Raw genomic sequence first — 71,322 nt, 5'->3', positions numbered from 1 at the left:
TCAAGTCATTCCAATTAGAGATTTAATAATGCTATACTGGGCATTGTGCAGGACTATGTTGGGGGGCAGATGGAGGAGTAGAATGTACCCTCCTGGTTTGTAAGGAGAATGTGACCTACAGAAGACACATAAGCAAATTCCTCCAATGTTAGGTAGAATCTGGACTTTTCCATCTGGGAGTTGTAAATAGTGCTATCGTGGCTTCCTTACTCATCACTGACGCGAACTAGAGGCTCCTTCTTCTGATTAAAATGTCTTTTGCTCCATGCTGGGAATAGGACAACCATATACTCCATTATGGTTAATGAGTTAACCATTCTCAAGTGTGAGTTTCTCAAGCCAAAGCTGAAGCCACTCATTTTATGCCTTTAGCACCTATCAACTTTTGTGTTATAGAGCAGATCCTTATTAATTCACTTCAATTACTGTTGCCATGAATCAATGGTTGAATGAATGGATAATGAGCGGTCAGTCTGGATATCATTCCTAAAATTTTCCATGTTCAAACTTGTACATGCCTCAGTGTGACTAATGAAGGCACAATATACTTGACAGGTGGTAGGGTTGCTTCTTTTTTTTTTTTTAATTTTTTTTTTTGACAGGCAGAGTGGACAGTGAGAGAGAGAGAGAGAGAGACAGAGAGAAAGGTCTTCCTTTTGCCGTTGGTTCACCCTCTAATGGCCGCCACAGCTGGCGCTCTGTGGCCGGCATACCACGCTGATCCGATGGCAGGAGCCAGGTACTTATCCTGGTCTCCCATGGGGTGCAGGGCCCAAGGACTTGGGCCATCCTCCACTGCACTCCCTGGCCACAGCAGAGAGCTGACCTGGAAGAGGGGCAACCGGGACAGAATCCGGCTCCCCGACCGGGACTAGAACCCGGTGTGCTGGTGCCGCAAGGCGGAGGATTAGCCTAGTGAGCCGCGGCGCCGGCCAGGGTTGCTTCTATATACAAGCATAAAGCAGGAGAGGGTGACTTCAGCACTTCCAGCCTCTTGATTATATTCAATATAGCACTAGGCCATAGTTCTCTCCATCATCCCTCCACATACTTTGATTCGATGTCAGTCATGTTATCAGATCAATGACGTTGCTTAAAAAAAGATAGAAAGTGTATTAAAAGATAAGTTTACTTTGGTACAAAAAATTTGGAAATTCATACACAGGAGGGTCTTCAAAAAGTTCACAGAAAATGTGTAACATGAAGAAACCATGAATAGATTAAAAAACTTTTTGCACAAAAATGAGCCTTTTAAATTCCATTTACCATCAACTTTTTGAAAACATTTGTTTATTTATTTGAAAGTCAGAGTTACGGAGAGGGAAGGAGAGACAGAAAGAGAGAGATATCTTCCATCCGCTGGTTCACTACCCAGATGGCAGATGGCCAGGGCTGGGCTAGGCTGAAGCCAGGAGCTAGGAGCTTCATCAGGGTCTCCCATGTGGGTACAGGGGTCCAAGCACCCAGGCCATCTTCTGCTGCTCTTCCCAGGCCATTAACAGGGAGCTGGATTGGGAGCAGAGCAGCCAGGATACAAACTGGTGCCCATATGGCACACTGGCTTCATAGGTGGTGGCTTAACCTTCTATGTGACAATGCTGGTCCCTCCATCAACTTTTTGAAGTGCTCTCATATATGCTTCAGTGAACTTGAGTTTGTTATTATTTCTCAGAGAGATCTGAAGTTTTTAGCTTTCCTCCAACTGCTTACTTTTAAAATTGATTCTGTATGTATGTATGTATGTATTTGAAAGGGAGATGGGGCTGGCATCATGCCCCTTTTGGTTAAACTGTTGCCTGTGATGCTGGCATCCCATATGAAAATATTTTGAGTCCTGGATACTCCACTTGTGATCCAGCTCCCTGCTAATGTGCCTGAAAAAGCAGTGGAAGATGGCCCAAGTACCTGGTCCCCTGTACCCATGTGGGAGACCTGGATGGAGTTCTGGATCCCTGGCTTTGGCCTGTCCCAGCCCCAGCCGTTCAGCCATTTGGGGAGTGAACCAGCAGACAGAAAATATCTCTCTCCTTCCCCCTTGATCTCCTAATAACTCTGCCTTTCAAATAAATTAATAAAAATATTTAAAAAAAAGAAAAGGAGGAATAGAAGGAGAGAGAGATAAAGATAGAGACGGAGACAGATAGAAGAGAGATCTTCCATCTGCTGCTTCACTCCCCAAATGGCTGCAATAGTTGGAGCCAGGCCAAGCTGAAGCTTGGAGCCCAGAACTCATTTCATATCTCCCACATAGATGGTAGGGACGCAACTGTTTATGCCATCACCTGCTGCCTCCCAGGATGCACACAAGAAGGAAGCAGGAATTAGAAGTGGGGCTAAACTTGAAATCAGGCACTCTAATATGGGATCGGGATGTCACAAGTGGTATCTTAATTGCTGTACCTACCATCTGCCCTCCTCTAACTGTCAATAAATTGTTTTAGCCATGTTATGGGAATCCCGGGTGTAGATTATTGGATGGGCTTCCTTTTTTACATGAATTTCATGAAATTGTATCTTTCGTAAGATTGGCTGCATAGTCCCCTGTGTATAGGTTATTTTGCATGTGATTATTTATTTGCTGAAGATATAGTTGTTGAATACCTTCCATGTATCAAGCACTAGGCTAGCTGCAGAACAGCCCACATAGTTTGTAGCTCCTAGTTCAAAATGCCCCTTGTTAAAAAAAAATAAGAATTCTAAGACAATGAGAGCAGGAGGGAAAGGCCTGGAGTACTTCTGTACCTCTCTCTGCAGCTGTGTAGATCACACAGCCAAGAAGCTGTGAGCAGAAGCTGTTCTTGTCTTCATGGAACTCATAGTCTGCTAGGACATATAGACTCTAAACTAGTAGTCACGTTAAGTGGCTTAATTACTTGATAGAATACAGTCACAATAGGAATAATACTTACAGGCTCAGGTAAATATTCCAAAGGAAAAGAATGAGGTTCGCAGAGATGGTTTATCAACGGGAAGAGACGTAGGCCTGGGCTCAGGAAAAGCTTCCCAGAAGTAATGTTTAAAGGGTGGGGAGAAGTAGATCAGGGGCTGAAGGGAGGGAGGAAGCATCCAGGCCAACGGAGCATTTTATCAGGACAGTCAGGCACTGCGGGGAGGGAGGAGGTAGCACATCTCAGAAGTAAAGGAAGGACCGTGCATGGAGAATCTAAGTTGGGAGTGATGGGACAGAAGACCCAAGAGGCAGATGGCTCCCAGACACTGGCAACACATGGCCTTACAGGCTTGGCTAAGGACTTTGATCTTTGCCTTAGCAACGAATGGGAATCTACTGATGAAGTTTAGCCATGGGGCAGGGAGTGATGGGACTGAGTGATCAAAAGCCTGAAGACAGAGTGGATGCAGGCCGGGAGGCTGCCAAGGCAGTTGAAGCCAAGACAGCAGTGATTTAGCCCGGGGTAGTGGGGATGTGGATGGTGGTGGGCGGTGAGGAGAGAAAGGCAAGGAGAGGCCTGGAGGGCTTCTGGCTGAAGCTGTGTGTGAGCCTAACTATGGCAGGGGATGTTTACAGAGAGGGGCTCTGGGGCTGCTGCTGTGGCGTAGTGGGCTAAGTCTTTGCCTGAGACGCCAGCATCCCATATGGTGCCAGTTTGAGTCCCGGCTGCTCCACTTCTTATCCAGCTCCCTGCTAATGTGCCTGGGAAATGGGGAAGGATGGCCCAAGTGCTTGGGCCCATGCCCCGACGTGGGAGACCTGGAAGAAGCTCCTGGCTCCTGGCTTTGGATCTGCCCAGCTCTGACTGTTGCGGCCATTTGAGGAGTGAACAGGTAGATGGAAGGTCTCTGTCTCTCCCTCTCTGTCTGTAATTCTGCTTCTCAAATAAAGACATAAATCTTAAAAAAAGAGTGAAGGGTTCAAATGATATTTTGTTTGACCATGTCCTTCCTAGAAACTATCTCAAAAAAGTGAGATAAATAAATACTTGGGGACGGTGTTGTGGCACATCCGATTAAGCTACCACCTGATGCTGGTATCCCATATAAGTGCTTGTTCAAGTTCTAGCTGCTCTGCTTCTAATCCAACTCCCTACTAACGTGCCTGGGAAAGCAGCAGAAGATGGTCCAAGGGCTTGGGCTCCTGTACCCACATGGGAGACCCCGATGGAATTCCTGGCTCCTGGCTTTGGGTTGGCCCAGCCCAGGCCATTGTGGCCATTTGGGGAATGAACCAGAGATCTCTGCCTGTCTGCCTCTCTCTCTATGAAACCACATTTCAAATAAATAAATATTTGAGTTGTAATATAGACAAAATATTTTCCTTTTCTTCAAATGCATCTCCTTGTGGGGCAGGGAGAATCTATCATTTTTTTTAAAGAATTTACTTATATGAAACAGAGAGACAGAGAGAAACACAGACAGAGAGGATGCTCATCCATTAGTTCTCTTCCCAAATGCCTACAAGAGGCTGGGCTGAATGAGGCCGACTCCAGGAGCCCAGAACTGAGTCTGAGCCTCTAATGTTGGTGGCAGGGACCTAAGTACTTGAGTCATGACCTGCTGTTTCCCAAGGGTGCACATTCTCAGAACATTGGAACCAGGAGCAGAGACAGGACTCGAATCCAGGCACTGTGATATGGGATGTGGGCATCCTAAGTGCCGTCTTACTCACTGTGCCAAATATCCACTCCCTTGAGTGATGAGAACTCTGGGTGTTCACAGTGAAAGGCGTGAGCCTCCTATAACTGTACAGAATCTGGGGTTTCCTGAAAGGTCAGTTCAGGCATAAGGGGAATGAACACCTCCAACAGTTGAAGCCTGGAATTTTTTTTTTTTTTTTTTTTTTGGCCAGGCAGAGTTAGACAGTGAGAGAGAGACACACACACACACACACACACACAGAGTTATAGACAGTGAGAGAGAGACAGAGAGAAAGGTCTTCCTTCCATTGGTTCACTCCCTTAATGGTCTCTACGGCCGGCTCTGCACCGATCCGAAGCCAGGAGCTGGGTACTTCCTCCTGGTCGTCCATGTGGGTGTAGGGACCCAAGCACTTGGACCACCCTCCACTGCTCTCCCGGGCCACAGCAGAGAGCTGGACTGGAAGAGGATCAACTGGGACAGAATCCGGCACCCCAACCGGGACTGGAACCTGGGGTGCCGGTGCTGCAGGCGGAGGATTAGCCTAGTGAGCCACGGCGCCAGCCAGTCCTGTTTGCTTATCAAATGTTCAGACTGCTTATTCAGAGGTTTCCCGTCATGTTTTTAAACATTAAAATACGGAGCATGGGGAAGCAGCACACCATATACCTGAAAGATTATGCTATGCATGAAGAAGAGTTACATAACACAGATTGTTTTTTCAGTCTTACATTAGAGAAGCTTAACGTTCTTTGGCATCAGAGAAATTCAAGTTATTGCGGCTTACTGATTCAACAAAACCAATTTTACGTAGAGAAATCACTTCCTAGGAGGACAAGCTGTTCCTCACATGGGCTGGGAAAAGCAGCATCCTTGCCCAGAGATGGAATCTTTTTGGTCGGCTGCCCCTGCAAGGTGGAGGGGCTTGGGAGTCTGGGGCACAGCGCCATCTACCGTGCATCTGCGGGGACAGGCGCCCCTGACTTGCGCGTTCATCATCCCAGACCTTGTGGGCAAGCACAGAACCCATCAATGAGAGTCACGTGCCTTTGGTAAGCGGGAGGTTTCATGAATATCAGAAAAAGATGCGCAAGTATGCAGCTACCTAGTTCATCCAGAGTCGTGAGCTGATCAGTGTAGGGGTTCTAGGATAAAATCGTGGGAAATTTCCTGAGTGAGGGCAAATCAGTTCATACAATTTGCAATCGCTTTTCTTGGCATCCCAGAGAGCAGACAAAAAGACATTCTGGGCTTTTAAAATCAAATCGCAAAGCATGCAATTCCAGTTAAGATAGCTGGATTATGTATCTGAGTAAGTTAAAGAAAAGATTCATGTAGGTCTGTTTACTTATAAACAAGTATTTGATATTCTTCTGGAATATCATTCTCTCTCATTTTTTTAAAAAGATTTATTTTATTTATTTGAAAGACAGAGTTACAGAGGGAGGTAGACAGAGAGCGAAGTCTTCCATCTGATGGTTCACTCTCCAGATGGCCGCAACGGCTGGAACTCCGCTGATCTGAAGAAAGGAGCCAGGAACTTCTTCCGGGTCTCCCACGCGGGTGCAGGGCCCCAAGGACTTGGGCCATCTTCTACTGCTTTCCCAGGCCACAGCAGAGAGCTGGATGGGAAGTGGAGCAGCTGGGACTAGAACCTGCGCCCATTTGGGATGCCGGCGCTTCTGGCCAGGGTTTAAACCCGCTGCACCACCGCACCGGACCCTTTCTCACTTTTTTAACATTTACTAATTTATTTATTTGAGGGGCAGAGAAAAAAGTAGGTGGAGAGAGAGAAAGAGCTTGCATTTGCTGATTCACTCCCCAGATGCCCACATGGCCAGGGCCAAATTCAATCCAGGAACCCAGTTACTGCATCTTCACTGCTACGTCCCAGAGTGTGCATTCGCTGTAAGTTAGAAACTGGAGAGTAGAATTTCATCCAGGTACTCCAGTGAGCAAACTAGATGTCTTTTTTTTGACAGTCAGAGTGGACAGTGAGAGAGAGAGACAGAAAGAAAGGTCTTCCTTTTTCCATTGGTTCACCCCCCAAATGGCCGCTATGGACGGCGCACCATGCTGATCCGAAGCCAGGAGCCAGGTGCTTCTTCCAGGTCGCCCATGTGGTGCAGGACCCAAGGTCTTGGGCCAACCTCCACTGCACTCCCGGGCCACAGCAGAGAACTGGACTGGAAGAGGGGCGACCGGGACAGAATCCGGCGCCCCGACCGGGACTAGAACCCGGCCTTCTTGTCCTTTTAGACTGTAGAGCTTCTTCCAGTGCCACAATCTCCTGCAACGCCCAGGTTTGACTTCTGTTCTGGTTCGCAGTGCTAATATCCAGGTTGACCACTTAGCTGAGACCACCGGGCAGTTTCTGGTGGTCTTGAGGTCTTGAGATTCCACAGGTGGGTGGCTGTTTGCAGGGGTCTCTCTTCAGAGTCTGATACACTGTCTTTTGGGGGTTTGCTCCTTCCGGGAAGTGCTGGTGTTTTGGGGGTGCTAACCTAAGTCCTTCTTTCTCACTCTCTGTAGCATTCATAGTAATCTCAGCCATGTCCCTGGTTCCCGGTTGCTGTTTACTATTCTTCTGAGAAGAAGATTTATTTATTTGAAAGGCAGAAGGAGACAGAGAGAAGGAGTGATAAAAAGAAAATTATCTTCATCTGCTTCTTCTCTTCCCAAATGCCCACAAGAGCTAGGGCTGGACCAGGCCCAAACCAGGAGTCCATGTGGCTGGCAGGGGCCCAAGCACTTGGGCCACGATGACAATGCTGCCTTCTCAGCCCATCCAGGGAGCTGGATCTGAAACGGAGCAGCGGGGCCTCAAACTGGCCCTCATATGGGATGCAGGCGTTGTAGGGGTGGCTTAACCCACTGCGCCACAACGCCAGCTGAGCCGTTTACTCTCATATGCTAACCATTTTGAGGTTCCACAGGATCCCTATCAGGAGGAAGTGGAGTTAGGAGCTGGAGACAGGTGCTGAACCCACACATTCTGATATGGGGGTGTCCCAACCACCAGGCCAAGTGCCTTCCACTTAGTGAATATCTTAATTTTTTTTAATTAATTTTATCTATTAGATCAGCAGAGAGACAGACAGACAGGAAGAGTGACATCTCCAATCCACTTGTTCACTCTCTCAATGCCCACAGCTGCCAGGACTGGGTCAAACCCAAGCTAGTAGCTGGGAGCTCAGTCCAGGTCTCCCATGTGGCTGGCAGGAACTCTAAGACTTGAGCCATTAACTTCAGCTCCCCAAGGTGCCCATCAGCATAACGTCCAGGTCAGAAGCCCAGCTGGGACTCTGACACAGGCACTGGGATGAGGAATGTAGGCAACAGAGGAGTTGCTCTATTCTGCCAGGCCAGAGGCCTCCCGCTTTTCACATATTTGATGCCATTCGCCTTCATTATACTGTAACGTAAAAGTCTTCAACTGTGTCACTCATACACTAACTGTTTTGTTTTGTTTTTGAAGGGCTTCCCTAGTATTTAACAGAGTACTTCAATGATAATCGCACTTTTTGGGCAAAGCTTGGGGTATTGCTAGTTTTTCTGGCAACTTGTGGAGGGGAATGGGGATTGGATTGGGCTGTTTTGACTGGCCGCATGCCCATGGGCAGCAGGCTGCTAAGCTGCTCTGCTGTGTCTGGGTGATCGGTGATTGAAAGATTTAACTGCATAAGGCGTTCTCTGCTGCACTCACAGGACTGTGCTGCCTCTGCTGATCAGTCCTTGCTCTCCTTGTCTGCAACATCGCCATGCTAAGGAAGTCACTAATAGAATTTTTACAAAACCTGGGAGAGTGATGCCCAGGCAGGCAAGTACTGGCAAAGATGTTTAGAAGTCTAGCACATCCAGTGCGCCAACTCCAGGTCTTCAGTGAGGACATGAAAAACAGAGAAGCAGATGAAGCGGCAACCTGCATTTCCAGGTTCCTGAACGAGGGGTGTAGAGAGAAGATGATCGCCAAAGCAGCATGGATCCATATTTCCAAGAAGCTATGGGAATTAGATTGGCATGCATTTTAATGGGCTCTTCCTTGGCTTGAACACAAAAACCAGAACTATGGTAAAATGCACTTATTTGAGCAGGATGGATGTCTATTTCTGTGCCACGGGAAAGATGACCAAATGTAGGCAACAGAGAGGGCTTACTAAGCACACAGCTTGCGGTGGTGGGTGGGCTGGAATTCACGACTGGAGATGAAGATGGAAAAGGTGCTTCCTTCCCCTCAGCAAGTGAGTGCTCAGGAGGGTCTAGTTATTTACTTATTCAAGATTTTATTTATTTACTTGATGGGTACAGTTACAGACGAAAATATCTTCCATCTGCTGGTTCATTCCCCAGATAGCATATCAGCCGGAGCTGAGGCGATCCAAAGCTAGGAGCCAGGAGCTTCTTCTGGGTGTCCCATGTGGGTGCAGGGGCACAAGCACTTGGGCCATCATCTACTGTTTTCCCAGGCCAGAGCAGAGAGCGGGACTGGAAGTGGAGCAGCTGGGACTCGATCCGTCGCCCATAAGGGATGCTGGCACTGCAGTGTTGCCCCAGGTTTCATTTACTAACGTGAAGGAACTACCGACTGAATATGGAATCATGTTAATAACTGTGACTACTATTGTATCTATCATGGAAGAATGAGACGGCTCCTGTGAGAAGACGAGGAAATGTGTTTCCAGATCCTACACACATTGGAGCACACCTTGTACATAAAGCACACAGACATAGTCAATATTTTTCTTTAACAGTCTTTAAAAAGTCTTATTTATTTGAAAGTCAGAGTGACTGGGAAGGAGAGACAGGGAGAGATTGTCCATTCTCTGGTTCATTCCCCAAATTATGACAATGGATGGAGCAGGGCCTGGATGAAGCCAGGAGACTGGAGCTGCATCTGGGTCTCCCTCACAGGAGGCAGGGAGTCAGCTTCCATTGCTTCCCAGGCACATTCTCAGGGGGCTGGGTCAGAAGTGGAACAGCTGGGACTCAAACTGGTGCTCAGAGCGGGATGCCTGTGGCTTCTTCACCCACTGCACCCTAACAGCAGCGCTTCCTAAGGACAGCGAGGGAGGGCATCAGCAGGCATTTGGTGCTAGTAACTCAGAGGTGCCCTCTGTCTTCTGTCTTGATTGTGTGATGGGCAGCAGAGGGGAGGTGAGGACTCAGCCTGGAGGCACAGGAGGTCGCGTGCCCTTGGCTGCCCCACATTGGGGATGGAAGCTGCTTGTGACAAGCCGCCCCCAGGAGCGGCTGCCTTGTGTGAACTGGGTTTTGCAGGGATATCATTCCTTTCAGGATCCCAGACTCCTCCTGCCCACGCTTTTATTTCCTGGCCTCACCAACTTCAAACCTGGCTGTACCTTTCCTAATCCGCGTGCCTGCGAGCTGCTTTCTAGTTTAATGCAGAATCTCTGGAGACAAATTTCATTTGATTTTTAACCTTATCTCATGAAACCACTAATGATAATTAAAAATTATTCTAATTTAAAAAAATCATGGTTTTTTGATGTGTTGTTATGAGGATATTAGTGTGTCACTGACAAGACCAGTGGCTCCAAATATTTCTAAAGCAGGAACATAATAAAATGAGATTTCTCCCTAACTTCAGTGTTACTGCAGTAATGGGGATTTGGGAATTAAAGTGAATATTTCTCGAAGCATCTTTCTCTTGGCAAACATAGGCTCAGAAACAGCCCGAGTAGGTACCCTCAAGCCACACCAAGAGCGGGCTGAAAATGTAAAACTCAAGAAGACCCACGGCTTTGCTATTGTTGACACGTTGAGAGCCCATTAGTTATAGTGTGGTTGAGAACACTCTGATTTGAAATAATTTTGTCAACAAAAAAATTAAATGGAAACAGTGAAGATACTCTCACTTTATTTGGAAGAGGAAGAGAAATGTTTCATAGTAAGCCACACCATGTGCTTTAATGATGTTTTTGAGGGTATTGCTAAGAGCAGACGGCATGTGATTTATTTGTATCAACAAGCACCCTTTTGAGAGCACAAACGTGATGTGGCTGATGATTACAGCAACACAGCAGCCTCACACGGATGCATCTTTCCTATCCAGCCCAGTAGCTTCCCCGAAGAGTGGACTTGCAGAATCCAAGAACAACTTGGTAAATCCTGTTTCCTCAGGAATGCATCAGAGTTGCTAATGCCTATGTTGACCTTGGCCAGTTTCTGATATGTTTAGGCACTTGTGTGTGTGTGTGTGTGTGTTTACGTTCTTATACATTTTGTTTTTAAGGTTGAGCTGTGAAACAAGAGTGCCTAGTTTAAATGGCAGTAGGTTTGCTATTTTGAATTGTGTACTCAAAATTTGTTAAGGGTGCTTAATGACAGAACATGAAAATAGGGATGATGAAGGTTCTGCTTGATTGGCTTAGGTGTAGGCAGCACATGCCTTAGGGTGGGGCCCTGTGGGTGGAGCCTGTGTCCTGAGTACTATAAAAGGCCAGAGACTCAGAGCTCCAAGTCCCTTCAGGGAGGAGCCCAGAGCAGGAGAGGTGAGGGACCTGTCAGGGGCCTCTCAGACCTCCAAGCAAGTCTCCAGCTCAAGGTGAGTTGTCTGTCTTCTGGGCCAGATCCGCAGCCCATTTCTCTTTGGCGACCACTTGTTTTCCCAACTCTCTTCCCTTTGGATGTTAGGAAGGGAAGAGCCAGTCTGTCCTAGTTCACAGAGCTCTGCTCAGCTTCCACTCCAACATCATTTAAAAGTTTAGTTTCACTTCAGGTCACTTTTTTTTTTAAATATTTTATTTATGTATTTGAGAGGTAGATTTACAGACAGTGAGAGGGAGAGAGAGAGAGGAAGGTCTTCCTTGCGCTGCTTCACTCCCCAAAAGAACGCAACAGCCGCAGCTGTGCCAATCTGAAGCCAGGAGCCAGGAACCTCTTCCTGGACTCCTGTGTGGGTGCAGGGGCTCAGGAACTTGGACCATCTAACACTCCTTTCCCGGGCTACAGCAGAGAGCTGGATTGGAAGAGGAGCATCCTGGACTAGAACCAGAGCCCAAATAGGATGCAGGAAAGCAGGCAGAGGATTGAATTACTGGGCCATGATGCTGGCCCCATTCAGGTTACTCTTCATATGTGAATGCATTTTTCTTTAGGAGGAGGGGGAGGAGGAGGATAAGTGTGTGCAGCATAAGTATGTGTGCAGCATGAATCCCATCTTCCTTTTCTAGCATTAAATCATAAAAATTTTCTAGGTTTTTACTTAAATCCTAAAGTAAATGCGTGTACTATTTTTACTAGTAGCATGATACCTAACTAAAACATTTCTTCATTGATGGATAATTAGATTCTGATCATAATACCATAAAACAACTGGCTATGCATGGTTAGTTTTCTCAGGTTTTGAGGATGTATCCCATGGTAAGACAGGCAAGCTCTTTCAGACTGTGAAAAAACACTGTGGTCAATTTGTTTGAAAAAGAAGGATGCATGTTGTGTGTGTCTGTTTGTTATTTGTTGTTGTTGATTAAACTTATTTGCATTTTTATCAAATTTTAAAAAACACTTCAAAGGTGTTTAAAACAGTGATTAGGCACTCTCTGGATAATGTGGCATTTTTAACACATTTGAAAGGAAAGAGTTATTTTTTAAAGTCAGAGAAAACGTGAGGGATAGAGAGAGAAAGAGATCTCCCCTCAATGGGTTCAGTTCCCCCGATGACCTCAGCCCCTGGGCTTAGGCCAGGCTGAAGCCACGACCCAGGAACTCCATGCAGGTCTTCCACGGGGTGGCAGGAACCCAGGTATTTGAGCCATCTTCTGCTGCTTTCCTAGGCTCATTAGCAGGGAGCTGGATCAGAAGTGGAGCAGATAAGCCTCCAATGGCTGCTCCAATTAGGATGCCAATGACATGCAGGCCCCTTGCATCAGGTTTATACACAGTGTGCTGCTCAGGGGACAGTGCTGTGGCCTACTGGGGAAAACTGCCGCCTGCAGTGCCAGCATCACATATGGGTGCCAGTTTGAGTCCCGGCTGCTCTTCTTCTTATCCAGCTCTCAGTTGTGGGCCAGGTAAGCAAATTCTTGGGACCCTGCACCACGTGGGAGACCAGAAGAAGCTCCAGGTTCCTTTCTTTGGATTGGCCCAGCTCCAGTGGTTGTGGCATTTGGGGAGTGAAACAATAGACTGAAGACCTTTCTTTCACTCCCTTTGTAGATAAATAAATATTTTTTGTACTGATCGATTCTGGATAATTAATGTTTCCCTTTCTGTGTCTTTACTTGGAATAGGATAATGCGATGTCATTATATGTGTTATATATGTGTTATAGCTTCCAAAGTCTTTAAGTTCCATGTGGGAACATATTCTATTATCTTACCTGTCTGTATATACAGAGTTTAGTGGAATCAATGAGCATGGGAACCTCTGAAATGTGTCATTGGCTGGAGCTGAGAGAAGATGCTGAAGGCTCCCTGGTGGTTCTTGTCCTCCTTTTCAACAGTCTGGCCTTGGTTGCATCCATGGCTTAATCCTTGGACTGTGATAGTGACTGCTCTTTCTTGTGTGATTCGATTATCCAACCACAAGAGAATGTGGGATTTGTGTAGTTTTGGTGGGAGTTCTGCCAGTTATTCATTGTAGGTCCTTTTGCAAGGAGATCTTCAGGATTTGATGCTCACAGAGGCTGTGCAGACTTCAGTGCTGGTTCTGATCATGGGGCTTTCCCTCCTCCAGTCAGCCATGCCCAGCTGTCAGAGTTAATCCATCCAGAGAATGCTAACCATGGACAGAAGGCCAGGGAGGAGGCTCTAGGTGAACTGGAGGTTCTGAAACTGTGGGAGCAGCTGGGGGGACTGGGGGGCATCTTCTGGGTCAGGAGCGTATTCTTGGCTCGTGCTCAGCTTCGTTTTATAGAGGAGTTGATGGCAATGATGATATTTTTATTCAAATTCACTCAAGGATTAGAATTTTTTAGAATTTTTCAGCATTTCTTCTGATGCTGCTTTGTCAGTAGAATTAATTCAACCAAGACATTCATCTTGCAGTGGATTTTGCTGCGAAGATGTTACATGATTTTCTGTACATTCTGGTTGCATTTCGATGAGGAAATTCTTTCTTCTGGACTGCAGGTGACCAGCGCCATACTGACTGGGGTGGAGACTGCATCCTACCAAGGTCTCATTGAACACTCACCTGGGCTCAGTTCCCACACAGAGAAGCTCTAGTCAGAGCAGACAGCTACTCCTGGGAGAGACCCCAAACAAGACCCCACACAAGGTAAGCTGCCTTGTGGCAATGACAATCTCTCCTGTCCTCATTCTCTTGTCATCACTTGGGTTTTGGGGTGTTTTTGAGTGTTTCCATTACAAGTGATTCCATTACTGGAATCTCTGTGGACTCGATGTTACCTCCATGTTTCTGCATCCATTTATGTTCTTTAATTTGCATTGATTTAGATACGTCCTGATAACTGCAGAGCAGACGGTGCACTGAGGGCTCCTGACCAACTCCAGAAGCTGCTAAAGGGAACTGACACCAGGTCACTGCCAAGGCCTGCTCCCCTGCTACCCCGGGACCATGGCTAAGAACCTGCTAGCAGCGACCACCTGTCCAATTTGCCTGGGATACTTCTCATGTCCTGTCTCTCTCTCCTGTGGACATGTCTTCTGCTTAGATTGCCTTCGAGTCTGGGTGTCAGGAAGAGAGGATTTCGTGCTGGTTTGCCCCACATGTCGCTCAGTCAGCGAGAGAGTACCTATGGAAGAGTGGCAGATCAGAAACCTGACCTTACTAACCAGGCATCATGCTGGTCTCCTGGAGCAGAGTCTGCTCCTTAGTGAGGAGGTTCTGAGGTTCCAGGAGGACGAGGTCCTGGACACAGCTACCGCACACTCCCTCCTTGAGCTCTCCAGCGACCTGAGGAGCGTTGAATGTGGGAAGACCTGCCACAACCTGCTGGAAGACCCCAGTAGTTTCCCTCACCTGGTCTGCATCCAGGGAAACACCTGCTTCTCCTGGGGCCGCCATTACTGGGAGGTTGAAGTAGGAGAAGCCAAGGAGTGGTCCCTGGGTGTCTGGCAAGTGTCAGCTGACACAAAGAGAAATGGTGATTTAACCTCCGACCGCGGTTTCTGGATCATCTTCGTAGAGGGAGGACTCATTCACCCCAGCACCAACACAGAAGTAATCGTTCCTGCAAGCCCTAGTCTTCACCGCGTAGGAGTTTTCCTGGATGTGGATTTGGGAGAGATCAAGTTTTTTGATGTTGGAAATAAAGCTCTCATCTACATGCACAGGTTCCTCTCCACCGTGGAGCCTTTTCATCCGTTCTTCTGTTTTGTACCTTTTTAATGTGCCACTGGTGTCCCCCTGAGCATCTGCCTAGAACGTTCAGCACATCTGCAAGCTCTCAAGTGAAAAAGACCTTTGGCCCTTGGTCAGGATGACCAGAAAGACACAATGTTAGCATATACTGTCAACATTTGATAGACAGTTTATAGATTGTAGATTCTTGTGGTGGAATAATTGTATAGCATTTTTGAACAAGGCGGTAGATATGCAACTAAATGACGTCTGTATTTTCAGTAGATTTCCTCACTAAAATGGCTATGTAGTCTTAGGGGACACTAGGCACTGGGACCTATGTTTGCTCGTCTCTGAATGGGAGTAAGGATCTCTAAGAGCCAAAACGTTGTGACAATGGCGAGACAACACCGTACACTTGTTTCTTAGTAGATAGAGACAGAGAATATTAGTTTTAAGTTGATTGTACATTTATGGGTAGACATGTTTTTCATGAATGTATTCTCTTTTCTGCACAATTCCCAAAAATGATAGTTGTCAGGAGAAAACGTATTAAGCTTCCCATTTGTAATTCTCAAAACACAGCTGCACAAGGATTCCTGAAAGATGAAAACTGTGACTAAGTTATATTGGTGCTGACTCATGCTTATTCTCCTGGAGTTGCCCTGGGCCCCCTTCAATGAATAACTTAGTGTGTTGTTGTCAAAGGGCACTGAAGTGGCCGGCTCTGTGGCACAGCATGTAAAGCCTCCATCAGCAGTGCAGACATCCCATGTGGGCGCTGGTTCAAGTCCTGGCTGCTAGTCCTGGGAAAGCAGTAGAAGATGGCCCAATTTCTTGGTCTTCTTCACCCACGTGGGAAACCTGGAAGAAGCTTCTGCCTCCTGGCTTTGGATCAGCACAGCTCTGGCTTTGGCATCCAATTGGGGAGAGAACCAGCAGATGGAAGCCCTCTCTCACTATCTCTCTCTCTCTATGACTCTCTCTTTCTATGCCTCTCCTTCTTTCTCTGTGCAACTCTGGTTTTTAAAAATCAATCAATAAATAAATCTTAAAGAAATTAAAGCGATTGGGTTTATGAGCATTAAAAATAAATCTTAAGAAAAGTCTTATTTGAAAGACTCATGGTCTGTGGTCAACCTGTGCTTACTTTTGTTTTGTAATCAGTAGAACGTCCAAGGGGAGGGTTGCGGGTGGGAGGGAAGTCATTGGGGGGAGGGAGCCAATGTAATCCATAAGCTGTACTTTGGAAATCTATATTCATTAAATAAAAGTAAAAAAAAAAAAAAAGAACTTCCAGCGGTTCGTTGATGGCAGTCATGGCATCACACAGTTTCAGGGAGGTGCTAATGACTTCCTTGCAAAACTTAACAAGAAATTTACATGTATCCATGTGATTGCTAGTTGTTCTGTACAAAATTCACTGATTAACGATAAAACAACAGTATAGGACATCTGAATTATTTAAGTTGCAGGGAAAGGCCATTTAAAGTCAGTCTGTAAATACTACCAAATGGGGCTGGCACAGTGCTCATGGGTAAAACCACCACTTGCAGTGCCGGCATCCGGGCATCCCATGCGGGCACGGGTTCCAGTCTTGGCTGCTCCACTTCCCTTCCAGCTCTCTGCTGTGGCCTGGGAAAGCACAGAAATGGCCCATGTCCTTGGGCCCCTGCACTCCTGGGAGATCCGGAAGACGCTAGTGCAGGGGCTCAAGGACTTGTACCATCTTCTCCTGCCTTCAGGTGGTGGAGGGAGCTGGATTGGAAGTGGAGCAGTTGGGACTTGAACTGGTGCCCATATGGGATGTTGGCACTGCAGGCAGTGGCTTTATGTACTGTGCCACAGTGCCGGTCCCAAATGACTGTTTCAGTATGTATCCTGTGCATGTATTGTCTCATTTAAAAATGTAAGTGATGGTTAAGCTTGTCATTATAAAACAATTTGAAAGCATGTCATTGTAAAAATGAAAAGAAAAGAAAGGTAGGAGGGAGGAAGGGTATTATGCTCTTAAAACAGCCTATGAAATGTGTTCCCTTTATATTAATAAAAAAAATCTGAAATGGGGATGCTATCCAACTAACATTTATGTATCCCCAATAAATTTTTTTGGATGAAAAAATAAAGAAATAAATAAAAATGTGAGGTATTGGAGCTATCACCTATGATGGTGGCATCTCATATAGGCACCGGATCCTGTCCCAGCTGCTCCACTTCCCATTCAGCTGCAGCTAATGAGCCTGAGAAAGCAGCAGAAAATGGCCCAAGTGTTTGGGACCCTGCCACCCTGGTGAGAGGCCAGGATGAAGCTTTTGGAGTTGCCCTGGCCAACCAGTGGTGGTTGTGGCCATCTGGGGAGAAAACCAGAAGATGGAAGATTCTCTCTCTCTCTCTCTCTCTCTCTCTCCTTCTGTATCTCCCCTCTCGCCATCTCTCTGTAACTGTGGCTTTCAATATAAATAATTCTTAAATAAGGCATAACAACTCAAACTATGTATACACTACAGAAACCATCCTAAATATTTATCAAAGTACAATTTGTGTTAAAGAGAAACTTTTTCCATAGAAAAAAATGATAGAAAATTTTGTTTGGGACATCACCTTAAAATGAACATAGTAATTAAAATTAGTGTAATATCACATTATATGAGGGTACTTCAAAAGGTCATGGAAAATATTATTTAAAGGTGCTTATTTTGATGCAAAAAACTGGAATCCAAACACAGATTTTTCATATTTATTTTCCATGAGTTTTTAAGAACTCACATATGTATGGATTTCAACTTTTTTTCACCAAAATAAATTTATCTTTTAAGTACATTTTCTGCCCAGTGTTTGGAGTAGCCGCATACATAATACAAACATCAGGTAATCATAGCAAATAAGCACGATTCTTCACCCAAGCAGATAGATCAAATGATTTTTCTAACGTGATATTACAAAACTCCCATTCTAATTTCTGGTCAGCTTTGGCAGCAAGGCCATACACAGGATGCTCTGGGCAACAAATCTTCCGAGTTTTCCAAGGGCTCACTTCCCCTTTGACACTAAGCAGCTCTCCAAAGGAGTATGTATTCATTTTCACCTTGCTATTGGTTTGGAAAGTTACTACACGTCTGTGTTCTCTACAATGCAGCCCCTTCTGAAAAGGATGGCTCCTCTCCTTGTGGGAGCAAGCCCGATGATCTCCCCACGCTGAGAGACAACAGGCCCGCAGAGGAGCAGACTGAGAGGAGCCCAGAGCAGACTCCCTGGAGACTGAGGAAACTCATCAAGATACAGAAGCCCTCTGAGGGAGTGCTGTGCCAGAGCCGAGCCAGGAGGCCGGACACTGCCCTGCTGCTCAGAATGTGCAGAACCTGCTGCTAGACCGAGGCTCAGACTGAAGCTTGGAGACCATCAGTGCCTCTGAACATGGGCCCCCTAGTCAGTGCGGAGGACTCCTGGCCCGGGCAGGCGCGAGAGGAAATTGGCAGGAGGCCATTGATGTGAACACAATTTGGTGGAAGTTTTGTGAAGCTGCTTCACTTCTGTGGACATCCAGATTCAAGAATCATTTTGTTTGGTTCTGTTTTGTTCTGTCTTGTTTGTGATTGTAAAAATGAAAGCTGAATTTAATTAGTCTAAGATTTTTCTTTTTCACAAGATGTTAGCATTGTATAGGAGCAGAGTGTAGGGAGAGAATAGAGGGATAGGAGGTTTGGAGGGCCCTGGTTGTTTTTCTACTTTTTTTTTTTTTATTTGACAGATAGAGTTAGACAGAGAGAGAGAGAGAGAGAAAGAGAAAGGTCTTCCTTCCGTTGGTTCATTCCGCAAAAGGCAGCTATGGCTGGCGCTGTTTGGATCTGAAGCCAGTGTCGCTCCCCCTCTTCGTGGAGGAACGACACTAAACCCTGCCTAGGCTTCATATCCGAGTCACGGCACCATTATGTCGCTCCCCCTCTTCGTGGAGGAACGACACAGGACGCTGCACTGTTCTTTTGTCTGCTCGGCCCTCCCCGGGTTTGCTGCTGGTTCTTCCCGGGTTGGCTACTATCCCTTCCACCTCCGTGGAAGGGCAGTTCCCCCTGGCCACATTCCCCACTTCCGCAGGGGAGCGGCACACTGCCGGCCGGCTCTCTGGGGGGCTGCACAGGTGTTCCCCTTAGATGTTCCCCATAGATGTTCCTGGTGCATGCCGTCTCTCTCCTCCTTTATAGTCCTCCTCCGCCAATCCTAACTCGGCTGCCCACACGCCGAGTACGCTGCTCTCCAATCAGGAGCAAGTCCTACAGTTTATTGGTTGAACTGGAGGCAGCTGTGCGGAAGCTGTTTACTTCTCTCCCAGCGCCATATTGTGGGAGAGCAGATGCATAGAATAAGTCCTAATTCCAGTAACTCAGTCCAGTCCGGATTGCTCCCCACAGCCAGGAACCAGGTGCTTCTTCCTGGTCTCCTATGAGGGTGCAGGGCCCAAGCATTTTGGGCCATCCTCCACTGCCTCTCTGGGCCACAGCAGAGAGCTGGGCTGGAAGAGGAGCAACTGGGACTGGAACCTGATGGCCATATTGGATGCTGGCGCAAAAGGCGGAGTATTAAAGAAGTAAGCCATGGTGCTGGCCCCTGTTTTTCTACTTTAAAAATATTCTTTCTGAATTTATTTGGAGAGAGAGCAATAGAATCTCCCGTCAACTGGTTCATTCACCTGGGTAAGATCACAGGATGGAACTCTATCCAGGTCTCCCTTGCGGGTGTGGGAATATCATTACTTGAGCTGCAATTTTAAGTCTTTTGGGAAGGGTTTCTAGAAAGATTCTAGAACATGCCCATAAAACCATTTTCTTTGGGGCAGATATCAACTGAGAAGTATTGAACTCAGGATCAGAAAAACACAAGACAAAAGATGGACAGATCAATGAGAGGCTTCACTGGGTCTAAGGATTCCAAATGCAGGTGAGGTAGGGTACCAGGGGCCCAACTTTAAACTGGGTGTGGGAAGGACATGAAATAGAATAACCAAGAAACACCAGGTGTTTTCTATGTTTTATTGCAAACAAAAACGTCAATTGTATAAATGAAAATAAAATCACAAGTGCAAAGGCAACCTCAAAAACCATTTTGTTTATTCACGTCAAAGTGTTACCATGAGTGACAAGAATTCTTACAGTGGAAGCATGAGCAGCAGTGTCCTGAGGCTGGAACTGGCTGGGAGATGCTCTTTGATCTCAGAGGGGGCAGGCGTTTCTGCAGGTGAAAGCACACCCATGGGCAGGGGTTCAGGGATCCAAGGTCAGAGCACCCATTTCTCTCTGTGCAACAGTGTCAGAAGGCCCAGAATGCTCTGCCATTTCCCCACCTTGACATTCTGATGAGCACTCGGCCACCACATTATCTGTCACATGACAGTGGCATTTATTTTTTAAAGGTTTATTTATTTATTTGAAATTCAGGGTTACACAGAGAGAGGAGAGGCAGAGAGAGTGAGAATGAGAGAGAGAGAGAGAGAGAGTGAGAGAAAGAGAAAGGGAGGTCTTCCATATGCTGGTTTTCTCCCCAATTGGACGCTAAATCCAGAGCTGAGTGGATCAGAAGCGATGAGCCAAGAGCTTCCTCCATGTTTCCCACGTGGGTGAAGGGGCTCAAGGAACTGGGCCATCTTCTGCTTTCCCAGGCCTAGCAGCTGGGACTCGAACTTGCGCCCATATGGGATGTCTGCAATGCAGGCGGAGGCTTTCCACGCTGTGCCACAGAGCCGGCCCCTTCAGTACCCTTTTGACAACCACACACTAAGTTACTCTTTGAAGGGGGCCCAGAGAATATCATGAGAATAAGCATGAGGCAGCACCAACATAACTTTGTCAGTTTTTGTCTTTCAAGAAACTTTATGCAGCTGTGTTTAGAGAATATACAAATGGGAATCTTAATACTTTATCTCCTGACAATTATCATTATTGGGAATTATGTAGAAAAGAGAAAAAATTCATGAAAAGACATTTCTATCAACAACATATACAATCTACTTAAAACTAACATTCTGTATTTCTATCGACTATGAAACAAATGTACGGTGTTGTCTCGCAATCGTCATAACGTTTTGGCTCTTAGAGATCATTATTCCCATTCCGAGGTGAGCAAACAGAGGTCTCAGTGCCTAGTGTCCCCAAATATTTCCTTATTTAGTGAGGAAATCTACTCAAAATACAGAGGTCATTCAGTTGCAAATCTACTGACTAGTTCAAAAATGCTATACAATTATTGCTCCACAAGAATCTACAATCTATAAACTGTCTACCAAATGTTGACAGTATATACTAATATTGTGTCTTCCTGATCATCCTGACCAAGGGCCAAAGGTCTTTTTCACTTAGAGCTTGCAGATGGGCTGAACGTTCTAGGCAGATTGTCAGTGGGGCACCAGTGGCACCTTCTCTTGGAAGTTGCGGACAGAAGAACGGACACAAAGGCTCCAAGGTGGAGAGGAACCTGTGCATGTAGATGAGAGTGTTATTCCCAACATCAAAAAACTTGATCTTTCCCAAATCCACATCCAGGAAAACTGCTACACGGTGAAGACTAGGGCTTGCAGGAACCATTACCTCTGGGATGGAGCAGGGGTGAATGAGTCCTGCCTTCATGGAGATGATCCAGAAACTGTGGTCGGGGGTTAAACCACCCTTCCACTTCCTGTAAACTGACTGCTGGGGAGCGGGGGTCTCCCTCTGTGTCCTAGTTGCTGACAGACTCACCCGAGTGGATTTACACCATGCCCTCGGGCCTCTGCCCAGGGTTGGAAAAGGATGAACCCAACTGTGGTGACTCAGGTTAGCTGATTACTTGATGCTGGCACAAGGTCAAGGAAACTGATACAGGGACTCAGGCTAGAGCCTGCCATTTTTTTTTTTTTTTGACAGGCAGAGTGGACAGTGAGAGAGAGATACAGAGAGAAAGGTCTTCCTTTGCCGTTGGTTCACCCTCCAATGGCCGCCGCGGCCGGCGTGCTGCGGCCGGCGCACCGCGCTGAACCTATGGCAGGAGCTATGGGCCAGGTGCTTTTTCCTGGTCTCCCATGGGGTGCAGGGCCAAAGCACCTAGGCCATCCTCCACTGCACTCCCTGGCCACAGCAGAGGGCTGGCCTGGAAGAGGGGCAAGCGGGACAGAATCCGGCGCCCCGACCGGGACTAGAACCCGGTGTGCCGGTGCCGCTAGGCGGAGGATTAGCCTAGTGAGCTGCGGCGCCGGCTAGAGCCTGTTATTTTACACGCGGAAGACGAGGAAATGTGTTTGCAGATCCTATACACATTGGAGCACACCTTGTACATAAAGCACACAGACATAGTCAATATTTTTCCTTAACAGTTTTTAAAAAGTCTTATTTATTTGAAAGTCAGAGTGACTGGGAAGGAGAGACAGGGAAAGAGAGATTGTCCGTTCTCTGGTTCATTCTCCAAATGACCACAGTGGATGGAGCAGGGCCTGGATGAAGCCAGGAGACTGGAGCTGCATCTGGGTCTCCCTCATGGGAGGCAGGGGCCCAAGCACTGGAGTCAGCTTCCATTGCTTCCCAGGCGCATTCTCAGGGGGCTGGGTGAGAAGTGGAGCAGCTGGGACTCAAACCGGTGCTCAGAGCGGGATGCCTGTGGCTTCTTCACCCACTGCACCCTAACAGCAGCGCTTCCTAAGGACAGCGAGGGAGGGCATCAGCAGGCGTTTGGTGCTAGTAACTCAGAGGTGCCCTCTGTCTTCTGTCTTGATTGTGTGATGGGCAGCAGAGGGGAGGTGAGGACTCAGCCTGGAGGCACAGGAGGTCGCGTGCCCTTGGCTGTCCCACAATGGGGATGGAAGCTGCTTGTGACAAGCCGCCCCCAGGAGCGGCTGCCTTGTGTGAACCGGGTTTTGCAGGGATATCATTCCTTTCAGGATCCCAGACTCCTCCTGCCCACGCTTTTATGTCCTAGCTTCACCGCCTTCAACCCTGGTTGCACCTTTCCTAACCTGCGTGCCTGCGAGCTGCTTTCTAGTTTAATGAAGAATCTCTGGAGACAAATTTCATTTGATTTTTAACCTTATCTCATGTAATCACTAATGATAATTAAAAAATATTCTAATTTAAAAAATCATGCTTTTTTGATGTGTTGTTATGAGGATATTAGTGTGTCACTGACAAGACAAGTGGCTCCACATATTTCCAAAACAGGAACACAATAAAGTGAGATTTCTCCCTAACTTCAGCGTTACTGCAGTAATGGGGATTTGGGAATTAAAGTGAACATTTCTGGAAACATCTTTCTCTTGGCAAACATAGGCTCAGAAACAGCCCGAGTAGGTACCCTCAAGCCACACCAAGAGCGGGCTGAAAATGTAAAACTCAAGAAGACCCACGGCTTTGCCATTGTTGACACGTTGAGAGCCCATTAGTTATAGTGTGGTTGAGAACACTCTGATTTGAAATAATTGTGTCAACAAAAAAGTTAAATGGAAACAGTGAAGATACTCTCACTTTATTTGGAAGAGGAAGAGAAATGCTTCATAGTAAGCCACACCATGTGCTTTAATGATGTTTTTGAGGGTATTGCTAAGAGCAGATCACATGTGATTTATTTGTATCAACAAGCACCCTTTTGTGAGCACAAACGTGATGTGGCTAATGATTACAGCAACACAGCAGCCTCATCCGGATGCATCTTTCCTATCCAGCCCAGTAGCTCCCCCGAAGAGTGGACTTGCAGAATCAAAGGACAACTTTGTAAATCCTGTTTCCTCAGGAATGCATCAGAGTTGCTAATGCCTATGTTGACCTTGGCCTGTTTCTGATATGTTTAGGCACTTGTGTGTGTTTATGTTCTAATACATTTTGTTTTAAAGGTTGAGCTGTGAAACAAGAGTGCCTAGTTTAAATGGCAGTAGGTTTGCTATTTTGAATTGTGTACTCAAAATTTGTTAAGGGTGCTTAATGACAGAACATGAAAATAGGGATGATGAAGGTTCTGCTTGATTGGCTTAGGTGTAGGCAGCACATGCCGAAGGGTGGGGCCCTGTGGGTGGAGCCTGTGTCCTGAGCACTATAAAAGGCCAGAGACTCAGAGCTCCAAGTCCCTTCAGGGAGGAGCCCAGAGCAGGAGAGGTGAAGGATCTGGCAGGGGTCTCTCAGACCTCCAAGCAAGTCTCCAGCTCAAGGTGAGTTGTCTGTCTTCTGGGCCAGATCCACAGCCCATTTCTCTTTGGCGACCACTTGTTTTCCCAACTCTCTTCCCTTTGGATGTTAGGAAGGGAAGAGCCAGTCTGTCCGAGTTCATAGAGCTCTGCTCAGCTTCCACTCCAACATCATTTAAAAGTTTAGTTTCACTTCAGGTCACTTTTTTTTTAAATATTTTATTTATATATTTGAGAGGTAGATTTACAGACAGTGAGAGGGAGAGACAGAGAGGACGGTCTTCCTTCCGCTGCTTCACTCCCCAAAAGAACGCAACAGCCGCAGCTGCGCCAATCTGAAGCCAGGAGCCAGGAACCTCTTCCTGGACTCCTCTGCAGGTGCAGGGGCTCAGGAACTTGGACCATCTAACACTCCTTTCCCTGGCCACAGCAGAGAGCTGGATTGGAAGAGGAGCATCCTGGACTAGAACCAGAGCCCAAATAGGATGCAGGCAAGCAGGCAGAGGATTGAATTACTGGGCCATGATGCTGGCCCCATTCAGGTTACTTTTCATATGTGAATGCATTTTTCTTTAGGAGGAGGGGGAGGAGGAGGATAAATGTGTGCAGCATAAGTATGTGTGCAGCATGAATCCCATCTTCCTTTTCTAGCATTAATTCATAAAAATTTTCTAGGTTTTTACTTAAATCCTAAAGTAAATGCATGTACTATTTTTACTAGTTTCATGATACCTAATTAAAACATTTCTTCATTGATGGATAATTAGATTCTGATCATAATACCATAAAACAACTGGCTATGCATGGTTAGTTTTCTCAGGTTTTTTGGATGTATCCCATGGTGAGATAGGCAAGCTCTTTCAGACTGTGAAAAAACACTGTGGTCAATTTGTTTGAAAAAGAAGGATGCATGTTGTGTGTGTCTGTTTTTTGTTGTTGTTGATTAAACTTATTTGCATTTTTATCAAATTTTAAAAAACACTTCAAAGGTGTTTAAAACAGTGATTAGGCACTCTCTGGATAATGTGGCATTTTTAACACATTTGAAAGGAAAGAGTTATTTTTTAAAGTCAGAGAAACCGTGAGGGATAGAGAGAGAAAGAGATCTCCCCTCAATGGGTTCAGTTCCCCCGATGACCTCAGCCCCTGGGCTTAGGCCAGGCTGAAGCCACGACCCAGGAACTCCATGCAGGTCTTCCACGGGGTGGCAGGAACCCAGGTATTTGAGCCATCTTCTGCTGCTTTCCTAGGCTCATTAGCAGGGAGCTGGATCAGAAGTGGAGCAGATAAGCCTCCAATGGCTGCTCCAATTAGGATGCCAATGACATGCAGCCCCCTTGCATCAGGTTTATACACAGTGTGCTGCTCAGGGGACAGTGCTGTGGCATACTGGGGAAAACTGCCGCCTGCAGTGCCAGCATCACATATGGGTGCCAGTTTGAGTCCCAGCGGCTCTTGTTCTAATCCAGCTCTCTGCTGTGGCCCAGGAAAGCAAATTCTTGGGACCCTGTACCATGTGGGAGACCAGAAGAAGCTCCAGGTTCCTTTCTTTGGATTGGCCCAGCTCCAGCGGTTGCAGAATTTGGGGAGGGAAACAGTGGACTGAAGACTTTTTTCTCTCTCTGTAGATAAATAAATATTTATTTGTACTGATCGATTCTGGATAATTAATGTTTCCCTTTCTGTGTCTTTACTTGGAATAGGATAATGTGATGTCAGGAAACTTATATGTGTTATAGCTTCCAAAGTCTTTAAGTTCCATGTGGGAACATATTCTATTATCATAACCGTCTGTATATACAGAGTTTAGTGGAATCAATGATCATGGGAACCTCTGAAATGTGTCATTGGCTGGAGCTGAGAGAAGATGCTGAAGGCTCCCTGGTGGTTCTTGTCCTCCTTTTCAACAGTCTGGCCTTGGTTGCATCCATGGCTTAATCCTTGTACTGTGATAGTGACTGCTCTTTCTTGTGTGATTCGATTATCCAACCACAAGAGAATGTGGGATTTGTGAAGTCTTGGTGGGAGCTCTGCCAGTTATTCATGCAGGTCCTTTTGCAGGGAGATCTTCAGGATTTGATGCTCACAGAGGCTGGGCAGACTTCAGTGCTGGTTCTGATCATGGGGCTTTCCCTCCTCCAGTCAGCCATGCCCAGCTGTCAGAGTTAATCCATCCAGAGAATGCTAACCATGGACAGAAGGCCAGGGAGGAGGCTCTAGGTGAATTGGAGGTTCTGAAACTGTGGGAGCAGCTGGGGGAACTGGGGGGGCATCTTCTTGGTCAGGAGCGTATTCTTGGCTGGTGCTCAACTTCTTTTTATAGAGGAGTTGATGGCAATGATGATATTTTTATTCAAATTCACTCAAGGATTAGATTTTTTTAGAATTTTTCAGCATTTCTTCTGATGCTGCTTTGTCAGTAGAATTAATTCAACCAAGACATTCATCTTGCAGTGGATTTTGCTGTGAAGATGTTACATGATTTTCTGTACATTCTGGTTGCATTTCGATGAGGAAATTCTTTCTTCTGGACTGCAGGTGACCAGCGCCATGCTGACTGCGGTGGAGTCTGCATCCTATCAAGGTCTCATTGAACACCCACCTGGGCTCAGTTCCCACACAGAGAAGCTCTAGTCAGAGCAGACAGCTACTCCTGGGAGAGACCCCAAACAAGACCCCACACAAGGTAAGCTGCCTTGTGGCAATGACAATCTCTCCTGTCCTCTTTCTCTTGTCATCACTTGGGTTTTGGGGCGTTTTTGAGTATTTCCATTACAAGTGATTCCACTACTAGGAATCTCTGTGGACTCGATGTCACCTCCATGTTTCTGCATCCATTTATGTTCTTTAATTTGCATTGATTTAGATACGTCCTGATCACTGCAGAGCAGACGGTGCACTGAGGGCTCCTGACCAACTCCAGAAGCTGCTAAAGGGAACCGCCACCAGGTCACTGCCAAGGGCTGCTCCTCCGCTCCTCCAGGACCATGGCTAAGAACCTGCTAGCAGCGACCACCTGTCCAATTTGCCTGGGATATTTCTCATGTCCCGTCTCTCTCTCCTGTGGACATGTCTTCTGCTTAGATTGCCTTCGAGTCTGGGTGTCAGAAAGAGAGGATTTTGTGCTGGTTTGCCCCACATGTCGCTCAGTCAGTGAGAGAGTACCTATGGAAGAGTGGCAAATCAGAAACCTGACCTTGCTAACCAGGCATCATGCTGGTCTCCTGGAGCAGAGTCTGCTCCTTAGTGAGGAGGTTCTGAGGTTCCAGGAGGACGAGGTCCTGGACACAGCTACCGCACACTCCCTCCTTGAGCTCTCCAGCGACCTGAGGAGCGTTGAATGTGGGAAAACCTGCCACAACCTGCTGGAAGACCCCAGTAGTTTCCCTCACCTGGTCTGCATCCAGGGAAACACCTGCTTCTCCTGGGGCCGCCATTACTGGGAGGTTGAAGTAGGAGAAGCCAAGGAGTGGTCCCTGGGTGTCTGGCAAGTGTCAGCTGACACAAAGAGAAATGGTGATTTAACCTCCGACCGCGGTTTCTGGATCATCTTCGTAGAGGGAGGACTCATTCACCCCAGCACCAACACAGAAGTAATCGTTCCTGCAAGCCCTAGTCTTCACCGTGTAGGAGTTTTCCTGGATGTGGATTTGGGAGAGATCAAATTTTTTGATGTTGGAAATAAAGCTCTCATCTACATGCACAGGTTCCTCTCCACCGTGGAGCCTTTTCATCCGTTCTTCTGTTTTGTACCTTTTTAATGTGCCACTGGTGCCCCCCTGAGCATCTGCCTAGAACGTTCAGCCCATCTGCAAGCTCTCAAGTGAAAAAGACCTTTGGCCCTTGGTCAGGATGACCAGAAAGACACAATGTTAGCAAAAACTGTCAACATTTGATAGAGAGTTTATAGATTGTAGATTCTTGTGGTGGAATAATTGTATAGCATTTTTGAACAAGGTGATAGATACTCAACTAAACGAATTCTGTATTTTGAGTAGATTTCCTCACTAAAATGGCTATGTAGTCTTAGGGGACACTAGGCACTGGGACCTATGTTTGCTCGTCTCTGAATGGGAGTAAGGATCTCTAAGAGCCAAAACGTTGTGACAATGGCGAGACAACACCGTACACTTGTTTCTTAGTAGATAGAGACAGAGAATATTAGTTTTAAGTTGATTGTACATTTATGGGTAGACATGTTTTTCATGAATGTATTCTCTTTTCTGCACAATTCCCAAAAATGATAGTTGTCAGGAGATAACGTATGAAGCTTCCCATTTGTAATTCTCAAAACACAGCTGCACAAGGATTCCTGAAAGATGAAAACTGTGACTAAGTTATATTGGTGCTGACTCATGCTTATTCTCCTGGAGTTGCCCTGGGCCCCCTTCAATGAATAACTTAGTGTGTTGTTGTCAAAGGGCACTGAAGTGGCCGGCTCTGTGGCACAGCATGTAAAGCCTCCATCAGCAGTGCAGACATCCCATGTGGGTGCTGGTTCAAGTCCTGCCTGCTAGTCCTGGGAAAGCAGTAGAAGATGGCCCAATTTCTTGGTCTTCTTCACCCACGTGGGATACCTGGAAGAAGCTTCTGCCTCCTGGCTTTGGATCAGCACAGCTCTGGCTTTGGCATCCAATTGGGGAGAGAACCAGCAGATGGAAGCCCTCTCTCACTATCTCTCTCTCTCTATGACTCTCTCTTTCTATGCCTCTCCTTCTTTCTCTGTGCAACTCTGGTTTTCAAATAAATAAATCTTTAAGAAATTAAAGCGATTGGATTTATGAGCATTAAAAATAAATCTTTAAGAAAAGTCTTATTTGAAAGACTCATGGTCTGTGGTCAACCTGTGCTTACTTTTGTTTTGTAATCAGTAGAACGTCCAAGGGGAGGGTTGCAGGTGGGAGGGTGGGAGGGAAGTCATTGGGGGGAGGGAGCCAATGTAATCCATAAGCTGTACTTTGGAAATCTATATTCATTAAATAAAAGTAAAAAAAAAAAAAAGAACTTCCAGCGGTTCGTTGATGGCAGTCATGGCATCACACAGTTTCAGGGAGGTGCTAATGACTTCCTTGCAAAACTTAACAAGAAATTTACATGTATCCATGTGATTGCTAGTTGTTCTGTACAAAATTCACTGATTAACGATAAAACAACAGTATAGGACATCTGAATTATTTAAGTTGCAGGGAAAGGCCATTTAAAGTCAGTCTGTAAATACTACCAAATGGGGCTGGCACAGTGGCTCATGGGTAAAACCACCACTTGCAGTGCCGGCATCCGGGCATCCCATGTGGGCACGGGTTCCAGTCTTGGCTGCTCCACTTCCCTTCCAGCTCTCTGCTGTGGCCTGGGAAAGCACAGAAATGGCCCATGTCCTTGGGCCCCTGCACTCCTGGGAGATCCGGAAGATGCCAGTGCAGGGGCTCAAGGACTTGTACCATCTTCTCCTGCCTTCAGGTGGTGGAGGGAGCTGGATTGGAAGTGGAGCAGTTGGGACTTGAACTGGTGCCCATATGGGATGTTGGCACTGCAGGCAGTGGCTTTATGTACTGTGCCACAGTGCCGGTCCCAAATAACTGTTTCATTATGTATCCTGTGCATGTATTGTCTCATTTAAAAATGTAAGTGATGGTTAAGCTTGTCATTATAAAACAATTTGAAAGCATGTCATTGTAAAAACGAAAAGAAAAGAAAGGTAGGAGGGAGGAAGGGTATTATGCTCTTAAAACAGCCTATGAAATGTGTTCCCTTTATATAAATAAAAAAAATATGAAATGGGGATGCTATCCAACTAACATTTATGTATCTCCACTAAAGCTGTTTGGAGGAAGAAATTAAAGAAATAAATAAAAATGTGAGGTATTGGAGCTATCACCTATGATGGTGGCATCTCATATAGGCACCGGATCCTGTCCCAGCTGCTCCACTTCCCATTCAGCTGCAGCTAATGAGCCTGAGAAAGCAGCAGAAAATGGCCCAAGTGTTTGGGACCCTGCCACCCAGGTGAGAGGCCAGGATGAAGCTTTTGGAGTTGCCCTGGCCAACCAGTGGTGGTTGTGGCCATCTGGGGAGAAAACCAGAAGATGGAAGATTCTCTCTCTCTCTCTCTCTCCTTCTGTATCTCCCCTCTCGCCATCTCTCTGTAACTGTGGCTTTCAATATAAATAATTCTTAAATAAGGCATAACAACTCAAACTATGTATACACTACAGAAACCATCCTAAATATTTATCAAAGTACAATTTGTGTTAAAGAGAAACTTTTTCCATAGAAAAAATGATAAAAAATTTTGTTTGGGACATCACCTTGAAAATGTACATAGTAATTACAATTAGTGTAATATCACATTATATGAGGGTACTTCAAAAGGTCATGGAAAATATTATTTAAAGGTGCTTATTTTGATGCAAAAAACTGGAATCCAAACACAGATTTTTCATATTTATTTTCCATGAGTTTTTAAGAACTCACATATGTATGGATTTCAACTTTTCTTCACCAAAATAAATTTATCTTTTAAGTACATTTTCTGCCCAGTGTTTGGAGTAGCCGCATACATAATACAAACATCAGGTAATCATAGCAAATAAGCACGATTCTTCACCCAAGCAGATAGATCAAATGATTTTTCTAACGTGATATTACAAAACTCCCATTCTAATTTCTGGTCAGCTTTGGCAGCAAGGCCATACACAGGATGCTCTGGGCAACAAATCTTCCGAGTTTTCCAAGGGCTCACTTCCCCTTTGACACTAAGCAGCTCTCCAAAGGAGTATGTATTCATTTTCACCTTGTTATTGGTTTGGAAAGTTACTACACATCTGTGTTCTCTACAATGCAGCCCCTTCTGAAAAGGATGGCTCCTCTCCTTGTGGGAGCAAGCCCGATGATCTCCCCACGCTGAGAGACAACAGGCCCGCAGAGGAGCAGACTGACCAGAAGCCCAGAGCAGACTCCCTCGGGACTGAGGAAACTCATCAAGATACAGAAGCCCTCTGAGGGAGTGCTGTGCCAGAGCCGAGCCAGGAGGCCGGACACTGCCCTGCTGCTCAGAATGTGCAGAACCTACTGCTAGACCGAGGCTCAGACTGAAGTGTGGAGACCATCATTGCCTCTGAACATGGGCCCCCTAGTCAGTGCGGAGGACTCCTGGCCCGGGCAGGCGCGAGAGGAAATTGGCAGGAGGCCATTGATGTGAACACGATTTGGTGGAAGTTTTGTGAAGCTGCTTCACTTCTGTGGACATCCAGATTCAAGAATTAGTTTGTTTGGTTCTGTTTTGTTCTGTCTTGTTTGTGATTATAAAAATGAAAGCTGAATTTAATTAGTCTAAGATTTTTCTTTTTCACAAGATGTTAGCATAGTATAGGAGCAGAGTGTAGGGAGAGAATAGAGGGATAGGAGGTTTGGAGGGCCCTGGTTGTTTTTCTACTTTTTTTTTTTTTATTTGACAGATAGAGTTAGACAGAGAGAGAGAGAGAGAAAGGTCTTCCTTCCGTTGGTTCATTCCACAAAAGGCAGCTATGGCTGGCGCTGTTTGGATCTGAAGCCAGGAACCAGGTGCTTCTTCCTGGTCTCCTATGAGGGTGCAGGGCCCAAGCATTTTGGGCCATCCTCCACTGCCTCTCTGGGCCACAGCAGAGAGCTGGGCTGGAAGAGGAGCAACTGGGACTGGAACCTGATGGCCATATTGGATGCTGGCGCAAAAGGCGGAGTATTAAAGAAGTAAGCCATGGTGCTGGCCCCTGTTTTTCTACTTTAAAAATATTCTTTCTGAATTTATTTGGAGAGAGAGCAATAGAATCTCCCGTCAACTGGTTCATTCACCTGGGTAAGATCACAGGATGGAACTCTATCCAGGTCTCCCTTGCGGGTGTGGGAATATCATTACTTGAGCTGCAATTTTAAGTCTTTTTGGAAGGGTTTCTAGAAAGATTCTAGAACATGCCCATAAAACCATTTTCTTTGGGGCAGATATCAACTGAGAAGTATTGAACTCAGGATCAGAAAAACACAAGACAAAAGATGGACAGATCAATGAGAGGCTTCACTGGGTCTAAGGATTCCAAATGCAGGTGAGGTAGGGTACCAGGGGCCCAACTTTAAACTGGGTGTGGGAAGGACATGAAATAGAATAACCAAGAAACACACCAGGTGTTTTCTATGTTTTATTGCAAACAAAAACGTCAATTGTATAAATGAAAATAAAATCACAAGTGCAAAGGCAACCTCAAAAACCATTTTGTTTATTCATGTCAAAGAGTTAACATGAGTGACAAGAATTCTTACAGTGGAAGCATGAGCAGCAGTGTCCTGAGGCTGGAGCTGGCTGGGAGATGCTCTTTGATCTCAGAGGGGGCAGGCGTTTCTGCAGGTGAAAGCACACCCATGGGCAGGGGTTCAGGGATCCAAGGTCAGAGCACCCATTTCTCCCTGTGCAACAATGGCAGAAGGCCCAGAATGCTCTTCAATTCCCCAACTTGACATTCTGATGAGCACTCGGCCACCACATTACCAGTCACATGACAGTGGCATTTATTTTTTAAAGGTTTATTTATTTATTTGAAATTCAGGGTTACACAGGGAGAGAAGGAGAGGCAGAGAGAGTGAGAATGAGAGAGAGAGAGAGAGAGAGAGAGAGAGAAAGAGAGTCAGAGAAAGAGAAAGGGAGGTCTTCCATCTGCTGGTTTTCTCCCCAATTGGATGTCAAATCCAGAGCTGAGTGGATCAGAAGCAATGAGCAAGAGCTTCCTCCATGTTTCTCACGTGGGTGAAGGGGCTCAAGGAACTGGGCCATCTTCTGCTTTCCCAGGCCTAGCAGCTGGGACTCGAACTTGCGCCCATATGGGATGTCTGCAATGCAGGCGGAGGCTTTCCACGCTGTGCCACAGAGCCGGCCCCTTCAGTACCCTTTTGACAACCACACACTAAGTTACTCCTTGAAGGGGGCCCAGAGAATTCCATGAGAATAAGCATGAGGCAGCACCAACATAATTTAGTCAGTTTTTGTCTTTCAAGAAACTTTATGCAGCTGTGTTTTGAGAAAATACAAATGGGAAGCTTAATTCTTTATCTCCTGACAATTATCATTATTGGGAATTATGTAGAAAAGAGAAAAAATTCATGAAAAGACATTTCTACCAACAACATATACAATCTATTTAAAACTAACATTCTGTATTTCTATCGACTATGAAACAAATGTACGGTGTTGTCTCGCAATCGTCATAACGTTTTGGCTCTTAGAGATCATTATTCCCATTCCGAGGTGAGCAAACAGAGGTCTCAGTGCCTAGTGTCCCCAAATATTTCCTTATTTAGTGAGGAAATCTACTCAAAATACAGAGGTCATTCATTTGCAAATCTACCGATTGCTCAAAAATGCTATACAATTATTGCTCCACAAGAATCTACAATCTATAAACTGTCTACCAAATGTTGACAGTATATGCTAACATTGTGTCTTCCTGGCCATCCTGACCAAGGGCCAAATGTCTTTTTCACTTAGAGCTTGCAGATGGGCTGAACGTTCTAGGCAGATGCTCAGTGGGGCAGGAGTGGCACATTAAAAAGTTACAAAACAGAAGAACGGAAGCAAAGGCTCCAAGGTGGAGAGGAACCTGTGCATGTAGATGAGAGCGTTATTTCCAACATCAAAAAACTTGATCTCTCCCAAATCCACATCCAGGAAAACTCCTACGCGGTGAAGACTAGGGCTTGCAGGAACCATTACCTCTGGGATGGAGCAGGGGTGAATGAGTCCTGCCTTCATGGAGATGATCCAGAAACTGTGGTCGGAGGTTAAATCACCTTTCCACTTCCTGTAAACTGACTGCTGGGGAGCGGGGGTCTCACTCTGTGTCCTAGTTGCTGACAGACTCACCTGAGTGGATTTACACCATGCCCTCGGGCCTCTGCCCAGAGTTGGAAAAGGATGAACCCAACTGTGGTGACTCAGGCTAGCTGATTACTTGATGGTGGCCCAAGGTTAAGGAAACTGACACAGGGACTCAGGCTAGAGCTTGTCATTTCAACACATGATACACGGAAGATGAGGAAATGTGTTTGCAGATCCTATACACATTGGAGCACACCTTGTACATAAAGCACACAGACATAGTCAATATTTTTCCTTAACAGTTTTTAAAAAGTCTTATTTATTTGAAAGTCAGAGCGACTGGGAAGGAGAGACAGGGAAAGAGAGATTGTCCGTTCTCTGGTTCATTCTCCAAATGACCACAGTGGATGGAGCAGGGCCTGGATGAAGCCAGGAGACTGGAGCTGCATCTGGGTCTCCCTCACGGGAGGCAGGGCCCCAAGCACTGGCGTCAGCTTCCATTGCTTCCCAGGCACATTCTCAGGGGGCTGGGTGAGAAGTGGAGCAGCTGGGACTCAAACCGGTGCTCAGAGCGGGATGCCTGTGGCTTCTTCACCCACTGCACCCTAACTGCAGTGCTTCCTAAGGACAGCGAGGGAGGGCATCAGCAGGCATTTGGTGCTAGTAACTCAGAGGTGCCCTCTGTCTTCTGTCTTGATTGTGTGATGGGCAGCAGAGGGGAAGTGAGGACTCAGCCTGGAGGCACAGGAGGTCGTGTGCCCGTGGCTGCCCCACAATGGGGATGGAAGCTGCTTGTGACAAGCCGCCCCCAGGAGCGGCTGCCTTGTGTGAACTGGGTTTTGCAGGGATATCATTCCTTTCAGGATCCCAGACTCCTGCCACGCTGGTTAGTCCCCGCCTCACGGCCATCGACCCCAGCTGCACCTTGCCTAACTGATATACGTGCAAGCTGCTTTCTAGTTTAATGAAGAATCTCTGGAGACAAATTTCATTTGATTTTTAACCTTATCTCATGAAACCACTAATGATAATTAAAAATTATTCTAATTTAAAAAATCATGTTTTTTGTCATGTGTTGTTCTGAGGATATTAGTGTGTCACTGACAAGACCAGTGGCTCCAAATATTTCTAAAGCAGGAACATAATAAAATGAGATTTCTCCCTAACTTCAGTGTTACTGCAGTAATGGGGATTTGGGAATCAAAGTGAATATTTCTGGAAACATCTTTCTCTTGGCAAACATAGGCTCAGAAACAGCCGGAGTAGGTACCCTCAAGCCACACCAAGAGCGGGCTGAAAATGTAAAACTCAAGAAGACCCACGGCTTTGCCATTGTTGACACGTTGAGAGCCCATTAGTTATAGTGTGGTTGAGAACACTCTGATTTGAAATAATTGTGTCAACAAAAAGATTAAATGGAAACAGTGAAGATACTCTCACTTTATTTGGAAGAGGAAGAAAAATGTTTCATATTAAGCTATAGTATGTGCATTAGTTTTAAGATGGCAGAAGGCATAGAAATGATGGCTGCATTCATCTTTACAGTCTTTGGTTGCCAATATACAAAGACTTGCTGCTGCTGGGAGGAATTATGGAACTTTGTGTGGAGCAGGGGTCCTTGACAAGCAGTCAGAGGGACCCTGGGATGCAGAGACCCTCTGAGAGAAGATCTGTAAGGTCCTTCATTTTCCCCCTAAATGCCTGTGGCCAGTAAGCTTTTCTTCACTAAAGTCAATCCAAACACCGTGTCAACAGATCCAGCCACAGAAAATGTAGGATTTCAGGCATCTTCTCGTACGCAGGAATTACAAGGTTTTGTAAAACAAAAATTATAAAGCATATTGAGGTTAAAATAAAAACAATAATTTGAGACATTCTGCTGTAGATATTAATGTATGGAAATTCACCAGGTTAAAAAAAAAACACATGGCTGTGGGAACAGCACAGTGGTTTAGCAGGCTAAACTGCCGCCTGAGGCAAGGGCATTCCACACGGACACTGGTTCCTAATCCGACTGCCTCCCCTTCTGCTCTAGATCCCATCTAAGGCAACTGGGAAAGCAGCAGAAGATGGCCCAAGTCCTTGGGCCCCTTCTCCCAAGCAGGAGACCTGGAAGAAGCTGCTGGCTTTGGTCAGTCCTGCTCCAGACATTGTGGTCATTTAGGGGGTGACTTCATCTGGGGGGTGATTTCAGGCATTTTCTAGTACATAGGAACCACAGAGTTTGCAAAAAACAATTATAAGTTTCTGAGGGTAAAATTTAAAAACAAACATTTGAGACTTTCTGTTGAAGGTATATAATGTAAGGAAATTCACCAGGCTAAAAACATTTGCTGTGGGACTGGTGATGTGTCATAGCAGGATGAGCCACTGCCTTTGGCAATGGCTTCCAACATAGATGCTGGCTCAAGTCCTAGCTGCTCCACTTCTGAATCAGCTCCCTGCTAAATTCACCTGGAACAGCAGTGGAAAATGGCCCAAGTGCTTGGGTTTTTGCACCCAAGTGGCAGATGTGGAAGAAGCTCCTGGCTCCTGACCTCAGTCTTGTCCAGCTCCGGCCTTTTCAGCCATTTGGTGAGTCAACCAGTGAAAAGAAGATTCTCTCTCTCTCTCTCTCTTTATATCTCTCTCCTTCTATCTCCGCTTCCCTCTCTGTGTAACTCCTCTGTTAAATAAAATAAATACATCTTTTAAAAGCATTGGTGTCATAGAAAAACAGGAACCCTAAGTAATTCAGGTTATTGGAACCGGTGCTGTGATATAGCAGGTAAAGCCTCTGCCTGGGGTGCAGGCATCCTATAGGGCACTGGCTCGAGTTAGGCTCCCCACTTCCATCCAGCTCCCTCTTGCTGGCCTGGAAAAACTGAAGAAGACCAAGTGGTTGGGCCCCTCACCCGAGTGCTGTCCTCAGAGAAGCTCCTGACTTGTGGCATGGGACCAGTGCACCTCCAGCCACGTGGCCATTTGGGGAGTCAAGCAGCAGATGGAAGACCCGTCTCTCAGTCTCTCACTCTCTCAGTAACTCTGACTCAAATATATAAATAAATACATCATTTAAAGAAAGAAATGAGGTTTTTGTGTGTATCGCTCCGAGCAGACGGCATGTGATTTATTTGTTTCAACAAGCACCCTTTTCAGAGCACACACATGATGTGGCTGATGATTACAGCAGCACCGCAGCCTCACACGGATGCATCTTCCCTATCCAGCCCAGTAGCTTCCCCTGAGAGTGGACTTGCAGAATCCAAGAACAACTTGGTAAATCCTGTTTACTCAGGAATGCATCAGAGATGTTAATGCCTGTGATGACCTGGGCCAGTTTCTGATATGTTTAGGCACTTGTGTGTGTGTGTGTTTGTGTTAACATTCTAATACATTTTGTTTTTAAGGTTGAGCTGTGAAACAAGAGTGTCTAGTTTAAATGGCAGTAGGTTTGCTATTTGAGTTACGAAATTTTGAATTGTGTACTCAAAATTTGTTAAGGGTGCCTAATGACAGAACATGAAAATAGGGATGATGAAGGTTCTGCTTGATTGGCTTAGGTGTAGGCAGCACATGCCTTAGGGTGGGGCCCTGTGGGTGGAGCCTGTGTCCTGAGCACTATAAAAGGCCAGAGACTCAGAGCTCCAAGTCCCTTCAGGGAGGAGCCCAGAGCAGGAGAGGTGAAGGATCTGGCAGGGGCCTCTCAGACCTCCAAGCAAGTCTCCAGCTCAAGGTGAGTTGTCTGTCTTCTGGGCCAGATCTGCAGCCCATTTCTCTTTGGCGACCACTTGTTTTCCCAACTCTCTTGCCTTTGGATGTTAGGAAGGGAAGAGCCAGTCTGTCCTAGTTCACAGAGCTCTGCTCAGCTTCCACTCCAACATCATTTAAAAGTTTAGTTTCACTTCAGGTCACTTTTTTTCAAACATTTTATTTATGTATTTGAGAGGTAGAGTTACAGACAGTGAGAGGGAGAGACAGAGAGGAAGGTCTTCCTTCCGCTGCTTCACTCCCCAAAGGATGCAAAGCCGCAGCTGCGCCAATCTGAAGCTGGGAGCCAGGAACCTCTTCCTGGACTCCTGTGCGGGTGCAGGGGCTCAGGAACTTGGACCATCTAACACTCCTCTCCTGAGCCACAGCAGAGAGCTGGATTGGAAGAGGAGCATCCTGGACTAGAACCAGAGCCCAAATAGGATGCAGGCAAGCAGGCAGAGGATTGAATTACTGGGCCATGATGCTGGCCCCATTCAGGTCACTTTTCATATGTGAATGCATTTTTCTTTAGGAGGAGGGGGAGGAGGAGGAAAAAGTGTGTGCAGCATAAGTATGTGTGCAGCATGAATCCCATCTTCCTTTTCTAGCATTAAATCATAAAAATTTTCTAGGTTTTTACTTAAATCCTAAAGTAAAGGCATGTACTATTTTTACTAATTTCATGATACCTAACTAAAACATTTCTTCATTGATGGATAATTAGATTCTGATCATAATACCATAATACAACTGCTATTCATGGTCAGGTTTCTTTCTCAGGTTTTTTGGATGTATCCCATGGTGTGTTAGCCAAGCTCTTGCAGACTGAAAAACACCATGATCAATTTGCCTTAAAAAGAAGGATGCCTGTTGTGTGTTTCTGTGGGGTTTCTTTTCTGATGTTGTTGCTGTTGATTAAAATTATTTACATTATTATCATATTTTAAAAAACACTTCAAAGGTGTTTAAAACTGCGATTATGTACTCTCTCGATAATGTGGAATTCTCAACACATTGTAAAAGTAAGATTTTTTTATTTAAAGGCAGAGAAACCCTGAGAGATAGAGAGAGAAAGAGATCTCCCATCAATGGGTTCCATCCCCAGATGACCACAGCCCCTGGGCTTGGACCAGTCTGAAACCCCAACCCAGGAACTCCATGCTGGTCTACCACCGGGGTGGCAGGAACCCAGGTATTTGCACCATCTTCTGCTGCTTTCCCAGGCTCATTAGCACGGAGCTGGATCAGGAGTGGAGCAGATAAGCCTCCAATGGCTGCTCCATGATAGGATGCCAGTGTCCAAGTGGTGTCATGGACTACCATTCACCACACAGGCCCCATTGCATCAGGTTTATACACAGTGTGCTGATCAGGCGACAGTGCTGTGGCATACTGGGGGAAAACTGCCGCCTGCAGTGCCAGCATCACATATGGGTACCAGTTTGAGACCTGGCCGCTCTTCTTCTTATCCAGCTCTCTGCTCTGCTGTGGCCCAGGAAAGCAAGTTTTTGGGTCCCTGCACCACATTTGAGACCCAGAAGAAACTCCTGGCTCCTGGATTTGGATTGGCCCAACTCCAATAGTTCAGCATTTCAGGAGTGAAACAGTAGACTAAGACCTCTCTTACTCTTACTCTGTAGATAAATAAATCTTTATAATAACAACAAAAAAAAAAACTGCTGATAGATTCTGGATATTTAATGTTTCCCTTTCTGTGTATTTACTTGGAATAAGATAATACAATGTAAGGAAGCTTACAAGGGTTATAACTTCCAAGTTTTTAAGTTCCATGTGGAAAGATATTCTGTTATCTTACACACCTGCATTTGCATAGTCTGATGCAAGTCAAGAGCATGGGAACCTCTAAATCTGTCGTTGGCTAGAGCTGCGAGGAGAGGCTGCGGGCTATCTGGTGGTTCTTGTCCCCCTTTTTAACAGTCTGCATCCATGGCTTAATCCTTGGACTATGATAGTGACTGCTCTTTCTTGTGTGATCCCGGAAAAGAATGTGGGATTTGTGAAGTCCTGGTGGGAGCTCTGCCAATTATTCAGTGCAGGTCCTTTTGCAGGGAGATCTTCAGGATTTGCCACTCACAGAGGCTGGGCAGACTTCAGTGCTGGTTCTGATCATGGGGCTTTCCCTCCTCCAGTCAGCCATGCCCAGCTGTCAGAGTTAATCCATCCAGAGAATGCTAACCATGGACAGAAGGCCAGGGAGGAGGCTCTAGGTGAACTGGAGGTTCTGAAACTGTGGGAGCAGCTGGAGGGACAGGGGGGCATCTTCTTGGTCAGGAGCGTATTCTTGGCTGGTGCTCAGCTTCTTTTTATAGAGGAGTTGATGACAATGATGATATTTTTATTCAAATTCACTCTAGTATTAGATTTTTTTTTAAGAATTTTTCAGCATTTCTTCTGATGCTGCTTTGTCAGTAGAATTAATTCAACCAAGACATTCATCTTGCAGTGGATTTTGCTGTGAAGATGTTACATGATTTTCTGTACATTCTGGTTGCATTTCGATGAGGAAATTCTTTCTTCTGGACTGCAGGTGACCAGCGCCATACTGACTGGGGTGGAGACTGCATCCTATCAAGGTCTCATGGAACACCCACCTGGGCTCAGTTCCCACATAGAGAAGCTCTAGTCAGAGCAGACAGCTACTCCTGGGAGAGACCCCAAACAAGACCCCGCACAAGGTAAGCTGCCTTGTGGCAATGACAATCTCTCCTGTCCTCTTTCTTGACATCACTTGGATTTCGGGGAGTTTTTGAGTGTTTCCATTACAAGTGATTCCATTACTAGGACTCTCTGTGGACTGGATGTCACCTCCATGTTTCTGCATCCATTTATGTTCTTTAATTTGCATTGATTTAGATACGTCCTGATCACTGCAGAGCAGACGGTGCACTGAGGGCTCCTGACCAACTCCAGAAGCTGCTAAAGGGAACTGCCACCAGATCACTGCCAAGGGCTGCTCCTCCGCTCCCCTGGGACCATGGCTAAGATCCTGCTAACACATACCACCTGTCCAATTTGCCTGGAAGATTTCCTAAATCCTGTCTCGCTTTCCTGTGGACATGTCTTCTGCTTTGATTGCATTCAAAGCTGGACTTCAGAAAGAGAGGAGGTCTGCCCCATCTGTCGCTCAGTCAATGAGAAACCACTTATGGAAGAGTGGCAAATCAGAGCTTTCACGCATTACTTCAGGCAGCAGGGTCCTGTCCTGGGGCTGCGTCTGCACCTCAGTGAAGAGCTGAGGTTCCAGGAGGACGTGACCCTGGACGCAGCTACCGCCCACTCCCTCCTTGTGCTCTCCAGCGATCTGAGGAGCGTCCAGTGTGGGAAGACCTCCCACAACCTGCTGGAAGACCCCAAGAGGTTCACTCACCTGGTCTGCGTCCTGGGAAACACCTGCTTCTCCTGGGGCCGCCATTACTGGGAGGTTGAAGTAGGAGAAGCCAGGGAGTGGTCCCTGGGTGTCTGCCAGGAGTCAGTCGACAGGAAGTGGAAGGGTGATTTAACCTCCGACCACGGTTTCTGGATCATCTGCATGAAGGCAGGACTCATTCACCCCAGCACCAACACAGAAGTAATCGTTCCTGCAAGCCCTAGTCTTCACCGCGTAGGAGTTTTCCTGGATGTCGATTTGGGAGAGATCAAGTTTTTTGATGTTGGAAATAATACTCTCATCTACGTGCACAGGTTCCTCTCCACCGTGGAGACTTTGCTTCCGTTCTTCTGTCCGGAACTTCCAAGAGAAGGTGCCACTGGTGCCCCACTGAGCATCTGCCTAGAAGTTTCAGCCCTTCCGCAAGCTCTCAAGTGATAAAGACCTTTGGCCCTTGGTCAGGATGACGAGGAAGACACAATGTTAGCATATACTGTCAACATTTGATAGACAGTTTATAGATTGTAGATTCTTGTGGTGGAATAATTGTATAGCATTTTTGAACAAGTCGGTAGATTTGCAACTAAACGAGCTCTGTATTTTGAGTAGATTTCCTCACTAAATAGCTATGTAGTCTATGGGGACACTAGGCACTGAGACCTCTGTTTGCTTGTCTCTGAACGGGAATCTGGATCTCTAAGAGCCAAAACATTGTGATGATTGCTACACAACATTGCACATTTCTTAGTCAATAGCAAAGAGAGAATATTAGTTTTAAGCAGATTGTACATGATGTGGGTAGAAATATTTTTTCATGAATGTATTCTCCTTTCTACATAATTTCTGATAATGATAGTTGCCAGGAGATAAAGTATTAAGCTTCCCATTTTTAATTCTCAAAACACAGCTCCATAAAATTTCTTGAAAGATGAAAGCTGACCAAATTATTGGTGCCTACTCATGCTTTTTCTCATGGAATAGCCCTGGGCTTCCTTCAAGGAGTAACTAAGTGTGTGGTTGTCAAAATGGCACTGTCATGTAACAGGTAATGTGGTGGCCTTGTGCTCATCAGAATGTCAAGGTGGGGAAATGGCAGAGCATTCTGGGCCTTCTGCCATTGTTGCACAGGGAGAAATGGGTGCTCTGACCTTGGATTCCTGAACCCCTGCCCATGGGTGTGCTTTCACCTGCAGAAATGCCTGCCCCCTCTGAGATCAAAGCGCATCTCCCAGCCAGTTCCAGCCTCAGGCCACTGCTGCTCATGCATCCACTGTAAGAATTCTTGTCACTCATGTTAACTCTTTGACATCTATACACCAAAAATAGTTTTAGAGGTTTCTTTTGCACTTATGATTTATTATTTTCATTTGTACAATTAGTTTGCAATAAAACATCAAACGCCGGCTGTATGTCCATTTGGGGAGTGAACCATCAAATGGAAGATCTCCCTCTCTGTCTCTACCTCTCTCTGCAACTCAGCTTTTCCAATCAATAAAAACATCTTTTAAAAAATTTTTAAAAATTGGATTTATGACCATTAAAAATAAATCTTAACAAAAGTCTAATTTGAAATACGCATGGTCTGTTGTCAATCTGTGCTTACTTTTGTTTTGTAATCAGTAGAACTTCCAGTGGTTCTTTGAAGGCAGTCATGGCATCCCACATTTTCAGGGAGGTGTTAATGACTTCCTTGCAAAACTTAAGAGAAAATTTACATGTATAAGTGTGATTGAGAGTTGTTTTGCACAAAATTAACTGATTAATGACAAAACAACAGTATAGGACATCTGCATTATTTAAGTTGCAGGGAAAGGCCATTTAAAGTCAGTCTCTAAATACTACCAAATGGGGCCGGCACAGTGGCTCATGGGTAAAACCACCACTTGCAGTGCCGGCATCCGGGCATCCCATGCGGGCACGGGTTCCAGTCTTGGCTGCTCCACTTCCCTTCCAGCTCTCTGCTGTGGCCTGGGAAAGATGGCCACAGAAATGGCCCATGTCCTTGGGCCCCTGCACTACGTGGGAGTCCTGGAAGAAGCTCCTTGATCTGGGCTTGCATCTTGGGCTGTTTTTGATAATTGGGGTGTGAACCAACAAATGGAAGACCTCTGTGTGTCTCTCTCTCCCTCTGCCTCTGCTTCTCTCTGTGTGTAACTTGACTTTCAAGCAAATAAATAAATATTTAAAAAAAGAAAAGAAAAGAAGCTGTCACTTTCTGCATTTACTTAGTTCTGGAACCACAATCTTGGGTTTCATGGAGAGATGTTCTATGTGTATATGTATGTATGCTACCTAAGTATTAATTTAGTACAGGTATTGCTTTCTACCTTGCTTTTTTCACTTGGTAATATTTATTTATATTATATATCATATATTTATATGATATTAGGTAGAGAGGTCTTCCATCTGCTGGTTCACTCCCCATTTGGCCCCAAAGTTCAGATCTGTGCCAATCTGAAGCCAGGAACCAGGAGCTTCCTCTGGATCAAACAGGCTGGTGCAGGGGCCCAAGGACTTGGGCCATCTTCTACTAATTTGCCTGGCCAAGCATGGAGCCAGTTTGGAAGTGGAGCAGTCGGGACTTGAACTAGTGCCCATATGGGATGTTGGAACTGCAGGCGGGCTTTATGCACTACACCACAGCATTGGCCCAAGTGAAAATTTCAGTGTGTATGCTGTGCATGTATTGTCTCATTTAAAAATGTAAGTGATGGTTAAGCTTGTCATTATAAAACAATTTGAAAGCATGTCATTGTAAAAATGAAAAGAAAAGAAAGGTAGGAGGGAGGAAGGGTATTAGGCTCTTAAAACAGCCTATGAAATGTGTTCCCTTTATATAAATAAAAAATAAATTCCGAAATGGTGAAGCTATACAACTACCATGTGGGGAGCAAACCGGACTAGACTGAGTTGCTGGAATTAGGACTTATTCTATGCATCTGCTCTCCCACAATATGGCGCTGGGAGAGAAGTAAACAGCTTCCGCACAGCTGCCTCCAGTTCAACTAATAAACTGTAGGACTTGCTCCTGATTGGAGGAGAGCAGCGTGCTCGGCGTGTGGGCAGCCGAGTTGGGATTGGCGGAGGAGGACTATAAAGGAGGAGAGAAACGGCATGCACCAGGAACATCTATGGGGAACATCTAAAGGGAACCCGTGCAGCCCCCGAGAAAGCCGGCCGGCGGTGTGCCGCTCCCCTGCGGAAGTGGGGAATGTGGCCAGGGGGAACTGCCCTTCCACGGAGGTGGAAGGGATAGTAGCCAACCCGGGAAGAACCAGCAGCAAACCCGGGGAGGGCCGAGCAGACGAAAGAACAGCGCAGGGTCCTGTGTTGCTCCTCCATGAAGAGGGGGAGCGACATAATGGTGCCGTGACTCGGATAGGAAACCTAGCTCGGATAGGAAACCTGACTCGGATTAGGAAACCTAGGACGGATAGGAAACTTAGGAGGGAAGAAACGGGAAGAACTGGGAAAATATCGGAGAGAGAAACTAGCAAACAGCCTAGGGAAAATATCGGAGAGAGAAACTAGCAAAGAGCCTAGGGAAATTACCGGAGAGAGAGACTAGCAAACAGCCTAGGGAAAAGCCGGACGAAAAGGGTGCCGGAAGAAGCTATTGAAAGCCTAGGCATAGACTCGGATACGGACTACGGGGGGAAGCTGGGAGAAATCTCTAAGGTCGAAAGCGAAAGTGAAAGCTAGAACAAACAGACTCGGATGCGGACTGTGGGGAGAGGCCAGGAGAAATGAGGGAGGAGTATCGTTGGAGGAAAGCTTGGGGAAACATACTGGGTAGAGAAAAATGTTAGGGAAATTGAAGCCGTGGGGGGCAGGCCAAGGCGGACACGAAAGCCACTTTGGGATTCTCAAGTTAGCCCGGGAATAGGGGGCGAAAAGTTGAAACCAGAAGCTGAAACGTGAGCCTGGTTGGGATCCGTCTGATTAGCCCGGGGAGCAAAGGATGGGAAGCCAAACCGTGGGGCGGAGATGTACGCTGGGTTGAATTCGCCAGGCTAGCCCGGGGAACTTAGATTGAATGCTAGTGGCGGACACGTAAGCTACGCTGTGTTACTCGCGGAAGCCGCCGCGTGCAGAGAGAGCACGGGGCGTGAATAGATAGGGAACGGGGCTGGCGCGAGGCCGTGGTGCAGACGCGAAGGCGTGGAGACCGCGGAGCGCGCGAAGCCAAGCCGCGCAAAGCCGGGAAGCTGCGCAGATGAAAGAGGCGCGGGCTGAAGCGGCTCAACCGGGAAGCTGCCGAGAAGCAGCCTCGGGGCGGGCGCAGCCGGGAAGCTGCAGGGATAAGAGAAATAGAAGTTTAGAAGCAAAGTGAGAGAAATAGGAATGCTGGAAGATAGAAGTAAAATGGGAGAAATAGGAATGCCCGGAGATAGAGAAATAGAGAAATAGAAAGGCCTCCCTACAGCACTGCAATGTGAGAGCTTGGATTCGGTCTGCCTGATTAAGTGAGGCGATGAGCACGATGAGCACCTGCGGCGGCTAGCAGCTTATGCGCCGCAGGTCACCGAAGACAGGCACGAATTAACATCAGTAAAGCTTCCCCACAATGCAACAATTAGGAGGCTTGGATTCGGTCTGCCTGATTTAAGGCGGTAAGCACCAGCAAGCAGCTCGACCAAAGCATGAGCTGCAGGTCACCGAAGATAGGCACAAACCAACACTAATAAGTCTCCCCCACAATACGGCAATGAGAAGGCTTGGATTCGGTTTGCCTGATAGGTTTTGTAAGCACCTGCAGGCAGTTCTAGCAGAGCAGGCATGCGCTGCAGGGCACCGAACACAGGCACGCATCAGCGCCTAAAAACCTCCTCACAACATGGCGAAGAGAGGACCTGGATTCGGTTTGCCTGATAGGACTTGTAAGAGCCTGTGGCAACTCTAGCAAGGAGAGCAGAGTGTGTGCCGCGGGACACCGAAGACAGGCGCGTATCAACGCTAAAAAATAAAAAGAAAGGGGGATCTGTGGGGAGCAAACCGGACTAGACTGAGTTGCTGGAATTAGGACTTATTCTATGCATCTGCTCTCCCACAATATGGCGCTGGGAGAGAAGTAAACAGCTTCCGCACAGCTGCCTCCAGTTCAACTAATAAACTGTAGGACTTGCTCCTGATTGGAGGAGAGCAGCGTGCTCGGCGTGTGGGCAGCCGAGTTGGGATTGGCGGAGGAGGACTATAAAGGAGGAGAGAAACGGCATGCACCAGGAACATCTATGGGGAACATCTAAAGGGAACCCGTGCAGCCCCCGAGAAAGCCGGCCGGCGGTGTGCCGCTCCCCTGCGGAAGTGGGGAATGTGGCCAGGGGGAACTGCCCTTCCACGGAGGTGGAAGGGATAGTAGCCAACCCGGGAAGAACCAGCAGCAAACCCGGGGAGGGCCGAGCAGACGAAAGAACAGCGCAGGGTCCTGTGTTGCTCCTCCACGAAGAGGGGGAGCGACACTACCATTTATGTATCTCCACTAAAGCTGTTTGGAGGAAGAAATTAAAGAAATAAAATAAAAATGTGAGGTATTGGAGCTATCACCTATGATGTTGGCATCTCATATAGGCACTGGATCCTGTCCCAGCTGCTCCACTTCCCATTCAGCTGCAGCTAATGAGCCTGAGGAAGCAGCAGAAAATGGCCCAAGTGTTTGGGACCCTGCCACCCAGGTGAGAGGCCAGGATGAAGCTTTTGGAGTTGCCCTGGCCAACCAGTGGTGGTTGTGGCCATCTGGGGAGAAAACCAGAAGATGGAAGATTCTCTCTCTCTCTCTCTCTCTCCTTCTGTATCTCCCCTCTCGCCATCTCTCTGTAACTGTGGCTTTCAATATAAATAATTCTTAAATAAGGCATAACAACTCAAACTATGTATACACTACAGAAACCATCCTAAATATTTATCAAAGTACAATTTGTGTTAAAGAGAAACTTTTTCCATAGAAAAAATGATAAAAAATTTTGTTTGGGACATCACCTTGAAAATGTACATAGTAATTAAAATTAGTGTAATATCACATTATATGAGGGTACTTCAAAAGGTCATGGAAAATATTATTTAAAGGTGCTTATTTTGATGCAAAAAACTGGAATCCAAACACAGATTTTTCATATTTATTTTCCATGAGTTTTTAAGAACTCACATATGTATGGATTTCAACTTTTTTTCACCAAAATAAATTTATCTTTTAAATACAATTTCTGCCCAGTGTTTGGAGTAGCCGCATACATAATACAAACATTAGGTGATCATTGCAAAAAAGCACAATTTCTTCACTCAAACAGTTTAAATCAGATAATTTTTCTAACGTGATTTTATAAAAACTCCCATTCTAATTTCTGGTCAGCTTTGGCAGCAAGGCCATACACAGGATGCTTGGGCAACAAATATTCCGAGTTTTCCAAGGGCTCACTTCCCCTTTGACACTAAGCAGCTCTCCAAAGGAGTATGTATTCATTTTCACCTTGCTATTGGTTTGGAAAGTTACTACACGTCTGTGTTCTCTACAATGCAGCCCCTTCTGAAAAGGATGGTTCCTCTCCTTGTGGGAGCAAGCCCGATGATCTCCCCACGCTGAGAGACAACAGGCCCGCAGAGGAGCAGACTGACCAGGAGCCCAGAGCAGACTCCCTGGGGACTGAGGAAACTCATCAAGATACAGAAGCCCTCTGAGGGAGTGCTGTGCCAGAGCCGAGCCAGGAGGCCGGGGACTGCCCTGCTGCTCAGAACGTGCAGAACCTGCTGCTAGACCGAGGCTCAGACTGAAGCTTGGAGACCATCAGTGCCTCTGAACATGGGCCCCCTAGTCAGTGCGGAGGACTCCTGGCCCGGGCAGGCGTGAGAGGAAATTGGCAGGAGGCCATTGATGTGAACACAATTTGGTGGAAGTTTTGTGAAGCTGCTTCACTTCTGTGGACATCCAGATTCAAGAATCATTTTGTTTGGTTCTGTTTTGTTCTGTCTTGTTTGTGATTGTAAAAATGAAAGCTGAATTTAATTAGTCTAAGATTTTTCTTTTTCACAAGATGTTAGCATATTATAGGAGCAGAGTGTAGGGAGAGAATAGAGGGATAGGAGGTTTGGAGGGCCCTGGTTGTTTTTCTACTTTTTTTTTTTTTTATTTGACAGAGTTAGACAGAGAGAGAGAGAGAGAGAGAGAAAGAGAAAGGTCTTCCTTCCGTTGGTTCCTTCCGCAACAGGCAGCTATGGCTGGCGCTGTTTGGATCTGAAGCCAGGAACCAGGTGCTTCTTCCTGGTCTCCTATGAGGGTGCAGGGCCCAAGCATTTTGGGCCATCCTCCACTGCCTCTCTGGGCCACAGCAGAGAGCTGGGCTGGAAGAGGAGCAACTGGGACTGGAACCTGATGGCCATATTGGATGCTGGCACAAAAGGCGGAGTATTAAAGAAGTAAGCCATGTTGCTGGCCCCTGTTTTTCTACTTTAAAAATATTCTTTCTGAATTTATTTGGAGAGACAGCAATGGAATCTCCCGTCAACTGGTTCATTCACCTGGGTAAGATCAAAGGATGGAGCTCTATCCAGGTCTCCCTTGCGGGTGTGGGAATATCATTACTTGAGCTGCAATTTTAAGTCTTTTGGGAAGGGTTTCTAGAAAGATTCTAGAACATGCCCATTAAACCATTTTCTTTGGGGCAGATATCAACTGAGAAGTATTTAACTCAGGATCAGAAAAACACAAGACAAAAGATGGACAGATCAATGAGAGGCTTCACTGGGTCTAAGGATTCAAAATGCAGGTGAGGTAGGGTACCAGGGGCCCAACTTTAAACTGGGTGTGGGAAGGACATGAAATAGAATAACCAAGAAAAACACCAGGTGTTTTCTATGTTTTATTGCAAACAAAAACGTCAATTGTATAAATGAAAATAAAATCACAAGTGCAAAGGCAACCTCAAAAACCATTTTGTTTATTCATGTCAAAGAGTTAACATGAGTGACAAGAATTCTTACAGTGGAAGCATGAGCAGCAGTGTCCTGAGGCTGGAGCTGGCTGGGAGATGCTCTTTGATCTCAGAGGGGGCAGGCGTTTCTGCAGGTGAAAGCACACCCATGGCAGGGGTTCAGGAATCCAAGGTCAGGGCACCCATTTCTCCCTGTGCAACAGTGTCAGAAGGCCCAGAATGCTCTGCCATTTCCCCACCTTGACATTCTGATGAGCACACGGCCACCACATTACCTGTCACATGACAGTGCCATTTATTTTTTAAAGATTTATTTATTTATTTGAAATTCAGGGTTACACACAGAGAGGAGAGGCAGAGAGAGTGAGAATGAGAGAGAGAGAGAGAGTGAGAGAAAGAGAAAGGGAGGTCTTCCATATGCTGGTTTTCTCCCCAATTGGACGCTAAATCCAGAGATGAGTGGATCAGAAGCAATGAGCCAAGAGCTTCCTCCATGTTTCTCACGTGGGTGAAGGGGCTCAAGGAACTGGGGCATCTTCTGCTTTCCCAGGCCTAGCAGCCGGGACTCGAACTTGTGCCCATATGGGATGTCTGCAATGCAGGCGGAGGCTTTCCACGCTGTGCCACAGAGCCGGCCCCTTCAGTACCCTTTTGACAACCACACACTAAGTTACTCTTTGAAGGGGGCCCAGAGAATTCCATGAGAATAAGCATGAGGCAGCACCAACATAACTTTGTCAGTTTTTGTCTTTCAAGAAACTTTATGCAGCTGTGTTTAGAGAATATACAAATGGGAATCTTAATTCTTTATCTCCTGACAACTATCATTATTGGGAATTATGTAGAAAAGAGAAAAAATTCATGAAAAGACATTTCTACCAACAACATATACAATCTATTTAAAACTAACATTCTGTATTTCTATCGACTATGAAACAAATGTACGGTGTTGTCTCGCAATCGTCATAACGTTTTGGCTCTTAGAGATCATTATTCCCATTCCGAGGTGAGCAAACAGAGGTCTCAGTGCCTAGTGTCCCCAAATATTTCCTTATTTAGTGAGGAAATCTACTCAAAATACAGAGGTCATTCAGTTGCAAATCTACCGATTGCTCAAAAATGCTATACAATTATTGCTCCACAAGAATGTACAATTTATAAACTGTCTACCAAATGTTGACAGTATATGCTAACATTGTGTCTTCCTGATCATCCTGACCAAGGGCCAAAGGTCTTTTTCACTTAGAGCTTGCAGATGGGCTGAACGTTCTAGGCAGATGCTCAGTGGGGCACCAGTGGCACCTTCTCTTGGAAGTTCCGGACCGAAGAACGGACACAAAGGCTCCAAGGTGGGGAGGAACCTGTGCATGTAGATGAGAGCTTTATTTCCAACATCAAAAAACTTGATCTCTCCCAAATCGACATCCAGGAAAACTCCTACGCGGTGAAGACTAGGGCTTGCAGGAACCATTACCTCTGGGATGGAGCAGGGGTGAATGAGTCCTGCCTTCATGCAGATGATCCAGAAACCGTGGTCGGAGGTTAAATCACCCTTCCACTTCCTGTAAACTGACTGCTGGGGAGCGGGGGTCTCCCTCTGTGTCTAGTTGCTGACAGACTCACCCGAGTGGATTTACACCATGCCCTCGGGCCTCTGCCCAGGGTTGGAAAAGGATGAACCCAACTGTGGTGACTCAGGCTAGCTGATTACTTGATGGTGGCCCAAGGTCAAGGAAACTGATACAGGGACTCAGGCTAGAGCCTGTCATTTTTTTTTTTTTTTTGACAGGCAGAGTGGACAGTGAGAGAGAGAGACAGAGAGAAAGGTCTTCCTTTGCCGTTGGTTCACCCTCCAGTGGCCACCGCGGCCGGCGGGCTGCTTTTTCCTGGTCTCCCATGGGGTGCAGGGCCCAAGCACCTACCATCCTCCACTGCACTCCCTGGCCGCAGCAGAGGGCTGGCCTGGAAGAGGGGCAAGCGGAACAGAATCCGGCGCCCCAACCGGGACTAGAACCCGGTGTGCCAGTGCCGCTAGGCGCAGGATTAGCCTAGTGAGCTGCGGCGTCGAGCCTGTCATTTTTACACGCGGAAGACGAGGAAATGTGTTTGCAGATCCTACACACATTGGAGCACACCTTGTACATAAAGCACACAGACATAGTCAATATTTTTCCTTAACAGTTTTTAAAAAGTCTTATTTATTTGAAAGTCAGAGTGACTGGGAAGGAGAGACAGGGAAAGAGAGATTGTCCGTTCTCTGGTTCATTCCCCAAATGACCACAATGGATGGAGCAGGGCCTGGATGAAGCCAGGAGACTGGAGCTGCATCTGGGTCTCCCTCATGGGAGGCAGGGGCCCAAGCACTGGAGTCAGCTTCCATTGCTTCCCAGGCGCATTCTCAGGGGGCTGGGTGAGAAGTGGAGCAGCTGGGACTCAAACCGGTGCTCAGAGCGGGATGCCTGTGGCTTCTTCACCCACTGCACCCTAACAGCAGCGCTTCCTAAGGACAGCGAGGGAGGGCATCAGCAGGCGTTTGGTGCTAGTAACTCAGAGGTGCCCTCTGTCTTCTGTCTTGATTGTGTGATGGGCAGCAGAGGGGAGGTGAGGACTCAGCCTGGAGGCACAGGAGGTCGCGTGCCCTTGGCTGCCCCACAGTGGGGATGGAAGCTGCTTGTGACAAGCCGCCCCCAGGAGCGGCTGCCTTGTGTGAACTGGGTTTTGCAGGGATATCATTCCTTTCAGGATCCCAGACTCCTGCCACGCTGGTTAGTCTCCGCCTCACCGCCATCAACCCCAGCTGCACCTTGCCTAACTGATATACGTGCAAGCTGCTTTCTAGTTTAATGAAGAATCTCTGGAGACAAATTTCATCTGATTTTTAACCTTATCTCATGTAACCACTAATGATAATTAAAAATTATTCTAATTTTAAAAAATCATGCTTTTTTGATGTGTTGTTATGAGGATATTAGTGTGTCACTGACAAGACCAGTGGCTCCACATATTTCCAAAGCAGGAACATAATAAAATGAGATTTCTCCCTAGCTTCAGTGTTACTGCAGTAATGGGGATTTGGGAATTAAAGTGAACATTTCTGGAAACATCTTTCTCTTGGCAAACGTAGGCTCAGAAACAGCCGGAGTAGGTACCCTCAAGCCACACCAAGAGCGGGCTGAAAATGTAAAACTCAAGAAGACCCACGGCTTTGCCATTGTTGACACGTTGAGAGCCCATTAGTTATAGTGTGGTTGAGAACACTCTGATTTGAAATAATTGTGTCAACAAAACGAATAAATGGAAACAGTGAAGATACTCTCACTTTATTTGGAAGAGGAAGAGAAATGTTTCATAGTAAGCCACACCATGTGCTTTAATGATGTTTTTGAGGGTATTGCTAAGAGCAGACGGCATGTGATTTATTTGTATCAACAAGCACCCTTTTGTGAGCACAAACGTGATGTGGCTAATGATTACAGCAACACAGCAGCCTCATCCGGATGCATCTTTCCTATCCAGCCCAGTAGCTCCCCCGAAGAGTGGACTTGCAGAATCCAAGAACAACTTTGTAAATCCTGTTTCCTCAGGAATGCATCAGAGTTGCTAATGCCTATGTTGACCTTGGCCTGTTTCTGATATGTTTAGGCACTTGTGTGTGTGTGTGTGTTTACGTTCTTATATATTTTGTTTTAAAGGTTGAGCTGTGAAACAAGAGTGCCTAGTTTAAATGGCAGTAGGTTTGCTATTTTGAATTGTGTACTCAAAATTTGTTAAGGGTGCTTAATGACAGAACATGAAAATAGGGATGATGAAGGTTCTGCTTGATTGGCTTAGGTGTAGGCAGCACATGCCTTAGGGTGGGGCCCTGTGGGTGGAGCCTGTGTCCTGAGCACTATAAAAGGCCAGAGACTCAGAGCTCCAAGTCCCTTCAGGGAGGAGCCCAGAGCAGGGGAGGTGAGGGATCTGGCAGGGGCCTCTCAGACCTCCAAGCAAGTCTCCAGCTCAAGGTGAGTTGTCTGTCTTCTGGGCCAGATCTGCAGCCCATTTCTCTTTGGCGACCACTTGTTTTCCCAACTCTCTTGCCTTTGGATGTTAGGAAGGGAAGAGCCAGTCTGTCCTAGTTCACAGAGCTCTGCTCAGCTTCCACTCCAACATCATTTAAAAGTTTAGTTTCACTTCAGGTCACTTTTTTTTAAAAATATTTTATTTATGTATTTGAGAGGTAGAGTTACAGACAGTGAGAGGGAGAGACAGAGAGGAAGGTCTTCCTTCTACTACTTCACTCCCCAAAAGGGCTCAACAGCCGCAGCTGTGCCAATCTGAAGCCAGGAGCCAGGAACCTCTTCCTGGACTCTTGTACGGGTGCAGGGGCTCAGGAACTTGGACCATCTAACACTCCTTTCCCCGGCCACAGCAGAGAGCTGGATTGGAAGAGGAGCATCCTGGACTAGAACCAGAGCCCAAATAGGATGCAGGCAAGCAGGCAGTGGATTGAATTACTGGGCCATGATGCTGGCCCCATTCAGCTCACTTTTCATATGTGAATGCATTTTTCTTTAGGAGGAGGGGGAGGAGGAGGATAAGTGTGTGCAGCATAAGTATGTGTGCAGCATGAATCCCATCTTCCTTTTCTAGCATTAAATCATAAAAATTTTCTAGGTTTTTACTTAAATCCTAAAGTAAAGGCATGTACTATTTTTACTAACTTCATGATACCTAACTAAAACATTTCTTCATTGATGGATAATTAGATTCTGATCATAATACCATAAAACAACTGGCTATGCATGGTTAGTTTTCTCAGGTTTTTTGGATGTATCCCATGGTAAGACAGGCAAGCTCTTTCAGACTGAAAAAACACCGTGGTCAATTTGTTTGAAAAAGAAGGATGCATGTTGTGTGTGTCTGTTGGTTTGTTTTTGTTGTTGATTAAAATTATTTGCATTTTTATCAAATTTTAAAAAATACTTCAAAGGTGTTTAAAACAGTGATTAAGCACTCTCTGGATAATGTGTCATTTTTTAACACATTTGAAAGGAAAGAGTTATTTTTTAAAGTCAGAGAAAACGTGAGGGATAGAGAGAGAGATCTCCCCTCAATGGGTTCAGTTCCCCCGATGACCTCTGCCCTTGGGCTTAGGCCAGGCTGAAGCCACGACCCAGGAACTCCATGCAGGTCATCCACCGGGGTGGCAGGAACCCAGTTATTTGAGCCATCTTCTGCTGCTTTCCTAGGCTCATTAGCAGGGAGCTGGATCAGAAGTGGAGCAGATAAGCCTCCAATGGCTGCTCCAATTAGGATGCCAATGACATGCAGCCCCCTTGCATCAGGTTTATACACAGTGTGCTGCTCAGGGGACAGTGCTGTGGCCTACTGGGGAAAACTGCCGCCTTCAGTGCCAGCATCACATATGGGTGCCAGTTTGAGTCCCGGCTGCTCTTCTTCTTATCCAGCTCTCAGCTGTGGCCCAGGAAAGCAAATTCTTGGGACCCTGCACCACGTGGGAGACCAGAGGAAGCTCCAGGTTCCTTTCTTTGGATTGGCCCAGCTCCAGCGGTTGTGGCATTTGGGGAGTGAAACAATAGACTGAAGACCTTTCTTTCACTCTCTTTGTAGATAAATAAATATTTATTTGTACTGATCGATTCTGGATAATTAATGTTTCCCTTTCTGTGTCTTTACTTGGAATAGGATAATGCGATGTCAGGAAACTTATATGTGTAATAGCTTCCAAAGTCTTTAAGTTCCATGTGGGAACATATTCTATTTTCTTACCTGTCTGTATATACAGAGTTTAGTGGAATCAATGATCATGGGAACCTCTGAAATATGTCATTGGCTGGAGCTGAGAGAAGATGCTGAAGGCTCCCTGGTGGTTCTTGTCCTCCTTTTCAACAGTCTGGCCTTGGTTGCATCCATGGCTTAATCCTTGGACTGTGATAGTGACTGCTCTTTCTTGTGTGATTCGATTATCCAACCACAACAGAATGTGGGATTTGTGTAGTTTTGGTGGGAGTTCTGCCAGTTATTCATTGTAGGTCCTTTTGCAGGGAGATCTTCAGGATTTGATGCTCACAGAGGCTGTGCAGACTTCAGTGCTGGTTCTGATCATGGGGCTTTCCCTCCTCCAGTCAGCCATGCCCAGCTGTCAGAGTTAATCCATCCAGAGAATGGTAACCATGGACAGAAGGCCAGGGAGGAGGCTCTAGGTGAACTGGAGGTTCTGAAACTGTGGGAGCAGCTGGAGGGACTGGGGGGCATCTTCTGGGTCAGGAGCGTATTCTTGGCTCGTGCTCAGCTTCGTTTTATAGAGGAGTTGATGGCAATGATGATATTTTTATTCAAATTCACTCAAGGATTAGATTTTTTAGAATTTTTCAGCATTTCTTCTGATGCTGCTTTGTCAGTAGAATTAATTCAACCAAGACATTCATCTTGCAGTGGATTTTGCTGTGAAGATGTTACATGATTTTCTGTACATTCTGGTTGCATTTCGATGAGGAAATTCTTTCTTCTGGACTGCAGGTGACCAGCGCCATACTGACTGGGGTGGAGACTGCATCCTATCAAGGTCTCATGGAACACCCACCTGGGCTCAGTTCCCACACAGAGAAGCTCTAGTCAGAGCAGACAGCTACTCCTGGGAGAGACCCCAAACAAGACCCCACACAAGGTAAGCTGCCTTGTGGCAATGACAATCTCTCCTGTCCTCATTCTCTTGTCATCACTTGGGCTTTGGGGCGTTTTTGAGTGTTTCCATTACAAGTGATTCCATTACTGGAATCTCTGTGGACTCGATGTTACCTCCATGTTTCTGCATCCATTTATGTTCTTTAATTTGCATTGATTTAGATACGTCCTGATCACTGCAGAGCAGACGGTGCACTGAGGGCTCCTGATCAACTCCAGAAGCTGCTAAAGGGAACTGCCACCAGGTCACTACCAAGGCCTGCTCCCCCACTCCCCTGGGACCATGGCTAAGAACCTGCTAGCAGCGACCACCTGTCCAATTTGCCTGGGATACTTCTCATGTCCTGTCTCTCTCTCCTGTGGACATGTCTTCTGCTTAGATTGCCTTCGAGTCTGGGTGTCAGGAAGAGAGGATTTCGTGCTGGTTTGCCCCACATGTCGCTCAGTCAGCGAGAGAGTACCTATGGAAGAGTGGCAAATCAGAAACCTGACCTTGCTAACCAGGCATCATGCTGGTCTCCTGGAGCAGAGTCTTCTCCTTAGTGAGGAGGTTCTGAGGTTCCAGGAGGACGAGGTCCTGGACACAGCTACCGCACACTCCCTCCTTGAGCTCTCCAGCGACCTGAGGAGCGTTGAATGTGGGAAGACCTGCCACAACCTGCTGGAAGACCCCAGTAGTTTCCCTCACCTGGTCTGCATCCAGGGAAACACCTGCTTCTCCTGGGGCCGCCATTACTGGGAGGTTGAAGTAGGAGAAGCCAAGGAGTGGTCCCTGGGTGTCTGGCAAGTGTCAGCTGACACAAAGAGAAATGGTGATTTAACCTCCGACCACGGTTTCTGGATCATCTTCGTAGAGGGAGGACTCATTCACCCCAGCACCAACACAGAAGTAATCGTTCCTGCAAGCCCTAGTCTTCACCGCGTAGGAGTTTTCCTGGATGTGGATTTGGGAGAGATCAAGTTTTTTGATGTTGGAAATAAAGCTCTCATCTACATGCACAGGTTCCTCTCCACCGTGGAGCCTTTTCATCCGTTCTTCTGTTTTGTACCTTTTTAATGTGCCACTGGTGCCCCACTGAGCATCTGCCTAGAACGTTCAGCCCATCTGCAAGATCTCAACTGAGAAAGACCTTTGGCCCTTGGTCAGGATGACCAGAAAGACACAATGTTAGCATATACTGTCAACATTTGATAGACAGTTTATAGATTGTAGATTCTTGTGGTGGAATAATTGTATAGCATTTTTGAACAAGGTGATAGATATGCAACTAAATGACGTCTGTATTTTGAGTAGATTTCCTCACTAAAATGGCTATGTAGTCTTAGGGGACACTAGGCACTGGGACCTATGTTTGCTCGTCTCTGAATGGGAGTAAGGATCTTTAAGAGCCAAAACGTTGTGACAATGGCAAGACAACACTGTACACTTGTTTCTTAGTAGATAGAGACAGAGAATATTAGTTTTAAGTTGATTGTACATTTATGGGTAGACATGTTTTTCCATGAATGTATTCTCTTTTCTGCACAATTCCCAAAAATGATAGTTGTCAGGAGATAACGTATTAAGCTTCCCATTTGTAATTCTCAAAACACAGCTGCACGAGGATTCCTGAAAGATGAAAACTGTGACTAAGTTATATTGGTGCTGACTCATGCTTATTCTCCTGGAGTTGCCCTGGGCCCCCTTCAAGGACTAACTTAGTGTGTTGTTGTCAAAGGGCACTGAAGTGGCCGGCTCTGTGGCACAGCATGTAAAGCCTCCGTGAGCAGTGCAGACATCCCATGTGGGCGCTGGTTCAAGTCCTGGCTGCTAGTCCTGGGAAAGCAGTAGAAGATGGCCCAATTTCTTGGTCTTCTTCACCCACGTGGGAAACCTGGAAGAAGCTTCTGCCTCCTGGCTTTGGATCAGCACAGCTCTGGCTTTGGCATCCAATTGGGGAGAGAACCAGTGGATGGAAGCCCTCTCTCTCTCTCTCTCTCTTTCTCTCTATGACTCTCTCTTTCTATGCCTCTCCTTCTTTCTCTGTGCAACTCTGGTTTTCAAATAAATAAATCTTAAAGAAATTAAAGCGATTGGATTTATGAGCATTAAAAATAAATCTTAAGAAAAGTCTTATTTGAAAGACTCATGGTCTGTGGTCAACCTGTGCTTACTTTTGTTTTGTAATCAGTAGAACGTCCAAGGGGAGGGTTGCAGGTGGGAGGGTGGGAGGGAAGTCATTGGGGGGAGGGAGCCAATGTAATCCATAAGCTGTACTTTGGAAATCTATATTCATTAAATAAAAGTAAAAAAAAAAAAAAAAAGAACTTCCAGCGGTTCGTTGATGGCAGTCATGGCATCACACAGTTTCAGGGAGGTGCTAATGACTTCCTTGCAAAACTTAAAAGGAAATTTACATGTATCCATGTGATTGCTAGTTGTTCTGTACAAAATTCACTGATTAACGATAAAACAACAGTATAGGACATCTGAACTATTTAAGTTGCAGGGAAAGGCCATTTAAAGTCAGTCTCTAAATACTACCAAATGGGGCCGGCACAGTGGCTCATGGGTAAAACCACCACTTGCAGTGCCGGCATCCGGGCATCCCATGCGGGCACGGGTTCCTGTCTTGGCTGCTCCACTTCCCTTCCAGCTCTCTGCTGTGGCCTGGGAAAGATGGCCACAGAAATGGCCCATGTCCTTGGGCCCCTGCACTCCTGGGAGATCCGGAAGATGCCAGTGCAGGGTCCCAAGGACTTGTGCCATCTTCTCCTGCCTTCAGGTAGAGGAGGGAGCTGGATTGGAAGTGGAGCAGTTGGGACTTGAACTGGTGCCCATATGGGATGTTGGCACTGCAGGCAGTGGCTTTATGTACTGTGCCACAGTGCCGGTCCCAAATGACTGTTTCAGTATGTATCCTGTGCATGTATTGTCTCATTTAAAAATGTAAGTGATGGTTAAGCTTGTCATTATAAAACAATTTGAAAGCATGTCATTGTAAAAATGAAAAGAAAAGAAAGGTAGGAGGGAGGAAGGGTATTAGGCTCTTAAAACAGCCTATGAAATGTGTTCCCTTTATATAAATAAAAAAATATGAAATGGGGATGCTATCCAACTAACATTTATGTATCTCCACTAAAGCTGTTTGGAGGAAGAAATTAAAGAAATAAAATAAAAATGTGAGGTATTGGAGCTATCACCTATGATGGTGGCTTCTCATATAGGCACCGGATCCTGTCCCAGCTGCTCCACTTCCCATTCAGCTGCAGCTAATGAGCCTGAGGAAGCAGCAGAAAATGGCCCAAGTGTTTGGGACCCTGCCACCCAGGTGAGAGGCCAGGATGAAGCTTTTGGAGTTGCCCTGGCCAACCAGTGGTGGTTGTGGCCATCTGGGGAGAAAACCAGAAGATGGAAGATTCTCTCTCTCTCTCTCTCTCCTTCTGTATCTCCCCTCTCACCCTCTCTCTGTAACTGTGGCTTTCAATATAAATAATTCTTAAATAAGGCATAACAACTCAAACTATGTATACACTACAGAAACCATCCTAAATATTTATCAAAGTACAATTTGTGTTAAAGAGAAACTTTTTCCATAGAAAAAATGATAAAAAATTTTGTTTGGGACATCACCTTGAAAATGTACATAGTAATTAAAATTAGTGTAATATCACATTATATGAGGGTACTTCAAAAGGTCATGGAAAATATTATTTAAAGGTGCTTATTTTGATGCAAAAAACTGGAATCCAAACACAGATTTTTCATATTTATTTTCCATGAGTTTTTAAGAACTCACATATGTATGGATTTCAACTTTTCTTCACCAAAATAAATTTATCTTTTAAATGCAATTTCTGCCCAGTGTTTGCAGTCGCCGCATACATAATACAAACATCAGGTGATCACAGCAAATAAGCACGATTCTTCACCCAAGCAGATAGATCAAATGATTTTTCTAACGTGATATTACAAAACTCCCATTCTAATTTCTGGTCAGCTTTGGCAGCAAGGCCATACACAGGATGCTCTGGGCAACAAATATTCCGAGTTTTCCAAGGGCTCACATCTCCTTTGACACTAAGCAGCTCTCCAAAGGAGTATGTATTCATTTTCACCTTGCTATTGGTTTGGAAAGTTACTACACATCTGTGATCCCTACAATGCAGCCCCTTCTGAAAAGGATGGTTCATCTCCTTGTGGGAGCAAGCCCAATGATCACCCCACGCTGAGAGACAACAGGCCTGCAGAGGAGCAGACTGACCAGGAGCCCAGAACAGACACCCTGGAGACTGAGGAAACTCATCAAGATACAGAAGCCCTCTGAGGGAGTGCTGTGCCAGAGCCGAGCCAGGAGGCCGGGGACTGCCCTGCTGCTCAGAATGTGCAGAACCTGCTGCTAGACCGAGGCTCAGATTGAAGCTTGGAGACCATCAGTGCCTCTGAACATGGGCCCCCTAGTCAGTGCGGAGGACTCCTGGCCCGGGCAGGCGTGAGAGGAAATTGGCAGGAGGCCATTGATGTGAACACGATTTGGTGGAAGTTTTGTGAAGCTGCTTCACTTCTGTGGACATCCAGATTCAAGAATTAGTTTGTTTGGTTCTGTTTCGTTCTGTCTTGTTTGTGATTGTAAAAGTGAAAGCTGAATTTAATTAGTCTAAGATTTTTCTTTTTCACAAGATGTTAGCATTGTATAGGAGCAGAGTGTAGGGAGAGAATAGAGGGATAGAAGGTTTGGAGGGCCCTGGTTGTTTTTCTACTTTTTTTTTTTTTATTTGACAGATAGAGTTAGACAGAGAGAGAGAGAGAAAGAGAAAGGTCTTCCTTCCGTTGGTTCATTCCGCAACAGGCAGCTATGGCTGGCACTGTTTGGATCTGAAGCCAGGAACCAGGTGCTTCTTCCTGGTCTCCTATGAGGGTGCAGGGCCCAAGCATTTTGGGCCATCCTCCACTGCCTCTCTGGGCCACAGCAGAGAGCTGGGCTGGAAGAGGAGCAACTGGGACTGGAACCTGATGGCCATATTGGATGCCGGCGCAAAAGGTGGAGTATTAAAGAAGTAAGCCATGTTGCTGGCCCCTGTTTTTCTACTTTAAAAATATTCTTTCTGAATTTATTTGGAGAGACAGCAATGGAATCTCCCGTCAACTGGTTCATTCACCTGGGTCAGGATCAAAGGATGGAGCTCTATCCAGGTCTCCCTTGCGGGTGTGGGAATATCATTACTTGAGCTGCAATTTTAAGTCTTTTGGGAAGGGTTTCTAGAAAGATTCTAGAACATGCCCATTAAACCATTTTCTTTGGGGCAGATATCAACTGAGAAGTATTTAACTCAGGATCAGAAAAACACAAGACAAAAGATGGACAGATCAATGAGAGGCTTCACTGGGTCTAAGGATTCAAAATGCAGGTGAGGTAGGGTACCAGGGGCCCAACTTTAAACTGGGTGTGGGAAGGACATGAAATAGAATAACCAAGAAAAACACCAGGTGTTTTCTATGTTTTATTGCAAACAAAAACGTCAATTGTATAAATGAAAATAAAATCACAAGTGCAAAGGCAACCTCAAAAACCATTTTGTTTATTCATGTCAAAGAGTTAACATGAGTGACAAGAATTCTTACAGTGGAATCATGAGCAGCAGTGTCCTGAGGCTGGAACTGGCTGGGAGATGCTCTTTGATCTCAGAGGGGGCAGGCGTTTCTGCAGGTGAAAGCACACCCATGGGCAGGGGTTCAGGAATCCAAGGTCAGAGCACCCATTTCTCCCTGTGCAACAGTGTCAGAAGGCCCAGAATGCTCTGCCATTTCCCCACCTTGACATTCTGATGAGCACACGGCCACCACATTACCTGTCACATGACAGTGCCATTTATTTTTTAAAGGTTTATTTATTTATTTGAAATTCAGGGTTACACAGGGAGAGAAGGAGAGGCAGAGAGAGTGAGAATGAGAGAGAGAGAGAGAGAGAGAGAGAGTGAGAGAAAGAGAAAGGAAGGTCTTCCCTCTGCTGGTTTTCTCCCCAGTTGGATGCCAAATCCAGAGCTGAGTGGATCAGAATCAAAGAGCAAGAGCTTCCTCCATGTTTCTCACGTGGGTGAAGGGGCTCAAGGAAGTGGGTCATCTTCTGCTTTCCCAGGCCTAGCAGCTGGGACTCAAACTTGCGCCCCTATTGGATGTCTGCAATGCAGGCGGAGGCTTTCCACGCTGTGCCACAGAGCCGGCCCCTTCAGTACCCTTTTGACAACCACACACTAAGTTACTCCTTGAAGGGGGCCCAGAGAATTCCATGAGAATAAGCATAAGGCAGCACCAACATAACTTTGTCAGTTTTCGTCTTTCAAGAAACTTTATGTAGCTGTGTTTTGAGAAAATACAAATGGGAAGCTTAATTCTTTATCTCCTGACAACTATCATTATTGGGAATTATGTAGAAAAGAGAAAAAATTCATGAAAAGACATTTCTACCAACAACATATACAATCTATTTAAAACTAACATTCTGTATTTCTATCGACTATGAAACAAATGTACGGTGTTGTCTCGCAATCGTCATAACGTTTTGGCTCTTAGAGATCATTATTCCCATTCCGAGGTGAGCAAACAGAGGTCTCAGTGCCTAGTGTCCCCAAATATTTCCTTATTTAGTGAGGAAATCTACTCAAAATACAGAGGTCATTCAGTTGCAAATCTACCGATTGCTCAAAAATGCTATACAATTATTGCTCCACAAGAATGTACAATTTATAAACTGTCTACCAAATGTTGACAGTATATGCTAACATTGTGTCTTCCTGATCATCCTGACCAAGGGCCAAAGGTCTTTGTCACTTGACAGCTTGCAGATGGGCTGAACGTTCTAGGCAGATGCAAAATGGGGCACCACTGGCACCTTCTCTTGGAAGTTCCGGACCAAAGAACGGACACAAAGGCTCCAAGGTGGAGAGGAACCTGTGCATGTAGATGAGAGCGTTATTTCCAACATCAAAAAACTTGATCTCTCCCAAATCCACATCCAGGAAAACTCCTACACGGTGAAGACCAGGGCTTGCAGGAACCATAACCTCTGGAACATAGCAGGGGTGAATGAGTCCTCCCTCTATGCAGATGATCCAGAAACCGTGGTCGGATGGTTAAATCACCATTCCACTTCCTGTAAACTGACTGCTGGGGAGCGGGGGTCTCCCTCTGTGTCCTAGTTGCTATCAGACACACCTGAGTGGATTTACACCATGCCCTCAGGCCTCTGCCCAGGGTTGGAAAAGGATGAACCCAACTGCGGTGACTAAGGCTAGCTGATTACTTGATGGTGGCCCAAGGTCAAGGAAACTGACACAGGGACTCAGGCTAGAGCCTGTCATTTTTACACGCGGAAGACGAGGAAATGTGTTTGCAGATCCTACACACATTGGAGCACACCTTGTACATAAAGTACACAGACATAGTCAATATTTTTCCTTAACAGTTTTTAAAAAGTCTTATTTATTTGAAAGTCAGAGTGACTGGGAAGGAGAGACAGGGAAAGAGAGATTGTCCGTTCTCTGGTTCATTCTCCAAATGACCACAATGGATGGAGCAGGGCCTGGATGAAGCCAGGAGACTGGAGCTGCATCTGGGTCTCCCTCACGGGAGGCAGGGCCCCAAGCACTGGAGTCAGCTTCCATTGCTTCCCAGGCGCATTCTCAGGGGGCTGGGTGAGAAGTGGAGCAGCTGGGACTCAAACTGGTGCTCAGAGGGGGATGCCTGTGGCTTCTTCACCCACTGCACCCTAACAGCAGCGCTTCCTAAGGACAGCGAGGGAGGGCATCAGCAGGCGTTTGGTGCTAGTAACTCAGAGGTGCCCTCTGTCTTCTGTCTTGATTGTGTGATGGGCAGCAGAGGGGAGGTGAGGACTCAGCCTGGAGGCACAGGAGGTCGCGTGCCCGTGGCTGACCCACATCGGGGATGGAAGCTGCTTGTGACAAGCCGCCCCCAGGAGCGGCTGCCTTGTGTGAACTGGGTTTTGCAGGCATATCATTCCTTTCAGGATCCCAGACTCCTGCTACCCATGCTTCTATTTCCTGGCCTCACCGCCTTCAATACTGGCTGAACCTTTGCTAATCCACGTGCCTGGGAGCTGCTTTCTACTTTAATGAAGAATCTCTGGAGACAAATTTCATTTGATTTTTAACCTTAATTCATGTAACCACTAATGATAATTAAAAATTATTCTAATTTAAAAAATCATGTTTTTTTTCATGTGTTGTTATGAGGATATTAGTGTGTCACTGACAAGACCAGTGGCTCCACATATTTCCAAAACAGGAACACAATAAAGTGAGATTTCTCCCTAACTTCAGTGTTACTGCAGTAATGGGGATTTGGGAATTAAAGTGAACATTTCTGGAAACATCTTTCTCTTGGCAAACATAGGCTCAGAAACAGCCGGAGTAGGTACACTCACGCCACACCAAGAGCGGGCTGAAAATGTAAAACTCAAGAAGACCCACGGCTTTGCCATTGTTGACACGTTGAGAGCCCATTAGTTATAGTGTGGTTGAGAACACTCTGATTTGAAATAATTGTGTCAACAAAACGAATAAATGGAAACAGTGAAGATACTCTCACTTTATTTGGAAGAGGAAGAGAAATGTTTCATAGTAAGCCACACCATGTGCTTTAATGATGTTTTTGAGGGTATTGCTAACAGCAGATCACATGTGATTTATTTGTATCAACAAGCACCCTTTTGTGAGCACAAACGTGATGTGGCTAATGATTACAGCAACACAGCAGCCTCATCCGGATGCATCTTTCCTATCCAGCCCATTAGCTCCCCCGAAGAGTGGACTTGCAGAATCAAAGGACAACTTGGTAAATCCTATTTACTCAGGAATGCATCAGAGTTGCTAATGCCTATGTTGACCTTGGCCTGTTTCTGATATGTTTAGGCACTTGTGTGTGTGTGTGTGTGTGTGTTTATGTTCTAATACATTTTGTTTTAAAGGTTGAGCTGTGAAACAAGAGTGCCTAGTTTAAATAGCAGTAGGTTTGCTATTTTGAATTGTGTACTCAAAATTTGTTAAGGGTGCTTAATGACAGAACATGAAAATAGGGATGATGAAGGTTCTGCTTGATTGGCTTAGGTGTAGGCAGCACATGCCTTAGGGTGGGGCCCTGTGGGTGGAGCCTGTGTCCTGAGCACTATAAAAGGCCAGAGACTCAGAGCTCCAGGTCACTTCAGGGAGGAGCCCAGAGCAGGAGAGGTGAAGGATCTGGCAGGGGCCTCTCAGACCTCCAAGCAAGTCTCCAGCTCAAGGTGAGTTGTCTGTCTTCTGGGCCAGATCTGCAGCCCATTTCTCTTTGGCGACCACTTGTTTTCCCAACTCTCTTGCCTTTGGATGTTAGGAAGGGAAGAGCCAGTCTGTCCTAGTTCACAGAGCTCTGCTCAGCTTCCACTCCAACATCATTTAAAAGTTTAGTTTCACTTCAGGTCACTTTTTTTTTTAAATATTTTATTTATGTATTTGAGAGGTAGAGTTACAGACAGTGAGAGGGAGAGACAGAGAGGAAGGTCTTCCTTCTACTACTTCACTCCCCAAAAGGGCTCAACAGCCGCAGCTGTGCCAATCTGAAGCCAGGAGCCAGGAACCTCTTCCTGGACTCTTGTACGGGTGCAGGGGCTCAGGAACTTGGACCATCTAACACTCCTTTCCCCGGCCACAGCAGAGAGCTGGATTGGAAGAGGAGCATCCTGGACTAGAACCAGAGCCCAAATAGGATGCAGGCAAGCAGGCAGTGGATTGAATTACTGGGCCATGATGCTGGCCCCATTCAGCTCACTTTTCATATGTGAATGCATTTTTCTTTAGGAGGAGGGGGAGGAGGAGGATAAGTGTGTGCAGCATAAGTATGTGTGCAGCATGAATCCCATCTTCCTTTTCTAGCATTAAATCATAAAAATTTTCTAGGTTTTTACTTAAATCCTAAAGTAAAGGCATGTACTATTTTTACTAACTTCATGATACCTAACTAAAACATTTCTTCATTGATGGATAATTAGATTCTGATCATAATACCATAAAACAACTGGCTATGCATGGTTAGTTTTCTCAGGTTTTTTGGATGTATCCCATGGTAAGACAGGCAAGCTCTTTCAGACTGAAAAAACACCGTGGTCAATTTGTTTGAAAAAGAAGGATGCATGTTGTGTGTGTCTGTTGGTTTGTTGTTGTTGTTGATTAAAATTATTTGCATTTTTATCAAATTTTAAAAAACACTTCAAAGGTGTTTAAAACAGTGATTAAGCACTCTCTGGATAATGTGTCATTTTTTAACACATTTGAAAGGAAAGAGTTATTTTTTAAAGTCAGATAAAACGTGAGGGATAGAGAGAGAGATCTCCCCTCAATGGGTTCAGTTCCCCCGATGACCTCAGCCCCTGGGCTTAGGCCAGGCTGAAGCCACGACCCAGGAACTCCATGCAGGTCATCCACCGGGGTGGCAGGAACCCAGTTATTTGAGCCATCTTCTGCTGCTTTCCTAGGCTCATTAGCAGGGAGCTGGATCAGAAGTGGAGCAGATAAGCCTCCAATGGCTGCTCCAATTAGGATGCCAATGACATGCAGCCCCCTTGCATCAGGTTTATACACAGTGTGCTGCTCAGGGGACAGTGCTGTGGCCTACTGGGGAAAACTGCCGCCTGCAGTGCCAGCATCACATATGGGTGCCAGTTTGAGTCCCGGCTGCTCTTCTTCTTATCCAGCTCTCAGCTGTGGCCCAGGAAAGCAAATTCTTGGGACCCTGCACCATGTGGGAGACCAGAGGAAGCTCCAGGTTCCTTTCTTTGGATTGGCCCAGCTCCAGCGGTTGTGGCATTTGGGGAGTGAAACAATAGACTGAAGACCTTTCTTTCACTCTCTTTGTAGATAAATAAATATTTATTTGTACTGATCGATTCTGGATAATTAATGTTTCCCTTTCTGTGTCTTTACTTGGAATAGGATAATGCGATGTCAGGAAACTTATATGTGTTATAGCTTCCAAAGTCTTTAAGTTCCATGTGGGAACATATTCTATTATTTTACCTGTCTGTATATACAGAGTTTAGTGGAATCAATGAGCATGGGAACCTCTGAAATGTGTCATTGGCTGGAGCTGAGAGAAGATGCAGAAGGCTCCCTGGTGGTTCTTGTCCTCCTTTTCAACAGTGTGGCCTTGGTTGCATCCATGGCTTAATCCTTGGACTATGATAGTGACTGCTCTTTCTTGTGTGATTCCATTATCCAACCACAACAGAATGTGGGATTTGTGAAGTCTTGGTGGGAGCTCTGCCAGTTATTCATGCAGGTCCTTTTGCAGGGAGATCTTCAGGATTTGATGCTCACAGAGGCTGTGCAGACTTCAGTGCTGGTTCTGATCATGGGGCTTTCCCTCCTCCAGTCAGCCATGCCCAGCTGTCAGAGTTAATCCATCCAGAGAATGCTAACCATGGACAGAAGGCCAGGGAGGAGGCTCTAGGTGAACTGGAGGTTCTGAAACTGTGGGAGCAGCTGGAGGGACTGGGGGCATCTTCTTGGTCAGGAGCGTCTTCTTGGTTGGTGCTCAGCTTATTTTATAAAGGAGTTGATGGCAATGATGATATTTTTATTCAAATTCACTCAAGGATTAGATTTTTTAGAATTTTTCAGCATTTCTTCGGATGCTGCTTTGTCAGTAGAATTAATTCAACCAAGACATTCATCTTGCAGTGGATTTTGCTGCGAAGACGTTACATGATTTTCTGTACATTCTGGTTGCATTTCGATGAGGAAATTCTTTCTTCTGGACTGCAGGTGACCAGCGCCATACTGACTGGGGTGGAGACTGCATCCTATCAAGGTCTCATGGAACACCCACCTGGGCTCAGTTCCCACACAGAGAAGCTCTAGTCAGAGCAGACAGCTACTCCTGAGAGAGACCCCAAACAAGACTCCACACAAGGTAAGCTGCCTTGTGCCAATGACAATCTCTCCTGTCCTCATTCTCTTGTCATCACTAGGGCTTTGGGGCATTTTTGTTTGCATTACAAGTGATTCCATTACTAGGACTCTCTGTGGACTGGATGTCACCTCCATGTTTCTGCATCCATTTATGTTCTTTAATTTGCATTGATTTAGATACGTCCTGATCACTGCAGAGCAGACGGTGCACTGAGGGCTCCTGACCAACTCCAGAAGCTGCTAAAGGGAACTGCCACCAGGTCACTGCCAAGGCCTGCTCCTCCGCTCCTCCAGGACCATGGCTAAGAACCTGCTAGCAGCGACCACCTGTCCAATTTGCCTGGGATATTTCTCATGTCCCGTCTCTCTCTCCTGTGGACATGTCTTCTGCTTAGATTGCCTTCGAGTCTGGGTGTCAGGAAGAGAGGATTTTGTGCTGGTTTGCCCCACATGTCGCTCAGTCAGCGAGAGAGTACCTATGGAAGAGTGGCAAATCAGAAACCTGACCTTGCTAACCAGGCATCATGCTGGTCTCCTGGAGCAGAGTCTGCTCCTTAGTGAGGAGGTTCTGAGGTTCCAGGAGGACGAGGTCCTGGACACAGCTACCGCACACTCCCTCCTTGAGCTCTCCAGCGACCTGAGGAGCGTTGAATGTGGGAAGACCTGCCACAACCTGCTGGAAGACCCCAGTAGTTTCCCTCACCTGGTCTGCATCCAGGGAAACACCTGCTTCTCCTGGGGCCGCCATTACTGGGAGGTTGAAGTAGGAGAAGCCAAGGAGTGGTCCCTGGGTGTCTGGCAAGTGTCAGCTGACACAAAGAGAAATGGTGATTTAACCTCCGACCACGGTTTCTGGATCATCTTCGTAGAGGGAGGACTCATTCACCCCAGCACCAACACAGAAGTAATCGTTCCTGCAAGCCCTAGTCTTCACCGCGTAGGAGTTTTCCTGGATGTGGATTTGGGAGAGATCAAGTTTTTTGATGTTGGAAATAAAGCTCTCATCTACATGCACAGGTTCCTCTCCACCGTGGAGCCTTTTCATCCGTTCTTCTGTTTTGTACCTTTTTAATGTGCCACTGGTGCCCCCCTGAGCATCTGCCTAGAACGTTCAGCCCATTTGCAAGATCTCAAGTGAAAAAGACCTTTGGCCCTTGGTCAGGATGACCAGGAAGACACAATGTTAGCATATACTGTCAACATTTGATAGACAGTTTATAGATTGTAGATTCTTGTGGTGGAATAATTGCATAGCATTTTTGAACAAGGCGGTAGATATGCAACTAACTGACGTCTGTATTTTGAGTAGATTTCCTCACTAAATAGCTCTGTAGTCTTAGGGGACACTAGGCACTGGGACCTATGTTTGCACGTCTCTGAATGGGAGTAAGGATCTCTAAGAGCCAAAACGTTGTGACAATGGCGAGACAACACCGTACACTTGTTTCTTAGTAGATAGAGACAGAGAATATTAGTTTTACGTTGATTGTACATTTTATGGGTAGACATGTTTTTCATGAATGTATTCTCTTTTCTGCACAATTCCCAAAAATGATAGTTGTCAGGAGATAACGTATGAAGCTTCCCATTTGTAATTCTCAAAACACAGCTGCACAAGGATTCCTGAAAGATGAAAACTGTGACTAAGTTATATTGGTGCTGACTCATGCTTATTCTCCTGGAGTTGCCCTGGGCCCCCTTCAAGGACTAACTTAGTGTGTTGTTGTCAAAGGGCACTGAAGTGGCCGGCTCTGTGGCACAGCATGTAAAGCCTCCGTGAGCAGTGCAGACATCCCATGTGGGCGCTGGTTCAAGTCCTGGCTGCTAGTCCTGGGAAAGCAGTAGAAGATGGCCCAATTTCTTGGTCTTCTTCACCCACGTGGGAAACCTGGAAGAAGCTTCTGCCTCCTGGCTTTGGATCAGCACAGCTCTGGCTTTGGCATCCAATTGGGGAGAGAACCAGTGGATGGAAGCCCTCTCTCTCTCTCTCTCTCTTTCTCTCTATGACTCTCTCTTTCTATGCCTCTCCTTCTTTCTCTGTGCAACTCTGGTTTTTTAAAATCAATCAGTCAATAAATCTTTAAGAAATTAAAGCGATTGGATTTATGAGCATTAAAAATAAATCTTAAGAAAAGTCTTATTTGAAAGACTCATGGTCTGTGGTCAACCTGTGATTACTTTTGTTTTGTAATCAGTAGAACTTCCAGGGGTTCTTTGATGGCAGTCATGGCGTCACACAGTTTCAGGGAGGTGCTAATGACTTCCTTGCAAAACTTCAGAGAAAATTTACATGTATAAGTGTGATTGAGAGTTTTTTTGCACAATTAACTGATGAACGACAAAACAACAGTAAAGGACATCTGAATTATTTAAGTTGCAGGGAAAGGCCATTTAAAGTCAGTCTCTAAATACTACCAAATGGGGCCGGCACAGTGGCTCATGGGTAAAACCACCACTTGCAGTGCCAGCATCTGGGCATCCCATGCGGGCACGGGTTCCAGTCTTGGCTGCTCCACTTCCCTTCCAGCTCTCTGCTGTGGCCTGGGAAAGCACAGAAATGGTCCATGTCCTTGGGCCCCTGCACTACGTGGGAGATCCGGAAGACGCTAGTGCAGGGTCCCAAGGACTTGTACCATCTTCTCCTGCCTTCAGGTGGAGGAGGGAGCTGGATTGGAAGTGGAGCAGTTGAGACTTGAACTGGTGCCCATATGGGATGTTGGCACTGCAGGCAGTGGCTTTATGTACTACGCCACAGTGCCAGTCCCAAATGACTGTTTCAGTATGTATCCTGTGCATGTATTGTCTCATTTAAAAATGTAAGTGATGGTTAAGCTTGTCATTATAAAACAATTTGAAAGCATGTCATTGTAAAAATGAAAAGAAAGGTAAGAGGGAGGAATGGTGTTATGCTCTTAAAACAGCCTATGAAATGTGTTCCCTTTATATAAACAAAACATAAAATCCGAAATGGGGAAGCTATACAACTACCATTTATGTATCTCCACTAAAGCTGTTTGGAGGAAGAAATTAAAGAAATAAATAAAAATGTGAGGTATTGGAGCTATCACCTATGATGGTGGCATCTCATATAGGCACCGGATCCTGTCCCAGCTGCTCCACTTCCCATTCAGCTGCAGCTAATGAGCCTGAGAAAGCAGCAGAAAATGGCCCAAGTGTTTGGGACCCTGCCACCCAGGTGAGAGGCCAGGATGAAGCTTTTGGAGTTGCCCTGGCCAACCAGTGGTGGTTGTGGCCATCTGGGGTGAAAACCAGAAGTTAGAAGCTTCTTTCTCTCTCTCTCCTTCTGTACCTCTCCTCTCACCCTCTCTCTGTAACTGTGGCTTTCAATATGAATAAATCTTAAATAAGGCATAACAACTCAAACTATGTATACACTACAGAAACCATCCTAAATATGTATCAAAGTACAATTTGTGTTAAAGAGAAACTTTTTCCATAGAAAAAATGATAAAAAATTTTGTTTGGGACATCACCTTGAAAATGTACATAGTAATTAAAATTAGTGTAATATCACATTATATGAGGGTACTTCAAAAGGTCATGGAAAATATTATTTAAAGGTGCTTATTTTGATGCAAAAAACTGGAATCCAAACACAGATTTTTCATATTTATTTTCCATGAGTTTTTAAGAACTCATATATGTATGGATTTCAACTTTTCTTCACCAAAATAAATTTATCTTTTAAATGCAATTTCTGCCCAGTGTTTGGAGTAGCCGCATACATAATACAAACATCAGGTAAGCATAGCAAATAAGCACGCTTCTTCACCCAAGCAGATAGATCAAATGATTTTTCTAACGTGAT

The 71,322-nt window shown here is 46.0% G+C and overlaps 3 protein-coding genes across 3 annotated transcripts; all 3 read left to right on the top strand.

Moving 5' to 3' along the window:
- Positions 1-40,554: 40,554 nt before the first annotated feature.
- Positions 40,555-41,720, top strand: LOC138849736 (ret finger protein-like 4B). The gene has a single exon (XM_070074503.1). The coding sequence runs from the start codon at positions 40,555-40,557 to the stop codon at positions 41,383-41,385; it is 831 nt and encodes a 276-aa protein (XP_069930604.1). The 3' UTR covers positions 41,386-41,720.
- Positions 41,721-55,400: 13,680 nt separating this feature from the next.
- On the top strand, positions 55,401-56,619 carry LOC127493234 (ret finger protein-like 4B). Its single transcript, XM_051855928.2, has 2 exons — positions 55,401-55,539; positions 55,719-56,619. The coding sequence occupies exon 2, from the start codon at positions 55,840-55,842 to the stop codon at positions 56,611-56,613; it is 774 nt and encodes a 257-aa protein (XP_051711888.2). The 5' UTR covers positions 55,401-55,539; positions 55,719-55,839; the 3' UTR covers positions 56,614-56,619.
- Positions 56,620-67,971: 11,352 nt separating this feature from the next.
- Positions 67,972-68,565, top strand: LOC138849861 (ret finger protein-like 4B). The gene has a single exon (XM_070074922.1). The coding sequence runs from the start codon at positions 67,972-67,974 to the stop codon at positions 68,563-68,565; it is 594 nt and encodes a 197-aa protein (XP_069931023.1).
- Positions 68,566-71,322: the final 2,757 nt, after the last annotated feature.

This window comes from Oryctolagus cuniculus, chromosome 5 (assembly GCF_964237555.1).
Source record: "Oryctolagus cuniculus chromosome 5, mOryCun1.1, whole genome shotgun sequence".
Taxonomy (NCBI): domain Eukaryota; kingdom Metazoa; phylum Chordata; class Mammalia; order Lagomorpha; family Leporidae; genus Oryctolagus; species Oryctolagus cuniculus.
This window is presented reverse-complemented; position numbering and strand designations above follow the sequence as displayed.

Excerpts from the sequence above, each read along its gene's own strand:
- LOC138849861 (XM_070074922.1), top strand. The coding sequence starts at position 67,972 with ATGGAAGAGTGGCAAATCAGAAACCTGACCTTGCTAACCAGGCATCAT.
- LOC127493234 (XM_051855928.2), top strand. The coding sequence starts at position 55,840 with ATGGCTAAGAACCTGCTAGCAGCGACCACCTGTCCAATTTGCCTGGGA.
- LOC138849736 (XM_070074503.1), top strand. The coding sequence starts at position 40,555 with ATGGCTAAGATCCTGCTAACACATACCACCTGTCCAATTTGCCTGGAA.